Raw genomic sequence first — 72,089 nt, forward strand, 5'->3', positions numbered from 1 at the left:
CCCCTCCCTTTGGGCATCTCCACACTCAACCCTTGGGTGCAGCAGTGGCTGGGATTGGGGATTCCTGCTTCCCAAAGGCACCTGGGAACCTGAAGCTCAGCTTCTCCACTTGCACAGATGCTACCAGAAGAGCAGCCTGGTTTGCAGAAGCTCCTTTCCAGGGGTGCTCAGTAATTGAGGAAGCTGGAGCACCATGTCAGGCAGAGAGGTCAGCTCCAGGCACTGACTGCTGAGCACATTAATCTCAGTGTTTTTCCAACAGAAGAGAGGAAAAAACCTCATCTCAGCTGAAATACCAAGGCTTTAAAAATTAGTTGCTGTTCATGTGCAGTAGCTCTTGTTATTGAAAACACCATAAAAGTTTTACTGTGCTGACTTAGGGTGCACGTAAAGAACCTCGCTTGTCTTGACAGGCCATAAAGGAACTTTTATGACCTACTGGGTCAATGATTTGCAAAGAAGGATTTACACTGCTGTCCAGGGCTGGGATGAGCTGCTGGAGGAGGAACACACCAGAAATGGCACTCAGAGCTGAGGGGTGAACCTGCTGTGGGATAAATCCAGCTCGACTGTGTGTATCAGCCTGCCTTGCTTTACACAGATTGTGCTAACTCAGAAGGGCACAGGATTATGTGCTGAGTGGGTTCAACTGATTGACCTTTATTCTTTTGGGTTTACAAGTGGGGTTTTAGGAGGAAAACCTTACCCATGCATCAGCTCAGCTCTCCCCCGGGGATAAATCTTCAGAAATCCAGGCTGAGTCCCCAGCGTTGCAATCACTTTATCTTTTATCACAAAGTGTCAGCTCCACTGGTCCAAGGTTCACTTTCAACACTCTCCTGGCACAACTCAAGGGAGAAGAGGCCCTGACTTAGTGAAATATCATCACCTTGGACTGATGAAAGGGTGTGAGGGAACACCCTGCTGTGCCAGCAGCCTCCCACCAGCATCAGGGCTCGTTTGCCTTTATAAAGCACTGGGCACACACAAGGGCAGAGACTGCAGCTGCAAGCAAAGCTCCTGTGAAATCCAAATACACACCTCCAGCCTCAGGGGCCAGTGACAAGGGCCCAGGACCATTTGCAAGTGACAAAAACTGCCCTGGAAAAGGGTCCAAGCCCCCAGTGCCACCGTCCCGGGGCACCACACCCACCTCACAGCCTCTGCTCAGCCTGGATAGCACAGCTTGTGCCACCCCAGTCCCCTCCAGCCCAGGCTTGGCTGCCCACATTCACTGCTGGTGTTGGAACCATCCCCAGGGCTGGGCAGTGATGGGGAGAGTCACCCAGAGCACCCTCTGTGCTCCTGCCCAGGCTGCCAGCACGGAGGGAGCAGGATGGTGCTGGTCATGGGGGGAGCAGGATGATGCCAGCCATGGGGAAAGCAGGATGGTGCCAGCCATGGGGGGAGCTGGATGGTGCCAGCCAGGAGGGAGGAGGATGGTGCTGGTCATGGGGGGAGCAGGATGGTGCTGGTCATGGGGGGAGCAGGATGGTGCCAGCCATGGGGGGAGCTGGATGGTGCCAGCCATGGGGGGAGCTGGATGGTGCCAGCCATGGGGGGAGCAGGATGGTGCCAGCCAGGAGGGAGGAGGATGATGCCAGCCATGGGGAAAGCAGGATGGTGCCAGCCAGGAGGGAGCAGGATGGTGCCAGCCAGGAGGGAGTAGGATGATGTCAGGCAGACTCAGAACCCCAGGGATCTCTGCTCCTGAGCCCAGCACCTGCGGGAGGGAGAGAGCAGCCCAGAAAGATCAAACACTTGAAATGTTTCTCTCCTGAGTGCCAGTGTGAGCTGAAAGGAAAACCGGGGAAGTCTCAGTGCCTGAGGGTGGAAGGATCCCCCAGGCAGGCACTGACAGGGCTGGTGCTGCTCCCTGGGGTGGTGTCTGGAAGGTCTCTGAGGGATGAGCCCTCCAGCCACAGCTCACCCAGCTGTCCAAGCTGCTGTGGAGATGCTCGTGCAGGTCAAACCCTTGAAGTGGGACCCAAGCAGGCTCCCCAGGCAGCAGCAGCAGCAGCAGCAGCAGCAGCAGCAGCAGCAGCAGCAGCAACAGCAGCAGCAGCAGCAGCAGCAGCAGCAGCAGCAGCAGCAGCAGCAGCAGCAGCAGCAGCAGCAGCACTGTCCCTCCTGCAGCTCCCAGCCCCATCCCCAGGGTCATGGCACATCACAGGCATTGAGGTGGCTGCACTCTGCAGACTTTCCTCCCCAAAGCCCTGCTCCTTCATCCCTTGGCATCCAGATGGATTGAACCAGATTTGCTGCACACGTGGCAAGCAAATGAAATGGTTTCTTTGGCAACAATAATGAAAGCTTAGGAAAAAAAAATCTGCTTTCTGTCTCCTGTGACTCCAGCAGCCCAGGTAACAGAGCGGGAAGCAGAGAACTGCAAGCATCTGCCTTGAATTACTGCCTGTGATAGGAATCAGACATGCACTCCAGCATGTCTGCTGCACGTTTATTTATTTATTTGGGGCCTGATTGATTTAAAGACTCCCTATTGCCTGAGCAGCAGCATGGCACAATAATTCACTTGATCTCTGATTTATATTTCATGTTCAAGTGGAGCAGGACGCTTCTGTCCAGCACAAGGGCTGTGTGTGCCAGCATTGTGCTCAGCAGCTTCAGAGAACCTGGGCATGGAGAGAAGCAAAAGCTGTGGCTGCAGAAGGGATAATCACAAGATAAAAGCCCTGTTACACATCCAAAACTGTGTGGCAAGGATCACAAACTGAAATGGGGACTCACAAATCACTGTCCCTATTTGCTCCCTTGCACAATGCTCAGTCCCAGGCTGTGTTTTCCAGCCAGGATCCATCCTGTTTTATCCTCTTCCCAAAGCACTCCCCTCGCCCCACAGCTCCAACAGCAATCCAGGGGTCAGTGATGGTCATTCCTGAGCTCTCCAGCCTTTCCAGGATGCTGGAAGACTTTGAGCCTTTTACAGATTAGCAGGAGAGAGCACAAGGTCCAAGGCATCCCCCAAAACTCCTCCACTTTGGCCCTGGTGGGCCCAGGATTTCCTCTTTGACCTCATGCCAGCAGGCCTGGCTGCTCTGCGGTGGGTGAGGTAACTGCACCTAATTAAGTCCCTCTGCTCTTCTGCCTCCCACATGGAAAAGGATCAAAGCTCTCCAGAGGCAAGGGGGGCCCAGGAGGGGTGAGGCAGGAGGGGTCTCCTGGGCTGGGAGGGGGACAGAGTCAAGCAGAGACACCCCCTTTTCCCTGCCAGCATCGCCCTTCCCCGTGGACCCTCTGAGACATCCCCAGGAACATCTGGCTCCAGGCAGAGGCAGGACCCTGTGCACCCCCTGGGAGACAGGGCCAGCAGTGACCCCTTCACCCCATTCCCCTTCACCCTCAGGGTGCCAAGGACTGCAAACAACTCCAGGAGCTTTGCTGCCACATTGGTGGTACCAAAAATAGACACAAGCTATTTCAAACATCTCTCCCTCCTTTTTACAGCAATTGTTACACGGAGCAGAGTTAAGATCTGCTATTCTCTGCTCTGCTTCCCACTTGGAAATACCTTCTAGAAATTAAGGAGGATAAAAATAGTAGCATTCAATGGGAACAGGAGCGAGCTCTTCTCTTCAGAAGATGCTGCAATCACGCAGCGCCCGCGCCCGCAGCCGCCGTGAATAGCGCTGCCAGCTGATCTCCTTCAAAGCGTTGTTGAATGAGGTCTTAGCCTCGTAATTTAAGGGGATGAAGTCCTTCCTGAGGCTGTGAAGATTTGGGCTTTCCAGATCTATTATTTTATATTAACTCCTCCTGGACAGCCTAATTAGACAGGGGAGAAAGGGCCGTTCCCTCCCCGCTCCGTTATCCAGGGCGCTTCCTCCTCCCGCAAGAGATTTTATTTGTGCTGCACAGAAGATTTATCAACTGCCTTTATAGCCCTCCCTGCACTAAATCACACTCCTAATGGATAGCCTGAGGTAAGAGCACCACTGTTTATTTTATTATTTTTTTTTAATCCATGGAATAGCAAGGATATATGCACTCAGAGCTGCAGGCTGAGCTCTGCCTCCCTGGGCAGCAGTTTTAAGACTCCTGAGTGGAATGACTTGCCCTGGCCAAAATCCCAAGAGAGAGCTTGTGAAAGCCTCAGCAGGAGCATCTCAGGGTCCAAACACACAGGACAAGCCAGGGATGACTGGAGCAGAGGCAGATTTCCCTGCTCACCCTCTGCTCCTGTGTGCCACCAGGTCTGTGACCAGATCCCAGGTCCCTGCAGGAGCAGATTACCTGCAGCTTTGCCAGCAACTTGGAAATAATCCAGATGCAGAGATACAGTTAAAAAAATCTCTATTTACCCTAGTCCAGATGTCAAGAGTATTGTTAATAGTAGATAAAGGTGAGAAAAGAGAAAAACAACCCTGGATTTCAGTGCTGCTTGAGATCCACTCCACCATCCCAGCTTTTGGGAATGCCAACCCCCTTCTGCCAAACCTAGCATGAAGGAGAACCTGTTGAGCACCAGGAGAGTCATCAACCCACTACAAACAAACTGCTGATCTGCTGTTGGGAAAAACATCTCCAGCAGGACAAGGCACAAACTCCCTTCCTGCATGGAGAGTCACTCCCAGCCATGTGTAAAATACAGCACTCAACACATCAGCAGGAATAACTCCAGGGGCTCAGTGCAGGCTCCTCCCCAAGCCAAGGAAGGATGGTGGTCTGCCTTCTGGTTTCAGCCAGCAGACCAGGGGTCTGAGAGCTTCACATCCTGCTCCATCCAGCTCCTGCTCCTCAGACAGTGTATGGATGTGGGGAGGAAAGGGACCACTCCAGTGAAATCCTTTAGATAGAACCTTTTCTCCTCGGGTTAAACTCTCTGGCTGTCAGAGAGGACAGAGTGACACAACACCCAGCTCAGGGGAATCACCAGCTCTATAGCAATGAGTTCCACAGTGGCTCCTCACTGCTCTCAATGGAGTCACCTCCCACTTGTTTTAACTCATTGCCTCTGACCTAATCTCTTGATTGATGAGGACTTTGGATATATAAATCTGTGGGATTTATAACTTGGCACAGAAGGAAAATGACAATTGGCATCTCTGACAGGAGAGGATACCTGGGTTCATGAGGACCCAAAAGCAGAGCTGGTCCTGCATGCTAAGATAAACTGAGGCAAGAAACAAGTGGAAGGCTTGACAAAGCTTTGGGTGAGGGGTGTCCAGTGGGGTCATCTCCCCAAATCTGCTCCAGGAGTGCTGGAACAGCACAGCAGCACTGGGAAACAGAACAGGCTGCTCTCCTGCTGCTACTGCAGCCTGGCTCCTCCTGCCAAGGCCAGGGGGATGGCAGGGGGATGGCAGACCCTGCAAAGACCAGGGGGATGGCAGGGGGATGGCAGACCCTCCTGGGATGAGTGGGAAAGTGGAGGCAGCCAACACAGACAGCAGCCAGGGCTGAGTCAGAGACAGCAGCCTGCAGCAATTCCCAAAACCTGGCACCTCCGTCAGCCTCTCCCACCCCCCGTCAGGCTTCCCCCTGCTGTGAGTGTCATCACAATTCGGGAGCTCTGCAGTCAGGGGAGGTTCCCATCACTCACTTTCCCCGTGCCTTTGTAGCACAGGTCGATCCCTGTCAGGCTGTCACGCAGCCATCACATCCCGCGCTGCCGCGACAATCCCGCCCCCCGGGAATCACCGGATTCCTTTTCCAGGGAGCTTCCCTAACTCCAGTCCACATTTCCCTTCCTTAACTTCACACCAACAAAACTTGCATTGAATAAGGAGAACAATAGGAGCGGCTAAATCCGTTTCCATCCCGTCTCCTGGTAGCAAGCACAGGTCCTGGGCACGCAGGGATGCTGCCGGGCTTCCACGGGCTCTGCTGTCAATTCTGTCAAAGCCTGGAAGCAGCCCTAACCCTCAGCCAAAGCCTCAACCTCTCACAAAGGCTGAGCAGAGAGATTTTGAGATTTCAGAGGCTTCTCCTTGCTGGGAATGAAGAGAAGGGACTGTGCATGTGAGAAAAGTTGAAAGCATGAGTTGTTTGCTCCTGGGCAGAGGCACCCACAGGGCTTTCCCTGGCTGTGGGGCAGCTCCTCTATCCAGGCTCTGTGAAGCCTCTTCCAAAGCCATTGGGAGGCTCAAGGCTGATGGATGTCTCTTCAAACCTTTGAAAAAAATCTGGATGTATAAATAAATTAACCCACTCAGAGAGGAGCATCAGCCTTGAGCCCTAACCAGTTCCTTCTGCTGCTCCATGATTTTCTTTCTTGGATCTGAAAGAAATTAATTTAATGGAAAGCTACTTTTTTCCTGCCCTTTCTTAATCTTATTTTTATAAACCCCATAGGGAAGTAAAGCATATGAACACAGACAGCCTACTTGGTGTGAAAGCCAATTTGCAGAGTAAAAGAGTAATAACCACCCAAAAGGGGTGGGAGGGATTGTTGGCCCTATTTACTCTTGGCTTATGGTGGTGATTCCTCTAGAGACTCAGAAAAAGAGTAAATCCCTATCAGACACAACTTTTGACAAGTTGTGCTTTCAAACTTCACTGCACCTTTAGCCTATTCCGTAGAATACCTCTACAACCTATGTAAAAATATACCATCTATATTTAAGATTATAGCTTGTATGTATTAGATAGGTATCAATTCCTGACTGAAGGCAGAATTAAAATTTCAGTGGTCCTGCTTCTCGATGGTGAGCTTTAATCCCTCCTAAAATACACACACAAACACAGAAAACTCCTCCTGCCAACCCCACACCAAACCTCCTGGGCAACATGAATCAGACAGCACAGCATGGGGAGGAACAAAAATCAGCTTTATCCATTCCCATTCTACTTACCTGGGCCACTATGTGCTGTTCCTGCAGCATTCCAGCCTCCTCCTGCTCACAGGCATATTCTGTACCCAAATTCAGCTCCTAAACTTGTTTTTCTCCAACACTTCAGATTTCCCCCCTCAAACTCTGTCCAGCTCCAGTAGCTGTGGCCAATTTAAAAGCTTCCTCAAAAGCTTTTGATATGCTCTTATCAAGTGTGTATACACTGGGAATTTCACAGCATTTAAGGGAATATCAGCTTTGGATGCCTCTGCCTCACCTGCTGGCAGGAGGAAGGGAGGATTGCCAAGGCAGGGATGTGGAGCAGCAGGGATTCTCACACTGGGACTCTCTACTTGCCACTGTGCCATTTTCAGTCCTTCTCAGAACGGTTTTGGAGAAGGGGGAAGCGGAACAGTCTCTTAAGGATGTCAGAACACTTTTGACAACTCCTAATAGTGAAGGAAAAGAGGTTGGAAAAAATCAAGAATGTTAGAAAGTAATGAAATTCCAGTATCCTGGGAATAATAAATAGTCATGGTGGAGAGCAATGCCTCTCTCTTTTTTTTTTTTTTTTTTTTTTTGTATGGAGACAGAGGAGAACAAGGGAGTATTTGTTTCTTGATTCCTCATCTAGGAAGCACAACTGGCTCGTGCCTTCCGTGCTTCCTGCACAGCCGGGGCTGCCAGATCAGTTCCTGCTGAGCGAGGAGTGATCCCTGTCTGAGAGCACCAGGGGACTGCAGCCTAGTGCTGAGCTGTGCAGCACTGGCTGCAGGAAGGCAGCATTTTTACCTTTACTGTCAATACTAACTGCAGACCAGAGCTAGGCACAGAGTGCTCCTCACTGTCACAGGCTTCCAGGCTCTGCCACAGGGAAGTTTTGGAAGAGGGATAATTGCAGTGGTGTGAAGTGCTTTGATTAGGAAATTCTGAAACAGCTTTTGATGTTATTGGTGATCTCTGCATGCAGGTTTTTCTCTGCTGAGAATAAACAATGAGAAAACACAGCTGAAGTTTCCAGTGTCTTCCTGTTAGATGTGTTCAGCTGGAATCAGCATCAGCCCCAACCCTGTCTGGAAAAAGGCTCCACACAAATATCAAGCAATCCATCATCATAAGGGAAAACAGTGAACAAGCCTTGCTGTGTCTGCTGACAGCAGGAGCAAAGGCAAGCAAGACTTGGGCAGGTAAATATTCAAGGAACAGCCGAGAGAAAGGCAGGCAGAAAGACCTGACATTTCCCTCTCCTTGTTACAACTACAAAAGGCACAAGGGCATCCAGGTGTTACAAAATGCAGCCAGTCTCCCTCTTCCTTCCAGATCCTGCTGGTTCTCCAGATCAGTTTGTTCTGGTTTTCTTTTAATCTGATCAGTTTGTGAATCACAAGTGAAGTTTCACAGCTCTGCTCTGTTTAAAGCATTTATGGACTCAGGTTTACCTTTAAATAACCAAGTGGGGCTGTAGGAATCCATCCAGCCTGCTGCCAGGCAAGCCACCAGCCTGAGTCTGAACACGTGCATCCTGGAGGGATCCACAAATCCATGAGTGTGGCACTGCATCTTCTTCATGCAGTGACAGCCAGTGGCAGGGACAACTGCAGCTCCAGCACTGGAGGTGGCCCTTGGCCCGTGAGGCTCCAAGGCAAGGAATTTCCAGACCAGTCACCCGAAATCCCAGCAAAGGGGTGACTGGGCAGGCTCTGAGGGAGACAACACTACCATGGAAGTATTTTGCTGGCTCGATTCAAGCTTTTACCTTCCTATTCAAACATCAAGGTGATGAAGATGCAGCTGCCTCCTCCTCTCCCTGCAGCTCTTATGCTTTGCCCCTCTGGCAGCTTTGGCTGGTCACAGGTTGAGGACAGTGACTGTACACTCTTCAAGGCAAGGACTGCTCCTCTCCTCAGTCCTTAGCATGCCAAGCAAGTGCTTTTCAGGGCTGTAGAACAACCACTACCTTTCCTGTTTCTTCTCATTCTTGGCACAAAGGCACCTGAATCGCTTCCAAGTGAGGTTAAAAGCATTCAAGCGTCTGTTTGCACATGGGGTTTTCTAAAGCGACCTCTCTTTGTAACGCACACTTCCCTCAGCACACCTAAAAGTATCCAAATGCCTTTTCCTTTAGGAACTGCCTTCCTATTCCCAGGAAAAAAGATTCTGTCCCCTTGGCATTTTATCCGTTGCTTTGTTTTCAAATTTCAACTTCATATTTGAACAGTTACATCACACATCTCCCATCTCGGCGGTGGAGGGGAAACACGAGCTAGAAAGAGCACAGTAATTCACATCACCTTGTTTCCTAGGCAGAGACCAAAACACTGCTTGCAAAATACCAGTATTTTTATGCTACAAAAATACAATTAAGACTCTCAATTACATTTTATTAAATTTACTCCTGGGACTTTGTTAGTGCAAGACAAGCAAAGGAACTCCCAAGGGCACTCACTAAATCCTCCGCACTAAGCCTTGCCACTCCTGCAGCTACAGAAAGGGGAAAAATATTATTTCCAGGGACCAGAAACCCAAATTTTGCAGACACATCTGCCACAAAATCTCCCCCAAGTCGTGAGTCCCAGGGAACAAACTGGATTTACTCACTTGACTGAGGTTTTCCACGGGCACAACCTGTGTTTGCAGAAGTGGGTGCTCGAGCGGTGGCTCAGGAACGAGCAGGACACACTGAGGAGCTGCTCCAACAACAGGACTCTCCACCTTTTCTGAATGCTGGCATCTCCCAAAAAAGAGAGCTTGCAGATTTAATTAAATTTTACTATTTTATTTGTGAAAAAACTACAAGCAGAATTCATAAATAGACATTTCTATTTAAAGCAGGAAAATGATAAAGTGGCTTCTAATAACAGTCGTGCACATGCCAGTAACAGGAATATATTAACATCTTTTATTTGCTAGACAAAGAGCAGTGTCCAATATAAATTTCCCAAAAACATTTAAGACCTGTGAATTTCTGACCAGTTCACAAAACCACCATTGACACTTTAGCATGAAGATTAAAACAAACCTAACAGGACTGTCAGCTCTAAAGACTTTACAGAGCGGAAAAACTTTCAGAAGCGTTATACAAGCTGTCTTTCTGGGCAAATGAAAAATAGAGCTCGTATAATACATTAACATAAAAATCCACAAGATAAGATTATGTTTTGACATACTTAAACAAGCAATCTATATTTGTCTCCAACAAACAAAGCTAAGGAAATAATGTAACCATCTTTACACAGTAAATTAAGGTTACAAGTCATACACAAGAACAGAACTGCTTGCGCATTAAAAACTGTTCAGCTCCATTGTCATACTCTAAATGTTGGCTCTTAAAACCATTCGGTTACATACAAGCAAAGGTTATTATATAGTCAGCAATTAATAAATTTTCAATAATTTAAGTTTATGGTAGAGCTTAAAAAAGTAGACTGAGAATGATCTTGGTAAGGCAGGTGAAAACATCTCAGTGGAAATAAACTCACAGAAGCTGCTGCCAAATTTTGGGTCTGTCCAATTTGAAGCAAAGTTCCAATTGAAATAAATAGCCTGGTGGTGTAAAACGCTGTCACCTTTCCTTTGCAGAACTACTTCAACTGAGCGAGTCAGGCAAGCTGTGTCGGTGTCTGTGTGTGTGTGTCTGTGTAAGAGTCCAAACTTTGCCATCGTAACACTGTGCTTCACTTACCTGCGTTCTGTGCCACTGAACACCATGAATCTGGTCCTTCCCTACACTAGTGTTTGCTTGGTTTGGTTCTGGAACACCTTCCCCACCCAGGGCGGGCCGGCCCACTGCCACGGCGCGGTGGGAACCGCACCTGAGGTGGCGCGGGAACGTCAACTTCCGAAATCGTGAAAGCAAACGCTGTCCTTCAAACCACAACACAACAGCTACGGATGAGGCTGAGGGTTCAATGCTTAGCTAGCACTTCCTAACTGATTGCAGAATTACAGGTCACTCGTTCCAAAGAAATTTTCCCATCTGTTTGTAGCAAGCTACTTCATCGAGGAGGCACGCCAAAGGGACAGATGTTACCGACTTTACCACGAGTAGCTGGGTACGGCGTTAAAGCTTTTCAACTGATCTACAGGTCTAGTTTCACTTGAAAAAGAAGCAATTTCCTGGTACACACAATGCTATTTTTTTTTCTTTTTTTTTTTTTTTTTTGCACAAATTCCCAGATCCAACAAAGAAGGTGAGCACGTGGTTTGACTTGAAGCACCAGAATGGGCCCTGCTGAGGCCAGCGGGACCGGCCACTCGCTCACGCTCTTGGCTGGATCACGGCCGAGATGCACGCAAGCCTAATTGATTATGGATCATTTATAAAGCAGTGCAAAATATACAAGTTCGGGGGCATCTTCAAAAAATCTCTCTTAAAAAATTATTCCAATACATTTCAGTAAAATAAATAAATATGGCTGACCAGTTTACCCTCCCTGAGACCCTTAAAGGAATAGTAAAAACTGGAAAAGGAATGTCTTTGCAATATCCCACTAATGTTAAAATGTGGATTGAGATATTCATAGTATTTAAAACTATGTATAATAAATTGTCTTGATGCTCATAGGAAGCATCTGTTTTCCTTTGGTTCTTTAATACTTTTAAAAATGCTTACAAAAGACAGCCTATACTGTGAATATAAGCAGAATTAAGTTGGGGTGCCCATGCTAACGGTCAGAATAAAACCACTGCTGCCAAGGCACTGCCACTGCACATGCCTTCAAGCAGGGGCCCTACCAGATCCCTTACTCACACATTTCTGTCACCAGTGTGAAAGGAACCTACATCTGCTACTCAAAACCACACAGATTTTAAAAGAAATCTTAAATTGGTTGCCTTCACAAAGAGAAATTTCTCTCGCCAAGCAAATAACTCACAATATAACAAGCAGGCACAAAGTTGTCAAAATGTGGCCCTCTTTCATCATGCCCAAAAGTTATGCATTTGATGTCAGATGAAGCCACAACCTCTGTGCCTGAAATTACTGCAAAGCACCCTGGGGCCACTAAATAAAGATGAAAAGCCAAAGAGGTTTGGGGTTTGCTTTGTTTTTTTAACAAAAGTTTGTTTCACCTCTTCAGCCGAGTGTTTTAGCAGGATAATGCATGGAAGGTAAACTGTAAAGCAACACTAACAGGCCAGGAAAAGAAATCATAGTCTGGATAGCTTTAGAGTAAGAATGAAGGAGATGCTGGTCATGAGCATGAGCCACACGTCACTCACTTGCCAGCACGAAAACTTTTCCCTACTTTTGCTCCCACAGCAGGAGACTCGGAAGTGTCCGAACACTGACAAGCCCATCACTGGACAAGATGCTGTTCAGAAACCACTCTTGGGACACAAATGGATGCCAAGGATAAGAGCCACCCCAACAGCATGGACGGGACAGATGGGACAGGGCTGACAAGCACCGACCCGCACGCGGCTGGAGTGAGCACCAGCTCCGTTCCTGGGCTCGGGATTGCTCCCAGGCTCCCTGCTGCCTTCAACCCACAGCAATCACTTCAGTTCTAGTTACCTGGGGCACTGAGGCTGCTGGCTGGAATTCACTAACAACACCAACACGTGTGGGACTGGCTGTGCATGACACAGCCACGCTCATGTTACCAAACACACGGATCTGAGGTGTAACACCAGCAGTCTGGTTGGGAATGCTTCTGCTCCAGCTGGGCATGGACCTGCACATCACCAACCTGAGTGACCCTAGGGGAAACACCAGCTACCTGGAGCAATCCTCTCTCATCTCAGATCCCAAGCTGTAACAATTAAAACCGTGTCCAGTACGCTTTAGCCATTGCTTAGGGAAGAAACGGGGAAGGAACAATAGAGAGAACAGGTCCCATCCAGGTTCAAACCTTCAGGAACACTTTTCACCTAAGACCAGTTCCATTTCAGTTTCAGTACTTTCACAGAAGGGGACTGTCCCAGATCTTGAACGGTTCGATTATTTTGTTTTATCACTTCACAGTGTTTCAAGCACCAGCGTTTCCATGTATTGGTTTCAAATAACCCTTTATATATATTTATTTATATATATATTTATATATAATTTATATCAAAACTGATAGTACACAGTATAACTGGAAGAAGAACTGAACTTAAAAAGGATATGTTGAAAGAGGATGGAGTTTGTGAATGCAATAAATAAAGCCCCATTCCCACCCACCCACTCCCTACCCCAAAACAAAAAGTTGTCATGTTCATGGAAAATTGTGCACAGCAGATATTATAAAAAAGTAGATTCAGGAGCACATCCAATTATAAATGATTGTTAGGAAAATCATATAAAACAATGGAATACATAAAAGTGTCAAGAGTAATCGCTAGGGTGAGAAATTCCTTGGTGGCCAGATGCCCACGGCAAGCAGAAATTATCCTGGTTGCATCAGTAAGAGGTCGATGTCCGAGAAAGTGTGTTCAAGCACAGAAGAGGCTCTCCAGGATTTGAACAGCGTGGGCAGGTGGAGTGTTTGAATTTCATACCCTGATTCATAGTTTCCACAACTCCATGTGCAATTTTTCAGAAAGATTCGTCGTTGACTGCCGACATGTCCCCCTTGGGCGTGGAGGAACGGGACGAGCCCTTGTCTGTGCTCTCAGAGCCCGAGCTGCTCTGATTCTGTTGTTCTGATCCTGCACTGGAGGTCACTGTAGAAGACGACGTGGATGAAGAGCGAGTCTTTTCTTTAAAGTCTGTGATAATTACTGTGACATTTCCCACTGTGACTGCCAGCTGCTGTGCAGTACTTCTGTCCACATTTTTCAGTCTGGGTCTAAAACAAATGAGAAGACATTTATTAAAAGGATAAAAATAAAGGAGAAAGGAGAAGTTTATTAGGAAAAGGATTTGAAAACAAACTCGGTGTGACTTGTGCTCCCTCGCCTGCACAGTTGGCAGTGGCTGGGAGGAGAAGCCAGGCAGGCAGAGTGCTGCAGAGCACAGGATAAAGGTGTGCCCTGCTCCCTGTGCCAGCAGGCTCCCTGTGCCTCTGAGGGCTGCAGGGCACACTCAGCCCCAGAGAACAACCTGTCTCACAGAGCTCTGCACAGGGAGTCTCTTGCAGGCTTCTCCCTATCCAACCCTGCCAGAAAGGAGGACACCACAGCAGAGCCAAGCGGACAGGAGCCAGACAGAGCAAAGGATCTCCTCCCCAAGGGGCAGATGAAAGACTTCTCTTATCTAAATTCACCATCTCATCATGTGCCCTGATGTTATGAGACAAGGCTGTGACTCTGCAATACAAAACCACATGAAAGCATTCGGCCACGGCTCTTTCATTCCCCACGTTGGAACTCTGCAGCTGCAAACAACACAGGCACTGGGACAACTTGGCTTCTCTTTCAGCTGCTTTGAGCTTATACAAATCAGATGCCCAACCAGCCTATGGATAAAATAGCTCATAATGTTCCCTCTGGAATCGAGGCTATTGTAAATAAAATCCAAAATGTACAACGGTATTTTTTGCAGCCAGAGCTTTTGGTTAGGGGAAAAAGAAAAGGGGGAAGAAAAAACCACAAATCACCCAAAAAGAACCCACTGGTATTTATTGCTCAGGATTATCTCAGTAATTTGCATGCTGTGCTATCATTCAATTAGTAATGTAGCTAATAAGGGTTGAAGCTCTAGGAAGCTGACATTCAAGCACATTTCACGGGCTGGTCCAAAGCTCTGCTTCAACAAGCCTTGGACATTCCTCCAGCTACCAGCAAATTCCAAGTCAGCTGCAGAGACTGCTGTAATTTACAGCTTTTGCTCCTAATTAAGGGTCAGACTTAAGCAGCAGAATATTCTCAATAGGGAAATTAAAAAGGAGAGTCTTTATACATCAGTGAAAAGTAGCTTGCTGAGAGCTGCCTTATTGAGAGGGATGGAGGGAAGGTTAATTTACTTTGGGATCAAGCTTCAGCTTTTAAACCACTCTGCCTTTTCTCCTCCTCACTTGCAGCACACAAGGCTAGTGCAGTAAAACAGAAAAAGAGGGAATTAAGCTCATTTTCTACCCGCCATGAATACTCAATGGCTTGCAGTAGTAAGTTAACAAGGAGAAAGTCCTTAAGCAGCAGTTATCCAAGTGGTATTCCAGAATCAGAACAGAAAAATGCATTGAGGACAGATGCACAACTTCCAAAATAGAACAACTGTATTTCTGCAAACTTCCTCACCAAAAATAAAGTTACTGCACCAAAAATAGTATTTTCTTATCTAACCTAGGAGGCTGCTGCAATTTTTAACAAGTACCACCGGAAGAGCATTTTTAATAGACAGAAAATACAAACAAAACCCCAAAACACGGCTGCATTGGGCTAGCACTCAGTAAAACTCCTACTTGCAGCAGCTCCTTCGCTCTGGGACCAGCCTTGCCGAGCCCTGAGCCGCGCTCTGGATTCCCAGGGCAGGGAGATGCACCCACGCTGCACAGACACACTCAAAGGAGCTGCCAAACTGCACAAGCAACCGCAGGGAGATGAAATGATGCCACCTCGTTTGTGGCTTACAAGAAAGGCCAGCTGGCTCAGCAGGGTTTGAGGTTTCCACCGGTGCTGCGGTACCGTCCCGGCAGATCCCCCGCCGCTGTTCCCGGAAGCGTAGCACGAGGACGTATTTTCCTCCCCGAGCCCCGAGTTCCTCTAGGAAACCCAGTCCTTCCTGTAATTTGCCTCGGTCATTTGTTTCCTCTTGTACTCAGAAACAGCCAAAATGCTGGCCCAGATACCGGAACAGAGCCCGCTGCCTCCGCCTTCCTACAGGGTTGGACCTGAACTCCGGCTATTGCTCGTTAAAAGGTAGCTCTGAGGTGTAATTAGCTTAAAAAAAAAAAAAAAGGAGCTGCCCATGCATCTTTAAATGCCAGGACAAAGTAACATGGAAGGGCTGTGGGAAGCAGGGCTGAGGTACAGGATTTCCCCACAGTCCCACTCACAAACATTCATATTATCACTTTCAGAACTGAGCCTCCCAGCCATTTCTCTGGGAGGTTTTCAGGGTTTCCCCCGTACAAAGAGTTGATTAAGCACAGATGGAAACCACCAATCTCTTCAGCACATGCATACAATTTTTGCTTCTTATAGAAGAAAGGGATTGGCCCACTCATGTTATTTTGCAAAATTAAACACCCCGATGCTTCAGGTTTATAGTGAAAGGATTTTATGGCCAAATAAGTGAAGTGTTTCAAAACATTCACTCTGAAAGTACACAGGAAGGCATGGTATAAACCAAGGCATATTGTCAGAAACAGGCATGGTATCCAAGAAATTTAAACAGGATTTCTTAAAAATCCAGAGAGCCGTAAAAGACAATTTACAAAAAACCCCAGAAAAACTGTTAAGCAATCTGGGCATGAAAAAAACTTATAATTCTGTAAAAATCAGAAAAAGACTCTTGACAGCACTCCTGAGAATTGCAAGAAAAGTTCTACTAAATAAATCACTTAAAAAGACAGTTTAAGAAGTAAAGGAGATGAGGTATCCTTTAAAAATACCCAGCTAGACCTGGTACTATTAAGGCTTAATGAGGCCTGGCAAAAGCTTGCCACAAAACATGGACTAAAAGACTTTGCAGTAGACAGAGTGACTCCTTTAATGAGTAAAAACAATTATTTGATGTAATCTCTCAATTTAATATTATGTCATTAGTCAAGTACATCAAGCCTCCTGCATCCTAAGTCTCAAAATAAGTACCATTTAAAGAAGAACAGGACAAGAAAAGAGTCACTGCAATAAAGCTGCCTCTCTGTAATCAAATCAGGAATGGACACCTCTCTTTGGGGGCTGAGGAAGAGTTAACAGCAGTCCCTGCAAACAGCTCAGTCTTGTAGCACAGCAGATGTCACACTGCCCTCACTACATTCCAGTGGGTTACTGTGCAAAGGATATTCCCTCTTTTTCAAGGTTTTCACGCTATTATTTAAAAACTTCCCAAGACAAGAGTTTTCTGTAGTCACACCTTGCCAACCTGAATGCCAACAGCAGAGCCAACCGTATTTCCCATGTGCTTTACCAGTGTTTGCAGCTAATACTACCTCAGTTCATGTGGCTTCACTATAAAACACCTATTACAGCACATTTGAAAGAGAGATGCAATTCTTATACACAGGCAAAGCACCCAGTTCAGTTCTGCCTCCTGTAGCTCTCAAGTTCAATAATACAAAAACTGTTCTGTGATGCTGAATTTTTGATTTTAAAAAATGGAAGAACAATATAGGCAAGATTAGGAATAAACCTCTCTCCATACATTCATTTCAAACTCAGCCAAATATCAAATCAGCCATTTGTGCTTTTTGTTGATAGCAAGATCCCAGCAAATCTGTTCTTGTATACTTAGTTCCTGTATACTTGGAAAATTATCTTGACAATTACAGTGACTGAATTACAGATAAGGAAGTAAAAAAGTAACCTTTGTTACTGCTATCAAGTGATGATAAGAATTTGATACTATTGCTGGTTAATGTTTTTCCCCCACTGTGTCTATAGTCAAAAGCATTACAACCCAACTGACAATACAATTATTTTAGCAGAGAAATTAAATCAGAATGGACAACAGAATTCATATTTCCAAAGCCTGAATCTGTCTTCACTAGCAGAGTGTTCAAGTGCTCGTACATCAAAAAAAGAAGTGTTTGCTTTTTAACACAGTTCTCAGATACTACAGGCTCAACTTTAGTCTAGAGTTACCTTGAAGTGTGATTTGAGTCGCTGGTCTTTGTTGTAGTATTCCCAGACTGTATGCTGTTTGCTTCACTAGGAGGATCTTTCACAATATCCGACTTTGGTCTGTGAGAATTGGAGGGAAGAGGGAGATTACAATGTTGGTTTAGCTGCACAATTAACCAATGCACAGTGCTACTGAAATCACATCACATTTAATACTGCATCCTTCAAACTTACTTAGTCTTCTTGTTAGTGTTCTTCTTTGTAACACTTGGACTAATCTCCTTCTCTTTGTCAGGTTTTTCTTTGTCTTGTTTTTCCACTTTCTCCTTCTTCTCCTTCTTAGGTGGTGGTGGAGTTGCATATTGCTGGGCAACTTGTTGTGCCACCAACTGAGAGTTTATTCTAGGTTTTCTATAATGACAATGAAAAGAGAGATCTACAGTCAGTCTTACACAGTAAAAATAACTACACTGAAAGCAGTATGAAGATTTATTTCAGCAACCAGGGAAGAACACTCCACTTAAAGAACCAAATGGATGTCCTTATTTGATGTGAAGTACTACTGCTGTTACCAAACAAGACAGAAACGTTAAAAGAAAGAAATACTCTGAACTGCTGTTTCATCAGGTTTTAGTATCTAACATTATTAAGTATAATGCTCCCTTTCTTCATCTATGTCATGAAATCACAGCCAATTTTGGGGGGAACAGCAGGGAAAAATCAGCTTTCAAGAAGCTGCCAGCCATGCACTGTGGCTACGCTTTAGGAAAAGGAACAGAATGTGACAAAAAAAAAAGTTTCCTGATAAACATCAGCTTCCTTCATATCCTTACTTTAATTTCTCAAATAAGCTTCTGGTTCAACAGCAGCAAACCTTGCACAAATAACAAAGAACAAGAGAAGGCAACTGAGATGACTTTGTCCCAAGGGGAGGGCTGGCAGGAGCACAGGAGACAAGTGGGCATTCACACTGGCACTGGGAACAGCCGTGCCAGCCTGCGACACACCGGCCTCACACCATTGTCCCCAGCCCCCAGTGTGCTCAGACAAAAAACACAAGCAAGCTGCCTTTCAAAGGCTGCTTCCACTGCAAATTATGGCTTACACAGACAGAAGCTTTGCATGTAACCAGTATCTTGGTTATTGATCCTCTCATATCCCACAGGAATTGGTACCTTTGTCTCTCCTGCATTCCTCATCCAAACACTTATGTTCTCGTCCGACAACTCAAAAACTCTCCCCCCTGGCATATCACAAAGCAAATTATACTCTGAATACTTCAGCTATTCATGATCAATTCAATTCCTTCAACACTGCAGAAAGATCTGTACTCCCTGTGACCACACAGCTCGTGGGAGAGGAACAAAACCAGGTAATCAACTCCCTTAGTCGTCCATAATAAACCAAATGCTAATTGCAACAGTTGCCCAGGCTTGTCCAGAGCTGTTAAATTGTTCATAAATACAATTCAAATTTGCACATAGATCAGACTAGAAGAGATTGCCAGTGAAAGCTGCACGCAAGTACCATCAGCTTTACAGCTGATGAACCCCAGGGGCTTGTGCTGCAGAGCTCTGTACCTGCACCCAGCTTTTACTACAAACATCCAGAAAGGTTTCAAGCACCTATTTAGTGGTGTGATGTGTTGAAAAAAAGTCTAAAACATTAATTGCTCATACATAACATTTGCATTGAGAGATTATACACACAAGGGAACACACAGGGAATTTCTACTCCCTGTCATGGGAAAATGCAAGTCTGCTAAGCCTCTCTTGGTACTGGTTTCCTGTATAATGGTACCAAGATGTTTTTACTAAAGCCAGATATACCCAATTATTGAATTTCTCTACCACAGATTATTATAAAGTCTGTGCAACAAGTTGAAATCAGGTCCCTGACCCTCTCAACACCTCTGGCAATCAGACTTTTCACCCAACATAGAAACTGTAACTCAGTTGATGCTACAATCTGCATACACATCTGAGTGAACAAAGATCTGGTCTTCAGCCTTAACTAACTGTGATACTGAAACATTTTGCAGATCAGATCAAGCAGTTACCTGTTCCACAGAACAGTGACGATAATTAGCATCCTTGAAATCCAGTATACAGCAAATTTTGTCTGACTCAGAAGGAACATGTAAAAAGAAGTGGTTTGGTTACATGGAAAAGATTTTCAGATTGATGCAACCACACTAAAAGCTGACAACAGTAACTTGTGTCAAGCAAGTACTGTACTGTTGCTCACTGCCTACTAAAAAAAAAGATAAAATGTCAAGAAATCTTCAAAGAGAGGGCAGATACCATCTCCTTGCATGATTATACATGATTAACTCACTGCTTGAAGCTGCCACTTCTGCCCAGACTTAGTTATTTGCTGTTTACACAACCAGCTAAGTCAGAAAGCTGAGCCATTCAAGGGAAATCCCAGTTCATGACTCTGAGAGGTTTTCCCACTTTACACAACTCTGACGTGCTCCTTGTGATGTGATTTCCAAGCCTTGTGCCCAACTTGTGCAGCTGTCCTTCCTGTTGCAGGAGTGCTGCACTGCTTGAACAGAGATACAAATTTTAAAATGCAAACTAAAATAAAACCCAAATGTGCATAAATATGTCCCACTGTATTAGCCTAGAGAAGGCTGGAATGGCAAAAGGACCAGCCTTAAAGCACTCCTGGGGAGACACTGCCCCGTGATCTTCTGCTCCTTATCTGTACCTGTGACAGAACACTGCATTTATTAAGTTTGATCATTTTCTGGCCAGTCACTGACCTAACCAGCACAGCTTCTCCAAAATCCCTATTTACATATTCCCTCTCAACCACCAGGATGGGTGAGGGCAAAGCCAAAGCTGGAAGGGAAGAGAGCAGGAAGCAGCCGTGGACCTGTGGGAAGGAGAACCAGCCCTGCCCACGGATTTGCTCCTGCCATGAGGGAGGGAGCACAGAGCTGCTGAGACTTTGGTCAACACTGAGCATCTTTCAAGGTCTGCTGCATTACTAGAACAGATTTTTTAAAAAATAATTCAAATAACCCAGCAGCTTTCCAGTTCCTAATCTGTTTCACCCATGCCAGAAGCAAGCTTAGGAAGAGGGTAAAAACCAGGTAATTTAAGTAACTGGCAGAGTAATAGGAATAATAATAGGAGTAATAAAATCCTTCAAGTAAGGCCCACACTGCCACTACAGCCAGGACACACTGGTTAAAAGTCCTTTACTAAAACGCCAAGCAAAGCAAGTCAAGCAGCACATTTTTAACCACAGCAAACTATAACCATAGGAACCACAATTGAGTAAAGCAGCTGCAACATCCAAAACTTACTCCAAGTTTCCCTCCCTACCAAAAATGATTTATTTGGCCACCTCCAAAGCAAATGCTTCGACCCAGATACACCACTATTATATTAAAGTAGTTATCACTTAAGCAGAACAATCTGAACAGGAAGTTGCAACTACTTCTAAACTTTATTTTTAAGAATAAACAGTTTCAGAAACAAGTATTACCATTTTTTTAATCCCAAAATCTTCTCACTGGTTTGCTTTCTGCAACATTCAAGTGTTCAGGTATGCAGAGAATACATCTAAGTGACAAAAATCAAACCCTAGCTCAGCCTCCTCAGGCTTTCTAACCAGCACTCATGCTTAAGAAACAACTATGCTGTAACCTACTAGAAGGTTGTTAGTACCAACAGCACTCACAACTCACAGCTAAAAACCCTCAGCTTCCCAAAAATTATGTGAAGAGATGCAATACTTAGAGTTTGACTTAGTTCTTGAATTTTCAATGCAAGTATCTGAAATAGGTGTGCTTTCTCCTACCTCAACTTCTTTATGATAGTGAAGTTATGCTTGGGTAATTTCCCCCTGATTTAGGTGACAGCCTGAGTAAAGATCCAGCACTGATGTGACAAACAAATGCACATCATTTTTCTTTTTACAACATGAAAAGGATTGTCTTCTCCCCCTCTAAAACTAAGAGCAATTAAATGAAATTAAACTGTGCTTTCAAAGTTATGTACAGACAAATAAATTGTTTCACATTAACTGAACGGTAGTTTACATCCCAGGAGCAGACATCTGCACAACAACTCGTGACCTCTGCAGCAAGGACACACTGCTGCATGAAAAAACTGAAATACATTTGTCTGCTCTAAGAATGGCTGTGGCACCTGGGTCTCTTCACCATCAACTCCCGTAAATGATGCACACAAATAATCTTTACTACCTTTTAGTAACAGATTTCACAGAAACACTGTGCCTGCAAATATAAACTATATGCAAATATACACACATATATATACACACTAGATGCAAATATTGTACCCTCAGATTGCCATGTGAAGTGACACTGGGATGTTTCACTCACAGGAAGTGGAATAAATGCACGACTTTTCTGAAGGGCTCACTACCTACACTGCTGTGCTCTTTTAATAAATTAAAAATTAAAAAGCAAAGGGTAACTTTAAGGCTCTGGCAAGCAGTGTTTCACTACTGCATTTCCTTCTATGTCTCAAAGCTTCCCTTTAAAGCATGCCTCAGAACCAAATCCAAGAGCATGGACACCAAGGAATTCTGCTGCTCTACTCACAACCCCTGCAAGCAGGCTTAGGAGTGCAGCAGCACAAATCACCACACATCCAACACGGGAGTTACTCTGACCTGGATTTCAAGAGGGATATGGGAGGATAAGCTGCACCTCATTTTTCATGTGACTAAGTTCTGCATCTGTCTGGGATTTCTCTGGCCCTGCTGCCTGAGAAAAGGAAAGGCACCTGTCTCCTGCAGACACCAGGGAACAGGGAAGTGACTGGGCTTTATCCCTGCAGCAACACAGACCTGGAGGGACCCCGGCAATCCCCAGGAACATGGATCTAATTACAACTGCTCTGACTTCCCTACAACTATGTTATCAGAAGAATGAAAGTGGCATCGAGTGGGATTTCAGAGTCAAAAGCCTCATGTAACGTGAAGTAGGGAGGATTTGGATAATTTCATGCTGTTCTGGCTTTGATGCACGCGGTGATACCAGCCGACCTCTGCACGGCTCCGCGGTGCTTTGAGAGAATGTGTTTCATGCACTGTGCAGTGTGAAGTACATGATTATTTCAATAACCCAGTCACACATGAATATATCTTCACTCAAAGAAAAACAAGAAAACAAGACTAAAAGTATTTACAGTGTTTATAAAACAGTTAGTGCCAAAACACTTATACAACAAGCATCCTCCTGAGCATGAAGCAGGATTAGAAACTAACCCATGAGCAAAAACTAAATTAACGTCTCCTCAAAAGAATTTTACATCCAGAAGAACCAAAGCTTTGGAGAAATTAAGCTGCAAACATGATGGGGCGAGCCCTCATTCCTACATGAATATTTTCCAGCTCATTTGTGATGACCACAGGGTCCTTTTTAGCAACAAGAACAAGGATGAACGGACACATTGTCCTTAGAGTAGAACTACAAGGCAGTATGGAAGCTGCATACATTTATCTCCAGTCCCCCACATGATCCAGGAAACAAAGCAACAATAACAACAGTAAAAGAAGACTAGAAGGACAAACTACAAGAAATATGTGACTGAGCAATATTTTGGTAGAAGAACAGATTTTTCCTTTAACACTGATGTGCTAGCACTGTTTTTATTTAGAACACAGACATTTAAAAATACAGAAGTCCATCCACTTGTGGGCCTCAGGTGTTGGGCACAGCAACAAGTTTGCAAGACTCTGAGTGTAGGTCTGAATATTTTAGAAAAAAACATGAAAGAAAAGAACAGCTTCACACAAAGAAAGCAACTACTTGTCACAAAATAAACTAAGTACATTTAAAAGTGTACAGCCACCCCTAAAAACTGTTCAACTGTTCAGTTCTCCTTGACCATCCAGCCCCTGTGTTCCACCTCCTTGGAAGAGTCAAGAACAGGCAGAGATAAAGAAGCCTCAGCTTTGCTGATAACTATTCCTGGCCATGACTACAAACCTTGAGCTGTTCACATTTCAGAAGAGTGTTTTAAACTTTTTGTTTCTCCACCAGAAATTTTTAGACTTCAGGTCATTTCTCACAGATTGAACAATCTTACCCCACCCCCACCCCATCCCATACTTCTGTCAGTAAACTTTAAAAAGTTTAAAATTATTTGCAGTAGTTAACATTTACTGGGCTCACACAAAGCTGCCAGTTCTTTGCCTTTTTGGATGAAAACCTGCTTTTCTTTTGGTTTTCCCAATTTTCTCTTGAATCAAATAAGAATGAGAACGTTATTAAATGAAATGAAAGCTGTCACTAGCATATACAGAACAGGACAGGCATTCCTGGCTGCTGGGAAGTGTCTGGTCAGTGCTGCCAGAGGAGAGCTGAGACTCTGAATGATGCCTGTAAAAAAAAATACTTCATTCTTGCTTGTTACAGGAGCCTCAGCACTACTTTTTAAAAAATATTTGGGCATGTTTACAAATCAAAGTGTATAAATAAAATAGGTTTATTCCCAGAGTTGTCACTGCACATATTCTGCAGCTCACGTTTCTGATTTTTTTTTTTATGAAAACATGCAAAAAAAGTTCTAAGAGAGTCCCAGCACTGCTCTATAAACTATTCCACTATGACTGCTCAACAGCACAGTGTAATAGGTTTTTCAGTACTTGTCCAGTTCTTTTTTAATATACATTGTTCCATATAATCCCATTACAAAAATCTGAAGTCAAGGCTGTAAGATGTTTTTGGATGCAGTTTCACCAGAATTTTGCCACCCCAAAACGAAATAGTCACAGAACTCCTCAAAACACCCATTCTAATACAGCACAGAACTAGGAACTGCAAATGAAATCCAAACATCAAAGTAAATCTGGACCATTCACCTCCTATCAAATTAAGAAATATCTTATATGGTGCTTCTTGCACAGCTGGACTTAGGACCTGGTGGGCGGCCAGCAAGACAGGAGCCCTGAGCCAGAAAATGGGGCTATTTGGGATTTTGTTGGAAAGTTTTCAGCAGAGAAGCATCACTGTTTGCATTTTTGCAAGCATTTGGCCTCTCTTTTGGTTTGTTTTGGGGTTTTTTTCCCACTGGGAAATTGATAAATCACAGAGTGGGTTTTCTGGTTAAAAAGGGCTGAACCTGAGCGACCACAAACCTGGGTCTGTCCCACCAAATCCCATGGGCTCTGCTCCTTGTCCATGCCTATCACACAACACCATAAAATCATGCCAAAAGAGATTTCTAACACTGTATGGTGCATGTGCTTTGGACCACAGGTTTATCCTGTGAAGGGTTAACCCTGTGCTAAATCCTCTGTGGAGGGTTCATGATACCAAGCAGTTCCAACACAGCAGCCAACAGCAGCTTCTGTACACTCTGGAGGACAGAGAGCCAAAAGCAAGAGTTAAACAGAAGTTCTTCAAGCTTCTTTGCTACCAGAGTGAGGATTGAAAATAGCAGTGATGATGAGTAACAACGCTGAGTATCAGTTATTGGAACAGAGCCTGACGTTTACTTAAGTGCTAACACCGTGAAATGTAACTTACTGTGTCTGCAGGAGGCAAAACAAAAGTCAGGCTGAAGTTCAGGAAGAAAGGCTGCTGTTCCTCCTTTCAGAGAAAAAGCCTGCCTGGAAGCAACAGTCAGTGCTGGCAGCCTCACCTGCCTGCTCACCTGTAGCACCCATCTAAGCAGATCATTTCCTATCTAATCTGTACTAATGAGTGCCAGCGAAAGCCCCGAGGCTGCCCAGCAGAGGCTCATCCCACAGCTGCTGTCTCTGACTAGTCCAAATCCCTGGAAAACACTTCCTTGGATGCCCTCAGCCAGTCCCAGCTCATCCCTGGAGCTGCAGCCCCCACAGCTCCCTGTCAGTGGGCAGTGCAGGAGCTCTGGGTGTGTATAAATAAATACATTCACACACCACATCCAGCAGGACAGTGCTGAAGAGCTGTGTGCTCCAGCTAAGGATTGTTCTGTGCTCATCTGCTGGAATTAACTTCCAAGAGGAACATCTTTTAGGGACTAGAGTGGAGAAATGTGTGAAATAGCTTTTTCTGCTTTCATTAAAAAAGTAACATTTCCTTAAATAAGGGGTTCAACACCCTTAATTAAATAAGTATAAAATTAGTAAAGAATTGGCAAAATACCAAATTTACCATATTTTAAGACCATTTTTGTCTCATTTGATGGGGAAGCAGAACTGTCCAAGTGATCACAACTTCATTATGCTTACAAATACTATAAAATTACTACTTCTGATTCATGACTATATACAAAATATTCCCTCCCTAGGAGTGTTCAAGACCGGGGGGTTGGAACAAGTTGACCTTTAAGGTACCTTCCCACTCAAACCATTCCATTCTCTGACTCTGTAAGACTAGAGTACATAGCCAGAAATACAGTTTTTCAGATGATTTCTTGCCCCATTATTTTACTTTAAAAAAAAAAAGAAAAGTTTGTATTAAGATTTTTAAATGGTCCATTTTAAAAAAATCATAAATTAAGAAAATACAGCACAATACATCTCTTCTACTTAAAACAAAACTCACAATATGTAATAGATTAAAATGGCATCAACTCCCAATTGCAACATCACCCTAAATTCCAGCTGAATAAAAACAACTTTACAACTCCCCCTCTTGCCCTCTACCACCAGCAGTGGTTAGGTCCAGGCCCATGCACTCCAGAAACAGCACTGCTTCCTATTCATTTATTGCATTTACAAGGAAGAAGTTCTACAGCAACAGAAAAATTGCGTGACTATACACAAAAACCACAAATGAAATGAGATGCAACTGGAAATGTAAAGATCATCCTGAGTCAAACTTGAAAAGATGGCCTTGAGGTTCCAAAATCATTTCACTTAGATATGCCAATTTCCCTGGTCACTAATAATTTTAGTTCTAATGTTGCAGGAGCTGCACAAGCTTAATTTCTGGAAACTTACTGCAACTGCCCTGCTCATGCTATTGACCCATCCCAGATCCACTTGGAGCTTCAGTTTAATCCATCACTGAAAATTCCAATTGCTGCTTCACACTCCCAAAGAAGAGAATTTATCATGCAGCTGCTTCTGGTGTTTTCATCTATGGCCATACCTTACTGCAAAATACCAAATGTTCCATGATTTACAGGGACTTACAAAGTTGTTATGGAAAATCACTGATCTCAGCACAAAATTTACTTGCCTACAAGCACCAGAATGATGATAAAACTAAGGCCATTTTACTTGCTTGACAAAAATAAGCTGCTCTCACTAGCAAAAATTTGGAAACACTTCATAAAGCTGGCAGCAACCAAGATGTGTATAATAAAATACACGGATTTACAACACAAACAATTACTTAAAATACTTCTTTAACTGTTGATTAAGTTACATGTAATCCTGAGAAAAGCACACTGGCTCAAAACTTCCTGGTGACTAACAAAGTGCACTTGGGTAGCATGAGGGGATAAATGAATCTGATAAAAATTTAACATGTAGATTCCTCAAAGCAACTGCTCATGGTTATTGCATAATAAATTCAAATAACAAAAATATGAGGAAAATAATAGTTTTAGCAGTAAAGCTAGAAACTAGGAACAACAGGCTTGGTGTTATCACTGGAGCCAATATATGTTTTTCTGTGTCAGACACTGAAATCCTGACCAATAATGGAAATTGTCACATATAATCCATCTTGACATGTCCCATCTGTGAGCATCTGCCTCCAGGTTTTGGGATACTCAAGTCTCACACTTCAAAATCACACCAGAAGAGAAACCAAACCTGGAAAACAAGGAAAAAAAAGGAGAGATGCAAACAAGATATGCTCCCTACCAAAAAAAAGATATGCCAGTTAAATTCTCAAGCTGATCCCCGATCACCAGTACAGAATTTGGAGAATAGTGCTTAAATGCACATAATATTTACTGTGTGAAAAATGCAAATCACTTGAATACCCAACCAGCGGATAGAGAGGCTTTTCTTAAAAACAATGAAAGAATTTCTACTAAGCAACTTTTGCAAAGTACCCTCAAAATATGCGGGCTGGTTTATCAGAGCAAAATTCTGCTACACTTGCATGACACTGGAATACTGTACACTTAAAAATGAAGACTTCTCTATCATTTACCAACCAGAATAAGTCCAGATAGAAGCAAAATGACAAACCATCATTTCTACCACAGATTCTGAATAAACTGAATAGGCCCTAAATCTCTAGGGAGGCCATAAAAAATAAAAAGCGCACCAATTGAGCAAGGCAGTAATTTTAATTCAGCTACATCAGACACTGCAGGCTTTACCTAAATGAGCAAAACTTGAGCTTTTCCAGCAAGCCAAACCTCCTTTTTATTAAAAGAACATCAATGATAGGATTTCCTTTCATATGAAAGCAGCATTTCAAGTGCCCTTGAACAGCCAGGAATGCAGCTTCATGACAAAGCCCCAGCCTGCAGCAGCCATGCACTTTGAGAGAGACATCAGGGCTGCTCCAAGGTGGAGCAGACACTGCCACGGAAACAGCACAGGATCCCACTGGTACCAGTGAGTGGTACCCCACCTACCCCTTCACACCTCTGTCCCAGCACCATCAGCAATCAAAAGGTCACTGCCAGTGGTTTAGAGAAAACCCTGCTGCTCAATAACTCAGCTTGCTTTTCTAAACAGGCCAAGAAATAAAAGCTTCTCTGAAGGACAGGGCAGGCAGACATGCGTTTTCAAAAGGCCACCATGTGCTCAGAGGAGCTCTTTTTCTCCATTGTGTTCTCTGAACACAATGTGATAAGTGAACACAGATGTACCAGTGACATTTGGGGGTGTCCAGCTCCAGCAATCCTGCACACGCTGCTGCTGCCCGGGAAAGCCGCAGGGAAAATCAGGCTGCCGTCGATAGCTGCTGTGCAGGCACTGTGGGAACAACACAGCCCCAGAGCACTGAAACTTTTGCTTTCAGAATTATTACTCCTGGGCGTGAGGAACTGACCCAGATGGTTTCAAAATTTGCCAGGAAACAATATTGCAATACTCAGTTTGAAAGCGCTTCCTCCCACTAGGCTAGAAAGCCTTAGAAGAAGCTACTTAGTAAACTTTGGCTCCCACTTGGAGTACCGGTGTCAGTTACCTGTATGTGCTTAGCATGACATAGGTTCAGCTACCTTTGTAAATAAGACTAGCAGAGAGTGCTCTCCTACACAACAAAAAGCCAGGAATAACTAATTACAACAACAGAAACACTTCCGAGCTCTCTGCGAGCCAACTTCTGACCTGTGGATAACAATGATAACTACTTGTCCAGACAAACTATAATTTTTCAAGAAAGTTCTCAGATAAAATAATCTTGAGCCTAAATGCTGATTTTATTGTCCTACCACTGTTTTCATCCTGATGACTCCTACTTTGCAGCTTTGCATATACTTACATGGCTTGTGTTTATCTGTACGTACATGAACACACCCAACCAAAATCCTGAATTGCTGTCAGTCTGGTACAAGTCCCAAGGAGGGAAAGCAGGCAAATTCAGTGAAGAGTTTTTTTCCCCCCACTTCTTAATTCTTCAAACAACTCTGGTGTTCCACCCCAGAGAAGTGGTTAGTCTCACTGAAAACTACCGGTTACACTGTGATCCTGCGCCAGCGGCAAATCACTCCAACTGCCCTGGCACCATCATTTAAAGTCATTTTCCATTTAAAGACTCTCACATCAGCGCCAGCACAGCCTTTCATTACCCATCCCACTTAATACCCACAATCTCTCCACAGCTCACTCGCTCGGTCTCCACTGACCAGGCAGCACACAGAGACTGATGTGTGGATTATTGGGATTCCTAATGCTTCTCTCCCCGCTGGCCAAGCACGGAGCTCTTGGCAGCCTGCCTGACCCGCAACACGTGTGGGTTTGTCAGCCTAATGCACTCTGTCATCTGCACAGGCTCGGGGCAAAGCAGGCCCCACGGCTCCCAACACTTCCAGCTACTTCACTTCCCAGCCCTGGTGGAAAAGGAGGTACAGAGTGAGTGTCTGGGTGTTTGCCACCGTTTCATTTCCAAGAGGTAAGAACAGCAGCATCCAGCATGATCCTTTAACCAAAGGCTGGAGAGTCAACATGAGGCTCTTGTACAAAACATTCGTCCTCACTTGACTGTTGTCTTGCAATGACTCAAAATCTGCACATCAAGAATATGGATCTGAGTAATTTCTTTATATATAACCTACCTTCTGTTAAACAAAATAAAGACAGTGAAAATGCAAAGCCACAGACTCAAAAATTATTTGTGACCAAGTCAGTTGCCACTAATTAAGTTTAAGGTTTTGTTGTTAAACTGTCCCTATGCCTGCCAATTAGTCAGGATAGAAAGAAATGAGGCTTGGGCATTTTTCTGTATAAAAGATATACTGAGGTATTTTTAGGTGTGAGACAATGCATCAGCCCTGTAAATCCCACTGTAAATTCTGACAGGATGAATATACAACAGGAAATACCATGCAACGTGCAAATAGCAAATAAATGCAAATTTACCATCATGTGTAACTAAGAAGTGCAACGAAAAGTGAAACTGGTTTGTAGATGAATGAAATACAGAAGCCGTCAGAGATCTTACTTGGAAATTGAAGAAAAGAATACTCAGAACACAGCTGAAGTTTCATTTCCTCTGTACAACAAAAGAGAACAAAAAGCTCAAGAAGAGCACATGGCACATCCTCTACAATCTCCTCAGACAACACACACTGCCCTGACACACCAACACTTTCTACTTTATATCTGATGTCATGTTACAGAGATTTTGAGAATTATATGAGGAGGGAAAGATAAAACTACCAACTATGTAACTAAATACAGGGATTTTTAGACAACATACTACTTTTTTTTTTTTTTTTTGTGCTCATAAACAAATACCAGTTGGTTCAGAGTAGCAAAGATGGTAACAAAAAACTTGTTTTGTTAACAAAACAACTTTGTTACTGTGTTTGCTAATCTAGAATAATTGACTCCACTAAACTACATTGGGTTGTGTTCTGGTTCAAGTGAATCATCCAGCTCCCAGCATCACAATACCCAGGCACTTCAATCTCAGGTGTACTTATTAAGATAGCCCTTGGTTAGGGTTTATTTCCATTTAACTACAGGGGAAGGTTTTTTGAGCTCTGGGACTACACCCTACTGGTGATACACATCTACCAGTTTAGAGAAATTACTCGCTTCTGGAGATTAACAAAAATGACTCAGTAGGATTCTACTATGCTATGCTGCTTCTTCCTCTAATTTCTTACTGGATTTGTGCAGCTAAATGCTTATCACTAGAATTTCCAAGTTAAAGCAAGCTAAAAACAGAACCTTGTTTTTACTTGAGCGCCTTGCAGAAAACAGAGTTGAGCAACCACTTCCTAAGGAGCTCCTACCCGCACTCTGCACCAAAACTGGGGAGTAAAAGAGCACAAGCTTTGGGGTTAGCATAACTTTGTGAGCAATTACACACATATGAACCATCAAGAGGAAAAACAAGAAAATATTTTTCATCACCATCTCTTTTCATAATGCCTGGAGTCACTTAGAGCAGCAGCAAGTGCCAGGATTCAAACCAAACAAACCTCCCCCATCTGTCTGCACTGCCTACATGAGACAGCCCTGCCTGTTGCCTGCCATTCCTGCTTCCCAAACCCACCTATTCCCCCTTGATGAACCCACAAAGCCACAGGGGTTGGCACCAGTGCAGTGGCAGTTTTGTCATTCACAGTAAACAGCGAGGAAGTTCTGAGTATTGAAGCCCCAGAATGAGTATTTACAGCCTGACCTGGAATCTAAAACGTCTAATAACATCTTTAAAAGCTGAGTAGCAACTCGGAAAAATATGCAGGCTTAAGATGACTGCTTGAAATTGATCACTTCTACTAAAAACACTGGGGTATGTGCGGCAGGAAAGGTTGAATCAAGCCCTTCATCTGCAGTAACACAAATTTTTGCTTTTCCACTAAGTTTCCTCAGAAGAAATTGAAAGCAATCAAACACCACGGAAAAACACATGGAAATTATCATTATGGCACAAAAACAAGCGCAGAAAAGCTTTTATGTGCCTCCTTTTAACAAAAGAAAGTCCGCTTGACTGACTTGAGCCCACGCCCCGAGGCAGGGGCTTGGTTTGGTTTTGTTTCTGTTTATTTCACAGTTTCCCTGTTTATTCAGCTTCTTCCCTCTCCCGGTGGCAGCCAGGGCAGCACGGGCAGGAAGCTCCATCCAAAACCAACAAGCCCTTGATCCTGACAGCCACTCCAGGCTGCTCTTTGAAACACAGATAGCCAGTGTGCTTGTGAACCTGGAAAAAGCTTCAAGTCTCCTCTAAAGGAAAAGGCAGCAAATCACCTCAGAGCTTCCTTGAAAAGAATTCCTAGTTTGAGCCCAAGTGTCACATTAAGCTCAAAGAAGGTGGTGGAGGTGAAGAGGGAAAAGCCAGCAAGTTACACAGTCAAAGCTTGATGTAGCTTAAATGCCACTCACACGGTGGTTAAAAAACTACCTGTGTGAGTTGGAAGGGAATCCTTTGCTTCTTCCCTGGAGGCTGCAGACATTTCCCAGAGATGCTGGTACAGATACCAAATGCTTGGGAAGCATCTGGCTTCCCTGCTCACAGACAAAGGCACTTCGGTGGTGTTTCAGACAATACATCCTACAATGAAGTTTAACCTCAGTGACACCACTTCCACCAGGTTCAAGCAAACTTCTCTGCCTTACGCAGGCAGTGGACTGACTGAGGGATCAGGGCTGAAGTAAGCATAACTTGAACCTTTTAAATACATATTTTTAGCAGAAAACCTGGATACTAACCATCTTCTGCTCATTTTGACACCTGCAGCAGTGCTCTTCTTTGCTCTATTTCCTTTGGGAATGGTGTGCCTGCATTAAGGTATAAATCTGGGACCCTCATTCTCCTAATCTCAGGTACACCCAGCCAGCAAAAATGCAATGTGCTTTTCCATCACTGTTCTGCCCCAACAATCCCCTTTTCTATACAGCAGGAGCTGAAACACAAGTTTCACCAAAGCAGACAGACTCCCATCACAGTACTTGGCAAAAGAAGTCTCCAAGAAAAGGTTTTTCTCAGGAAAGTGGATTTTTAATCTCAACAGATGTTGTCTCAAAGGCTACCATCTCAATGACTGACATGAAATACCTGATAAGCTTATAAAAGAACCTTGAATGAAAAAGTCTAAAGAAGCTGACCTGTTAATGGGCAGCATCTACAATGCCCACTGCAAAACCAGGACATAAAGCCTTTGACAAGCTATTTCTTCACTACTTAAAAAACAAAAAACCACCACAACAGCTTCACACTCAGCTTCTTTTATAACACAGGTTCTAGCAACAAAATCTTCTTCTGTTTTTCTTTTTTCATACCAGCAAAAAAATCATATATTCCCCTTTGGTCCACTCAAAGGAGAGTATCATTCCCATAACACAGGTCTAAGTTTTCTGTCAGAATTTTACAGACCAGAGAGTTCTCCATGCAGATAAATGCTATGCTAATCCTGTATGCACATAGCCTCCACACCACACACAGATGCACAACAAACCTGCCCGGGTTACAAGTCATCAGAAACCTTTTACATCCTGCAATACTTTATAACAAGCATTTTATAGAAAGCAGCAGCAACAGTAGTACTAAGATCGTGATGATCTGCTGGTTTAAGTTCAATAATATCTACAGGAAGATATAAGCCTAGTCTAAATCTATCCCATGAAGTTGAAAAATAGGCCCTCAGACTTGCAAGCCTCCTTTCATGGGAACCAGAGAAAACTAGAAAAATCCTAAATATTTCACTCATTATTGCAATCACAGCATCTCTCAAATTCTTTCAACTTAGGTAAGACATTCTTATATGAGCTGGACTGATTTTTGTACTGATCTGAACTTTCCCCTTTTCACAACTGTTAGGAACAGCCCACCCACTACCCAGGTCTTGGCAGGTAAGGTTCATCCAGATGCTTTAGGACAGAGAAGGGAAAAGACTGGAAGGCAAACACTCCTGGAAAAGCAGGAGTGAAAGAGGCTGTGAATAACTAATACCTGCCTACCCACTGAAGCACACTAATTATAGAGAATAATTGAACAACTGCTTTCCTTACTCAGGGAGGTGCAGATAAGAGGCATGGGCCTTCTCATACCTCAGATGGGAGTTTAAAGTGCTCTTAGCTGGCAGCAATGCATAGAAAAAAGTCACCGGCTGTGACAATTAACAGCTTCATTTTAAGTCTCTTTTGTTCAAGTAACTCTTCCACTCAGACATATTACATGAAACAACCCTTCCTCAACCAAACAGATTTATTCAAGGCACACAGCTACAACCTGAATGTAAAAGCCATAAGGCCCTTGATGTAGGGAAGCAGCCACACTGTGTTTTAATGCTGTGGAGTTAAAGGTGTAAAGGGGACCAGGGGTCCTGTGGCCTCCTACAGCCCTAGCAATACTTCACTCTATCCATTCATTCTATTTAAAACCAGGTTCTCAGGGAGAATCAAAAACAAAGCCATGCACCAGCATGCAGGGGAAAGGGAGAGATGTCTACAAAATGAGTTGCTTCAGGACATGCAGAGACATGTGAAAAATGACCTAGAACCTAGGGTAAGCAGCAAATCCTTAAATGAGATGTAAAGTAAGGTATGGATATATTTCATTTTAGTAGTTGTTTACTAGCAACATTCCAGGAAAAATGTATTTCAACTAACAGACCTATGGTGATTTTATCCTCAGTCTGTCTACTCAGTGTTCCTTGGAACTGGATGCATGGTGGGAATTGAATCTCTTTGTGGGAACAGGTGTGAGCATTTGCTGGAGCTGTGTGCAGTTCTGCATTACCTCCGTTCCAAACACAACACAACCTTCATTAAAACCTCTCTTCATTAAAATCTCATTTATGAGATTTTTGTGCCACTTGCTGCCTGAATTTGAAAAAAAAAATAACACCTTTTTCTATAATACACTTTACACAGAGGCTAAAAAGAGACTGCTTGCATAACAAGTCTTATGCAATTTCCCAAATCAATTTCTACCTTTGTAGGGGGGGAAGATTATGATGACTTGAAGATTTTCAAGGCTGCAGATTTGGCTTCAAAAGCTAAGAGTCCACATTCCATTCAAAATCTTACTGATAATTATTGCCACCACATCAGCACCCAAAGATCCCATCAGGAACAGTCATCCACTGTGTAGTAACAAAAGACAACCTGAAAAAATACACAGTTTACCACCAGAGTATAGTCTCTCAAGAAGAGGCTGACACCAGCTAAAGAAAAACAAAACCAAAAAAGAACAATAAAACACAATTTTATGAACCATCTTCAGCCTGGACTACTTTGCCAGAACAAATACAGTAGTGAATGTCTCATGTGGAAAGCCTAGACTAAGAAAAAAGCCCACTAAAATACCATGCAACTGAATGATCAACATGAAGATGTTTAAAAAACAAACAGCCTTCCCACTGTAAACAAGCAGGTATTTTAAGTCACAAACAATCCAAGTAACTCAGAGAACAAAAAAAAAAAAAATAATGCAAGCAGCAGCACAGAGGAAAATAAGAAAGCAAGGGACTTGTCCAACAAAAATCTGGACAAATGTTTTCACAGGTCAAAAAAAATTTTTTCTTCTCCTTAACTTTTCTTTGTTGTTTTTGTGACTTGGCCTTTTCTCTCCACTGGTGTTTCTCTGGTCTCCACTCAGCCCCCAGTGCACAGGGCTGGCAATGCTGTGGAACAGCAACAGCCTCGTGCACCAAGCCCTGCTCCAGCTGCTGCTCCAAGCAGGAATCCCAGACCCCCACCCAGGGCACAACTGCAGCCTTGGAGCTGCACTGGGAATATGCTGGAAGTGCCAGTGATCCAGAAAGAAAAAGAAGCCTTAAATTAATTTTCATTGAAAATTGCAGAGGTCCACTACAAGTTTCAGATCTTGGAGGCCCAGGGGATTTTCAGCAACAGCTTCAGCTGGGTATCAGGGAGCAGAAGAGGGACATCAACCCTGGCAGAGGCAGCATCCATCCCACCAGAAACTACAGACATTAAATGACACTTTCACAACTGAGCTAATCAGCCTCATTCCAAACAGAAGCTGTATTTATCATCTCAGTACAGCAGGCTTTTTTCTTAATTATCCAAGGTCAGTGGCAGTGAATATTGAGCAAACTGACTTGGGGAAACAATGTAGATAGAAACCAGAAGGACAGGCAACCCTACATTTGATTAGCAGTAGCATCCCATTTTAAAATAAAGTAGCTCTTTTTAGAGAGGAGAATTATTTTCTAATTAATCACCAATCAATCATCAACCAACCAGTCACCAATCACATTTGATAAGGTACCTTTTTAGAAACAGAAATACTAAGTTCTGTACCAGAAAAATTCTCCCTTTTTTACACAATCACACAGGTTGGAATAGTCCTTTAAAACAGAGTCCAACCCTGCAGTGCCAGGTCCACCTCTAAACCATGTCTCCAAACACCACACCTACACATCAGCTAAGAGAAAAAAAAATTTTTAGACGTTGGAGTGCAAAGGTTTAAGACAACTGAAGTGTTCAGCAGTCAGCTAAAGGAAGAAAATTACATTAATTTTTTATCAAATTCACCCAGAATTAGAGCAACACCTCAGAATTTTGATAACCATCTCTGTGCATAAGCTATTCACAGACTTTAATATAAAAAACTTGAAAGAATTACACCTGCAATCCAATCCCTACAAGACAGGAGGTCTGAGGTGCACAGAATCACCTGCTGCCTTGCTGAAATACACAGCTTTGCCTGACAGGTTTGAGCTTGTCACAAAGCAGAAATTACTCTGGAAGGCTCAATAGCCATTTCAGCTCCCCTAGAAACACAAGTGGTTAAGGGCTGACAGGTACTGCATAGCAGAAAGGTATTGCATAATTGCCCTGAAATGTCTATTCAAAAACTCCACAACAGAAATGCACATTATTCTCAGCAGCTGGGGAGTTTTTCATGTGGCATCTATAATTACACAGCAGCCAAAGATTTCTGCAGACACAGAAGCAAAGAATAGTTCCAACAAGCCTAACATGAGCAATGTTCTTGGGTTGACCAGGGCCTGATGAGAAGGACACCAGAGAAAAGGAAGGGAAGAGGAAAGGTGCAGAAAGATGCCTCTGTAAGTCTCGTGAGGGAACTGACACATCAGCAACAAACCTGCCCTGACCATAATGGTCCTGGGACAAAAAGCATCACCCTTGAAATGCACAGTGGTCCTCTAGCAATACAGGGATTGCACGGGGCTGTGTTTCTTTCCAAGTTACATCCTGGCTTCCTAAGCTTGTTGGGTACATTATATAACTATTAATTACACCGCTGCTCGGCGTGCTTTTAACTGCAGTGATTCAAACTGCTTCCAGGAGCTCACTAATCCAAAGTACAATCCTCTTGACAGCAACTGACAGATTCAGAATATTCAGTTCTAGCTGAAAGGAAGACAAATCAAACCCCTCATCTGTCTGCTGCAAAAAGAGCCAATATTCCTGCTGACCAGACTCACAGGTCCGTCAGGGGCTGGGACATGCTGTCCACGGGACAGCTCTGGGCAGCAGCAGGAGCCAAGCTCTGCTAACACAGCAAAGGAGGACTTCTTCCCAGTGGTCACCTTCAAATTTAAAGGGAAAAGAGAAAATTTGGTCTGGTTTGCATTTCCTCAGAGGCATTGAAAGGTTTCAGCCATCAGCTCCTGGACCCAGCAGACATCCTCCTTGGACACGGGCTCTGCCTGTGCCCTTCCCACTGCCAGCCAGGACCTTCCCTGCAAGCTCCAACACAATTCCACATGCATTATTTATCCCTCCTGCTAAGTCATGCAGTGGGATATTTACTGAACTATTCTAATGATATTTTGCAGTAGCTGTACTCTGTTATACTGATTTTCGTGAGCTTGCTTTTGCTGCATGCTTTGAGAAAAAAACCATATTTTCCTGGAGTATAAAAAAGCCCAAGTTTGATTCATTTCAAGCCTAAGAGCTGAATGTCAAAAGTGAATTTTTAGAATTATCAATGTATTCTTAATTAAAACAATGTTAGTGTATTATTTGATTTCTGCTGTATCTGCTAACAACGACAGAAGACATGTTTATTCATTAATCTAATGAAATTTGAAAATAGTGATTAACAATTTGTAAATGTTAATAACAAAGTTTTTCCTTCTAATAGAATGATGTTTTTCTTTTAAAACTCTTCAAGACTTCAGTTAGCATAATTACCAAACATTTGAAAGCTGAGAGACTGGCAACATTTTTATTAACAAACTTAAACTCAAGTCAAGACACATTTGCATGTCTTGCTTACCACCACATTAAACTTCACTGGGAAAAATGCTCATCTTCAGACTCAGAGAATTGTTACCATAAAACACTGTTTAGAATAACTTTTTTCTATATACTCAATATGATGTAAGCTACACAGCAGAGCAATTAAACAATTATTTATGTCTCCCTACCCCCAGGATGCTCTTCAGGCTATGCACGATTCAAGGTGTACTTGCAGCAGTTAACAGCACTTCAAAAAATTCAACATTGTCAGTAGTTCGGAATTGGTTGGAGAACTCTTTCTGCCTGAAGCCAGCAATTCTTCCAGGAGGAAGTTTCCTTTAAAAGCTGTTAACAATAATACCCTGAACTGGCACAAGCAGGGAAAGCAGCAAGTCACAATAATCAACCTGTCTTACCTAGTAATAATCTGCTGGGTATACAAGCAAAGACATGGCTACAACTCCAGGGAGAGGGAAGGTAATCTTTTTGATACAAGTGAGCACGTAGATGAGGCTCATTGAAAATTGTAGCTCTGCAAAATTTTGCGAATCTCTTGGGTTTTTCTGGGTATTTTGTTACATTCTGCTTGAAAACAAGAAAATGTTTGGTCACAGAGGTGCTCTCTTTAAAAAAATAAACAAACCCAAAAACAAACAGGAAAGAACCAGATCCAGAATTGTAGCAGTTTTGGGCCCTGTTCAGACTTTAGAGGCTCCAGGAAGACCAAGAGCAAAGAGTAGTCTGAGAAGTTCTCTGCTTACATGGACACAGAAAACGCTATTTCCTGAAGTCTTTGTTTAGGGCTTTATTCAACACATTTCTCAAATCTTTTTTATCTATTAAAAACATCTACTTGAACAAACAGTCTTGGAAAAAAAGCAAGATCACAAAAGACAACCATGTTAAGTTTCATGTCAACTTATTCCCTTTCTTCTCAGTGCCTTGATCCCAGAGGCCTGATCCAGCCCTTGCAGCTGGCAGCAAAGTGCTGTGCTTCTGCAGCCTCTGGACATGACTCAAAAAAATCAATGCAGGGAGCAAAAGGTCACATTCTCCCCAAGCATCAACTACCTGTTGAACCAAGGCAGACATGCAGATGCCAGCACACTCGGAAATAAAGCGAGCAACTGTTATTAAACTCATTTCTAAGCACAATGTCTGTATTCCCACACCCGTGACTAAATAAACCTGCTCCTCACACTACACCTTTGTGGGGGAAAAAAAAATAAACCACTCATGCTTGTGACAGCTTTTATAAACAAGTAAGTGCAGTACACAGCTGTACAGCTTCAGAGTTTTGAATTCAGAGCGCCAGTGGGAAAGTTAGTGTGGCTTAAAACTCAAAAAAAATGGCAAGACAGGAAAAAATAGAGAGATGGAAATAAAACCAAACTACTGCTCAGTGCTATCCTTCACTGTCCCTGCACATTAGGGAAAACCCTGAGAACCATAACAGGTACATTATTACAGATCTTTTTCCATTACTTGCTTGACATGCTGGGCCATTGGCAGCACGAATGCTTCTTTCAGGCACAAGAAGCAAGACTGTCCTCATGTTTTACATCTTTGCAAGTGCACAGGCAGAACATGAAGGTGTGATCTCCCATGCACTCACAGAGCAGGTATGCAGCACACGGGCATGATATTCTACCCATGTTCTGCTTGGCATTGATTTTTCTATCAATTTGTTAACTCGTAATTGGGAAAAAAACCATCCCCTTCATAGAGACAGAACAGCTTTTCCTCACCAGAAAGTTTCACTGGTGCTTTTTTGAATGCTGATTCAGGTGTCTCAGCCCAGCAGTGTAAACTCCTGGCATGCACTTGTATGTTCCCAGCTGATGGAAGCCAGGATCCTCAAGGAACCCTTCAGAGGTTCTGAATGCAAATGTGTGGTCCCAGCTGGCAGAGGTGCTGCCAAACTGTCACTGCCCATAAGTCATCTAATGAAGCTCAACATTTCAGTTTGAGCTCTGCTCTTCCAGCCCATCCCTGTGGACAGCCCCACAGTCCCATGGATGCATGTCTCAGATGCATCAGATCTTCTTGACCTCAGAAGTTAAGCAACTTACAACTAACTTGACTCACATCTAGCAATAAGTACTCCTAATTAATGACTCTTAATTGCTGCCAGAGCCCTGTGTTCCCACATCCATGACAAAGCATGCTCTGCTAACCCCTATGTAAAACTGCACAACTCTGACAACACCATGCCTTTAGTACCACAGCTGAGCCATTCCTCTTCAGGAGCAAAGACATCCCTGTACACAAGAGAAAAGAAGTGTACAAAATTACCCACCACACCATTCCAGCAGCTCAGCATCACTTGCTCTCTGGCTCCCCTTGCTCTTTTTTTTAAACCATTATCTATACAGTTCAGAGAAAAGAAGATAAACACTGTTTGTTAAGCCTGACTTCACATGCAGTTTTTGAGAAGACATTTCAGAACCTAAAGTGCTTCCCAAAAAGAACTTTACCTCCTACAATCTGTATGTGGACTTCACAGTGCATTTACTTTACAGACAGGTAAATGTATGCAGGTGAGTTACCTAAATGTCCAGATTCACAGCAAGTTAAAGCTTTTTTCCCCAGAAAAAAGTCATGTCCAAGTTACCAGGCCCCTGCTCACAGTGCTGGAGGGTACAGAAACCACCCACCAGCCACTCAGAACAACCCTGTCCTCCCAACATTTCCAGCTTCCATATGTTCCCTGTTGGAACTGACCATCTCTGCATACACATTCTGCTTACACAAGGTTTGCAGCCTTGTATCCCATAACAGAAGCATTCCTGCCCACCTTGAGGGAAGTCCATGCTCGCTCCTGATGGGATCACTGCTGTGGCTCCCAAGAGCCCAGAAGGAGCAAAGCAGCCAAGGAGGAACAGCAGTTTGCAGGTTAACTCACCCTCCCTGGGCAAAGCTGGATGATGCTCAGCACACCAAGCTACCTTGAACCCAGCTCAGTGCTGCTGCCACACACCAGCACAGCCCCAGCTGTCCCTGGAGAAGCCACCCTCCCTCACTGCCTCGTGCTCTGCCTTTTGCTCTGACAGAAACCCAGCACCACCAGACTGCTGCAGTAACTTCTGCTACCCAAGGACTTCCCTTTCAACACCTCTCCTCCAATTAAGACCCACTGCCCTTCAAATCAGCCAGCTGCCTGCCTCTTCTATAGTCAAGCTACTTGTGTGTAAAACCAGTAAGACACACACAAGTCCCCCAGAATAATTCACCATTTTTACGTGTTGCAGGTTTACAGATTGCTAAGACTATGCTGAATCACAAGCATTTCCTAAAGCTTATTAAATATTTCTGTTAAATTGATCCACACCCATAGATAACAAATGAAAATGGTTTTATTTCTCCTCAAGGCACCTGCACTAACGGAGCAATGGCAGCAAACAGGCACCAACCAGCTCCCTGGCCCTATTAGCATTACAGAGGAAAGCCTCCCCTTCTGCTGCTAATGATGTGCTCTACCCTGTATCCCCAGGAGACAAATGACTGCACTGGCTGATTGACTCCATCACAGGGCCATCATCCATCAATGTATTGCCTCTCTTATTGAAATCTCATCTCAAGAAGAGAAAGTGCTCTGCGCCACTTCCGAAAAAAACAGTGAAAGCACTTTCAGAATAAGAGCTCCAAGATATATAATGAGAGCCAAATATTTCAGCAGAGACACACATTTCCAGCAACCTGAACAGATCAGCATGCTTTGTCCACCCAGGACAAGTAAGATTTATGTCCTTCTGCTAAACTAGATCCTTTTTCTTTTTAATTAAACAAAGGAATGAAACACGTACCATAGACATCAATTTCTTGATCAAATTATAACACAGACAGTGAATATAATCATACAGATTAAAAATGGCATCCTGAGGATATTTAACTAGCTGACTTGCTAAAGGGTGAATTCCAGCATGTCTTACACAGGCTGAAATCACATTAACATCATACAAGCCCCACTGTCACCTGCAAACAGAAGTGAAAAAAAAAAATAAATCCTCCTATGTATTTATTTACTACATAGATAACAAAAAAAACCCCAAAACAAAACCAAAAAACAACAACAAAAAAACCCCAGCCATTCTATTCCATTAATAAATACCCCAATAATGTATAAAACACTGCACATATGAGACTGGGGTGCAGGGAGTAACCCACACTCTCCACTCATTGGGGGCAGTTTTCTGATCAACTTTACACCACTGAAGCCACCAAATCCCAGCAGTTCTGCATCCTCTGTCTCCCTCCCCAAATCAACCACGTGAAGCTGCACATGAATTACCCAGACACATTTCCACGTGTATAAAAATAATTTAGTTAAGATAAAATATTTTAGATTATGATCAGTCTCACTTCTGTCTACTCAAAAATATAAATCTGAAGAAGACAGCTTTATCTCAGGCAAGATATTTCGTCTCACTTAGCACCTCTGCATGTTACAAACAATTCATTATAACTCTGAAATCCCCATAAACAATCTGCTCGAGAAAACATGTCTAAACATTTATTCCTTGTTTAGCCCTAAACAAAATCCAAAACTGACTTGTTTTGCTTCCATTTTATTTAAAAACCACCAATCTGGTAAGATCCTAAAACTAAAGTTTTTGGAACTTCTAAACAGAGAATTACAGAAGGGCCTGGGTTTGAAGGGATTCTAAAGATCACCTTGTTCCAACCACTCTGCCATGGGCAGGGACACCTTCCACTATCCCAGGCTGCTCCAAGCCCCATCCAGCCTGGTCTGGAACAGTTCCAGGGGTGGGGTAGCCACAGCTTCTCTGGGCAACCTGTGCTAGGGCCTCACCACCCCCACCATGAAGAATTTCTTCCTAATACCTAATCTAACCCTGCCCTCTGACCAGTTTGAAGCCATTCCCCTTGTCCTGTCCCTTCACACCCTTGCAAAAATTCCCTCTCCAAATTTTCAGTACCTCGATCCTTGTGCCATAAGGGTGTGCTCCACAATCCCAAGCCAGTGTCTTCTAAAGACCACATACAGTTCAATTCAGGTCTCCTGGTTTCATGCTCCATATTTTAGATCCCTACAAGCCCTTTTCCCTGTGAATTTCCAGTATTATGTACTTTGAACTTCCAGAAACATGGAGAGAACTTCAGGAATAAAATATTTTCAAAGCAACACCCAGTTTTAAGCAATGAATTTTGGGAGAACTTGAGATTCACATGATTTGGAATACAATGAGTTACTGAACAGTCAAACAAAACCCAGTGGGCCAGCAAAGAGAAGTGATGCTGTTCTCTCTCACTTATATTTAAGCCAGTTAGAATTACAATCTTTCCCATGTTTAACAGGCAGCGATTTTTCTGGTGTACCAATTAGCACTTTGCTACAAAGAACATGCTCCTAATTAATAGCTGGTTTATGGGAAGAGCAATGTTAAGGATCTGGTGTACCTCCAGATGCACCAAAAAAGTGCAAAAGGAGCTCTGCTTGATGTAAAGGAAATCTGTCTGCACAAAGAGACAATCAATGTATTTAGCATATGTCAGCTGTAAAAGGAACTTACATAAACGTAATGGAGGCATTTCCACATTATTTCTGTTGTATCCTGTAATCCTGGACATCTGCTTAGGGTAGCATGGATGGGCGACTCAGTGTTCCTTGTATTTTTTTGCTTTGTCCTTAACATAAAATGGCAATAAGGGAAATCTGCCCTTACCTGAAACAACTTTAAATAAACACTCAAACACTCCTGTAAGACCCTTCCCTCTGGAAATGGCCAAATTTCTCCTTTTACCTTGTGAAGAAACAGCCCAGTGCAAAGAGACAAAGTACAGCTGCAAGACACAGCCACAGAGAGATTTTGTATGAATCCTGTTTCAGGTCAGAGCTACGCATAACAAAACTCCAGCACACCTTGCAAGTGACCTACATTACAGGACTGGAACCCACTAACCTACAGAACCACCTGAAATCCCACAAAATAGGTCAGTGGGTTTCCTCCAAAGAAGAATTCCCCAGACAAGGAGAGATGCACATGAAATAAAGGACAAGCAGAGCACATGCTTTGCCAGACGCAGGAGCCGTGTGTCTCACTCTGCTGCCATGTTCCTGCAGACAGCAGGACTCCACAGAAGGGCTGTGAACTTCTGTGTTCCTCACCAAGGGACCCTGGAAGGACCTGTCTGTTGTTCAAGAACAGTGGAGCAGGAAGAAAAGGAGCAGGGCCACAGCAAGGAACAGTAAGCCTACCAATAACGCAAAGCAGCTGGAGTACGAGTGACACCTGATTCAAGATCAGCTGTGAACTCGCCTGGAGTTATGGCAGGGGTACCCAAGTTACAGCACAAAAGCCAGGTGTAGCCAGCCAAAACAACCCATCCAGCCCACAGCACACTCCTTGTCTCCTCTCACCCCTCATGAGGGTCTTGGGTCTCATGAATTTTCTTCAGGGACCTAAAAATTCAGCCAAAACAGAGTCCCAGAGTGCTGCATGTGCTGGGGAACACCAATGCTAAGCACAGGACACTCAGCCAGGATGCCACAGGAGCAGAGGATGGCCACAGGGAACCACACTTTGCATCCACCACTTCCCTCCTCTCAACTATCACTCTGGGCAATACTGCACACTGTCTTATTTCCAGTTCAACCAATTCCTCTTACCAGACAAACCCCACATCAGGGTGCAAACACACCCACCAGCGCTGCAAGGCAGCAGCAGCTGATGGGAACATGAAACAATCAGGGCAATTAAGAAAGGCATGCAGAGAAAGTTGCTCTGCATTCCTCTGCCTACCAGTTCCCCACAAGGACCTGTTGGGAGCCAGGGGTCAGCATCCCAGTGGACTCCACGTCTGTTCACAGCAATAAAAGAGAGCTGCATGCCCTCTCCTCCTACACGCACATACACACTTTGATTTAGATTCCCATCTCCCAGAAAAGCAGCCTATGGAGAAAGGGAAAAATGAATAATATCCACACTGCATATTATCAGTGATGTATTAACACACTCAGTGTCGCAGTTTATCCATTAGATCTTCAGAGAGTCTCCACAAGAAATCAGAGATTAAACCCTACCACCCACAATTAACCTAAACGTACTCTACATAAATATTATCAACACCCCTTTTTCATGCTGAAGATTTTATTATTTATTTTAACCAAAAGATCTTTTTATCCTAATAAAAGAAGGAAAACAACCAGGTATAGCTATTGTTACTTAGTAGGACATTCAGAAAAAAAAGCATTAGAAGCAAAGTGAGTCACGGGAGCCACCATACTCCCTATTGAATTTGCCACCCACAGCTTCTCAGGTACCCAAATCTGACAACCATAGCAAAGGGGTATTGCCTTGGTGCTGCACGTCAACACTGAGGATTCTCCCTGCTGAGAATGATTTCCCAGAGGTGCTGAGATCTAAGAGAAATCCTGGGGTGATGGTAATGAGATCATTAATCAGAGCCAAACAGCGCAAAGAGCAAATCAGGACACAACTCTCACTTCTTTCTAACAGCCAAAGTACAAGACACAGATCTTATGCCAGGGTTATGCTTGCACCAGGCTGACAGATAATAGCTGATCTGAAGCTGAACAGCTTCATCTGCTCAGCTGAAGACTCACAGACTAACTCCAAGCTAGTTTAAAAAATAAGTGTAGCATGAATCTGTACCAGAAGTCAGCTCATAATGGATCAATACTCCAAGCCATGTGGCTGAGATACATGTGGTTCTGCAATACAAGTCACAGATTCAAACTTGGTGTGCTGTCAAACCACAGCCCCAGAATTCAGGGTTTGCTGTGAACCATCAGCATTGTCTGCTTGTCAGATGGTGTTTGCTCCTGCCCTTGGCTCCTTTGCCCTGGTGGGTTTGCCAGACCTAGCAGCAGCACTCCCCAAATCCACAAAGTAACAGCCACTTGCTTTTAGGCAGTGCTGGTGAATGAGAGATGAGACAAAAAGGATCTCAAGAACTCCTGGCACGTGGGCAAACATTTTGCAAATAGGTACTCTGCATTCCAGCACTCAGCAGTACCCAGACAGAGTTACACTGCACCCACCCCTACCCCCAGAGCAGTCCCTGAGGGGACACATCCTCAGGATGTGGATGCTCCAGTGGAACACTGCCACAACTCCAGTACAGCCAATGCCTCACTCCTGCTAATCCAGCAGCCATTTAAATTCAGCAATCAACAGGAAAAACAGGGATAATTTAACAATAGATTTAAACAGCCAAATAGAAAAACAAATATTCCAGGGTAAAAGCACAAACATTCATGCCACAACAGCTTTTTTTAAACAAGTTACATATTCCATTTTTATTGAAATTAGCCCATCTCAAGGCCAGCTATGATGCTAAATAAAACCCACCTTTATGCAAATGAAAGCTAACTAACTTGAGAGAACCAAATTAAACCACTTGGCTTCCAACCTACACCACAGCCATACATCACTACAAGAGTTTTCAGAACAGTCCTGCAAACACATGGCAAATAAGCAGGGCACATATTATTTATATGAAGGTCAGGATCATAAGCCTGATTCCTCATTCCAGGAATAGCAGGACTATCTGGTGCCTATTCTGGTCAGCCCAGTTTGGATGCAGAAGAAAATACTTTTCCATGGTGGCATGGACCATCCTTCAAGGTGGTAGTTCAGATCCTGCAAACATGAAAATTTTCTGCAGAACTAAAGGGAAACAAAGGCCAGTATCTGACACATCTGTTCCATACAAGAGAATTCCATTTATAAATATAAAGAGTGTTAGCTCAGCCTCCCCTCAAAAATAAGGATGGCAAGAAGGTGAAGCACTAGAATCATCAGTCCTTGGGCACTCCACAATGAAGTGTACATTCACATCACTTGATGTAAACTCCAAACCCGGCACTTCAAGCATACAGGTATTAGCAACAAATAAAACAGAAATGCTTGCTCAATTTATACTTGCAGAGAGGACACACATATTTCAACTCAATTTTGTAGTAAAAGCTCCCATTGTTTTGTTAATTTGCATATCAGACATCCATTTGTTGCTTTCACATTTTCCACTGACTTTAAGTGCATTTCTCTGTACTCAAGGCACATTCATGATAAGAGGACGTGGAGTTTGGAAAAGAAAATCATTCATCCCAAATTTAGAGAAAAATTAACATCAGAGAAGCTCCACCACATGACACCACTTGCCTATTCATCCAAAAAGAGTTTCAAAAACCAGTTTCCCTGAAATCATAAGGAGGGGAGCAAATATTCACCTTCACAATGAAGTCTGAAAACAATCCCATGTAGAAAAACTTACAACCCTGCCTGGGAGGAGAGAGGAAGTTACAAGAGGTGTACAGGAACAGAATATAAGTAAACTATCAGAGAACCAAAGGAGAAGAGGAGCAAGAATGCCACTAAGAAAAACAAACAGAAACAGAGAGCCATCACCTACCCCCAAATAGGAACTAACAGGAAATTCGAGGCCAAATCCTGCCCTCACATTCTTAGGAAATCCAAAGTAAACTTTCCTTCCGTGTTTGAAGAAGTAATAGATATTGGAAAGGAACCTGCATCTGTGGAGAAAACTTCCTGGCAGTTCCAGTCTTCTCCTGAGTGCAGGAGCTGGTGTTGCTACACCAGAGCAAACCGCCAGAAGAGCCTCAGGACACAAGTGAAAGTGGTGACCAGCACTGGTTCCCTGTGCTGTGACACCAATAAAAATCTCCAGGAGAGGAATAGGGCACTGTAGCCCCAGCAAACAGCTCCCCACTGCTCCCTCTGCAGCCAGCTAAATCATCATCTCACCCAGCTGAGCTCTGTGCTGAACAGAGCTGGTGTCTTTGCCATTATCCTCACAGAAGGGAAACAGTAAAAAACCTCATCATACTTGCCTAAATAGAAAGTAATAAAAGTTTAACCATAAAATAGCAAGAATCCAGGTGAGAAAAGGAAGTTAGTGACATACTGTAACAAATCCAGTATTCAAGTGCTAGAGGTTTAGTATAATCTTTGCACAACAATTCTTCAGAGATGGATTTGACCTAATTTTTAATTAAAAGTGCACCTGAAATATTTATAAACAGCTCCTTGAAAAAAAAACAGTCGAGTGCAATTTAACTGTTTAGCCTCTACAACGATTTTGACTTGGCAGCTCAGCTCTAAAACTCACTGTTGTTTGAAGCTCCTTTTACGAGATCCTAGGGAAAAGAGATAGTTGGATCTGAGAAGATAAAACTTCTAACTGCTGCCAGCCACCTCTCCCACACGCCAACAGATTATATTGAGTCTGAAAAAATATACACACGGTGAGAATTAGCTCAGGGCCTCACCAGTTCTTAAATAAGAGAATATTTATCAGCCAAAGTAAATTCCACAACAAATAACTGGCTTCACAGCAGAGGGAAGGGGGAAGTAGGTCATACCAGATCTTAAAAAAACCCCTGGGCATGCTGTGATTGCACACAATAATTTGATGAAAAACAGTTGCCTCACCATGTCTTTCACTACTTGGTTGAGTTTTTTTTTAAAGTGAGTTTGATAAATTTCCGTAAGTGTTACTGAAGTAAGTCACAATGAAGCAAGGCAGTTTTAACTGTGGAAAAGTGTCATCAACTTGTCAAATTGCAACTTAAAAGTCAAGCTCGTCAGACACCTTATATTTCAAGTAATAAATTATCAATCATTACTCATTAAGTATCTTTACATCAGTCATTTATTTTAAAAATGCTGAATAGTTTCCAAGCACTGACTCGTACATCACATACTATAAAATTCAAAGTAACACCACAAATAGCTCTGACCTACCAGAACTTCCCAGTACACAATGCTCTCTCACAACACTCAATCACTCCTGCTTTCTGTTATATTTATTCATAAATTATACAAATATGCAAGAAGACATGATGGGCCATTGAATATTTTAAATACTTTCTCAAATTCTACAAACAAAAGCCATTTTAAAAGCAGCAAAAATGAATAGAAAGCTGATGAATTAAATGAATTAAAATTAGAAGCCATTCATAAGGGTCCATTAAAAGCTAAACAGAATTACAATGTTCTAGACCCGAGGATCACATCTGCAAGTAAGGCTACAGCTCTTAACCTGAAATCATCGACTGCTATTGCTCTTAATGGCCCTTTAAAAGACAAACCATCCCACTACTGCAACAAACAGTTTGAAAATTATCTCTCAAAAAAATAAAAATGCGAAGGCTTGTGAGAGCAGGCTGCTGCTCTCCAAATGAACAGCAGCATGGTGGCCAATGAAAATAATAGTGTCTGATACAGGATAGATCCCATCTGGGCTCCTGCATTTCATCAGGGCTCTGCTCCCACTGACACCCAGGCACTGATGTGACAATGGGAGCGTGTGAGGACTGCATGGTCACGCTCCGGAGGAGCAACTCAGGACCAGGCGACTCCAGGAGCAACACGTTCCACCTGAGCCTACCGGGAAGCCAAGGAAGCAGAAACCCACAGGAATCAAACGTGCTGGGAAGGTTCAGCTGCACGACTAAATAAGAGCGAACGAGACAAGAATCAGCTCCAGGTGCACACAGAACACTGCTGTCCCAAAGCTCCACCTAACTCAATGCTCTAACCATGCTATCTAGTGGTTTAAGTTCAACACCTCTGTACGTGCTGTAAAAAGCACAGATACCTGTAGCTGATGTGCATCACAAAACGCAGAGCAAAGCACTTCAGCGCTCTGTTACTGTAACTCAGAGAGTTTCAATGGCCCGAAAACATGCTCCCCATTAAATATGTAGGCACTTCACATTGTCTAAAGCACAGTGCGAACAATAACAATCCAACACGCTTTCACCTCCTTTGTCAATCAAGCCAAGACAGCCAAGTCATGCAAACAGCCTGCTGATGAGAGCACCTCAATACACAGCTGCACTCAAGGAAAACGACGCCTCTCACAATGGAAACCTCACAGACTATTTCTTTGGCAGAGCACTGCAATGGGAACTCAAATTTGGAAGGTACAATATGAAGAAAATCAGAAATCAAGATGGTAGAACAAATCACAAAAAGAAAGGAAAAGCACAGCACCACATGCCTGCTTTAGCAACGACTGATACTGCCAGGACAAACTTTCCGAACTCTCTAACTGAGAAATAGCAAGTTTGGGGGCTTTTTTGAGATTAAATTAACTACTGCATGTCAGACTCACCACCTCACAAAGACCTCCACAGTTTCACAGAGCAAGGCAATCAGAGAGACCTGACAGCTAAAGCTTTCAAAAACCCGCACCATTCCCACACTGAGCACAAAGCCGATTCCTTTCTGATGACAACAGTCACCGAGATCAACATCTCAGGGAGAGAGTTGTTCTCACGGCATCTTTAGTTTTAGCCGCTTCCTTTCTCACTCCCTAATCCTAAATCAGTTGTACTCCTGCAGAGAACACAGGTAAACCTCCACCCAAACCATAAAAAAAACCATCTGACCCAAACCGAGTCAGAGCACTTCTGGCTGGCTGTGCATCTCCAAAAGGTTCTCTGTACACCAGCAACAAGAACAAAAAAAAGCACAGAACAAAAAGATTCAGGTTGCTGCCACATCCATGAAACATGTCTTCCAGCTCCAATCAAACGCTTGAAACAGAATTTTTAAAATCCGCAAGCTTTTGAACAGGGACAGAAGGGACCGCATCGGGGGAGAGAGGGGATGCAACCAGCCGATATCCAGGCAACAGAGAAAAAAAATCAACAAGTCGGCGCAGCCCAGCGCGGAGCACGAGCACAAGGTGCGGACATACCTTGTGGAGGTGCCTTTCCTGACATCGCAGATGCTGCATTTGAAGGCTTCGGCGCTGTTCCTGAAGGTGCACACGCTACAATCCCAAAAGCCTTCGTCGGCTGCAGGTTTGGCTTGCCTTTTCGGCCTTGAGGAGGGGGAGGGAGAGGGAAAGCGTGTGTGTGTACGTGTGTGTTTGGGGAGGAGGAGAGAGGCGGCAGGAGGAGGAGAGAGAGAGGAGGAGGAGGAGGAGAGAAAGAAAACACACACATGAGAAACCATGTTACAGAGCCCCGAAACCCAGCGCCTGCTCGCACCGCCGCCCTCCCGCGGGGCCGGGAACAGCCGACAAACCCCAGCCGGGGCCGGCCCCGGAGAGGTGCGGGGGGCGCCGAGCTCCGCCCCGGCCCCGCCGGGCCGAACCCGCCGGGCCGGGCCGCCCGCGTCCCCCCGCCCGCGGCGGGAGGGTGGGAGGGTGGGTGGGCGAGTTTGCGGGCTGGGAGGCGCGTTCCCTCCTCCACCTTGTTAAACCTCCCTTTGTCTGGGAGCGGCGAGTGCGCGGAGCGGGGAGTGCGAGCGAGCGGAGCCGCCATGGCTGCGCTCGCACCGCACCAGCCCTGGCACCGGCGGCAGGCTGGGAGACACCGGCACTCCTCCTCCTGCTGCCCTTCCACGCTCCCTCCATCTTAGGAGCCTCCCTCACTCTCTCCCCGCCCGCGGCCCCCCCTCCGCCCCGGCCCCCCGCGTACCTGGCGGGGCGGCGCGGGCTCGCCGCCCCCTCCCCGTTCGCTCCCTCCATCTTAGGCGCCCCTCGCCGCCTCCCCCCGCCGGGGCCGAGCACACGCCGGCGGCTGCCAGCCAGGGCCTACCCGCCGCCATCCCCTCGGCCGGGGCCGGGGCAGAGGCGGCCGCGCCGCGCTCCCTCCATCTTACCGCCTCTCCCCGCCCGCCCCCGCGCCCCCGCTCACCTGGTCGGGCTCTTCTTGTCGCCCATGACCATGGATCGGGGCCGCCCCTGCCCTGCGCACAAAGAAAGAGGCGAGGGGAGGGAGGGCGGGGGGACGGGGCTGCCTCCGTCCAGCAGGCTCCGGCTGCTGCGCACCCCGCGCCGCCGATCCTGCCGCTGCCAGGCTCCGCTCCGGACTAGCAGCGCAGCGCAGCCCGGCGCCCTCCCTCCTCCTCCTCCTCCTCCCTCTCTCCCTCCCCGCGCCGCGCCGCTCCGGCGGGCGGAGCTGCTGCCGCGCCGCGGCCAATGGGGGCGGCCCCGCCGCCGGCCCTGCCGGGGAGGGAGCGGGGGGGGAGCCGGGAGCGCCCCGGGAGCGCCCCCTGCGCCGCCCCGCCGGGTCCCACCCCCGCCCGCACGGAGCCCCCGCGGGCCGCTCCTCCCGCGCCGCGGCCCCTCCGCGCCGGGAGGGCTCGGGCTCCGCGCAGCCCGCGGGTGGCCCCTTCCCTTCCCGTCCCTGCCCCCTCGGAGGGTTCGTCGCCCGCCTGTCCCCCGGGGAGCGGGGCGGCCGCGGGCGGGACGCCGGCGCACGGGGGACGCGGCAGGCCGGCTCCGTGAGGGGAAGGGCGGCCAGAGCCGGCTCGCCCGCACGGTGGCTGCGCTGGGGGTGCCGGAGCGGCTGGGCAGAGGGAGACAACTCCTGCTGCGTGCCCTGACCTCGGGGACAGACTCCCGGTGCCCTCACGGATGCCTCGGCTGCCTCCTCCGTGAGTTGGCTTCAGGCTCGGGGTCAGGGCAGCGGCCCGCCCAGAGGCCAAGGTGTTTCAACAGCGCTGCTGTAGTGCTGCTTCCAGAAATGTTCCCGTCAGTCCCTCAGTGATCTATCGACTCCGCCAAGCACGAGCTGTGCTTCTGCAAAACTCCTGAGGTGGCAAAACGTGGCTTTCCTAAAAAGCGGCATTCTCAAAAAGTGGCGTTTCCCGAAAAGCAGCAGTCATGCCCTGAGATTCCCCACGGCCCCCTGGGGCCTGTGGAAGCGCTGGCAGGGCGGGCTGGGATGGTGACATGCCAAGCATGAGCTGTCAGTGGCTTTCTGAGCCCCTTTCACATAGGGCTGCTTCCTCTGCGGCAGCCAGAAGGGATGGGGGCCGTGAGCAGCTGAGGAAGGATGGCGCAAGGGGCGATGAGTGAAGGCTAAAAAGTTGGTACAGCCACACACAGCTTGCAGTGCAGGCATTCTTTCACTGTGCTTTTCACTGTGCTTTCCCACTCTCTCAGTGGTGACTAAGCCAGGCAAACATCTCCCATCAGTGAACAGCAAACTTCATCCCCAGGCAAGGCGCAGGGCAGACAGGAGGGACATGGGCTCCCCAGGGCTGTACCTGAGAGAGTGATGAGTGGGGCTGCAGGGAGAGCATGGAGACAGTCTGAGCAGAGTCCATCTATGGCTGCATACAAGGGGAAAACAATAAAATTATTGCTTGAAAGCAAACCAGTGTAAGTGGCTTAAAGGAGGATAGGCACCTACATGGCAGGAGGCAACATAACCATGTCCTGTGCATTAAAGCTTCAGCAATCTGAACTCACAAGCCACAGAGGGTTTTTCCCTCCAGCGATGCCCATTTTAACAGTCAAATCATGCTGACAGAATCACCCCCCATATTTAAGAGCTTCCTGTAATCCATTTACTCTACCCAGCCCCCCCATGCCCACCCAGGTAATTTAACCCTTCCTGTCACCTCCACCAACCACTTTAATTTCCAGACAGACTTCCACTGACTTTTTTCTTCACCACACAAGTTCCTGAACAATACAGCAAGATGCAGACATACTCCAAGGGCAGAGTTAAGGTTGCACAATTATCACATGTAGGAAGTGTCATTTTCCCATTGCATCTGCTGTTTTCCAAACATTTTTGCTCTTTTAGATTATAGCTGTAACGTTTGCTTCGGGAATCTGTGTGGGAACAGGAACTCAGCAGTGCTTGTGGGGTCTGGTAAGCAGAGACCTGGTGTGCATTCACTTCCAGACCTTTGTGACAATGGAGAGTGTGGGGACAAGAACAGCACCATTCTTGGGGACAAGGTCATTGGAGAATCTGAGAAGCACAAAAAGACAGAAAGCACTGAAATTTTGACTTAGGCGTGGTCCAACTCCCATTTTCTGCCACAGGTGTTTCCCTTAGCTCCAGTGTTGTGTTAAGCAGAGTGACAGCCACCACAGGCATAAAGTAAGTTTTTGTGGAAACAGCAGGGAGCTGTGGCCCATTTTTAGAAAGCAGTTTATCTTCTTAAAAAAGTTTCAGGGTAGCTGTTTTTATAGCAAAAGTTGTTTTCTTTCCAAAACCTGCTACATCCTTCGTTATCAATTCCCCTGGAAACCTTCCTTCCTTGACAAATAACGCTTTCAATGTCACGTGTTAAAAACTTGGCAAGCCAAGCACAGCATGACTTCATTCAATCCCGTACATCCATCAGGAGGTGATCATTCCCAGCTTGTTAAACACCCTTCAAGCCACAGTTTGGGGTCTCTTCCTTCATGGAGGGTTCCAGAGGAGTGCCATGGTCACTGGTGGGCTGGTCCAGCCAGAGCTTTTGGGGTGCTGTGTCCTGCAAGCAGCACTTCCCTGCTGACGTCTCCAGACACCAACACACCAAGACAGGAACCACTGGCAGAAGTCAGGGCTGAAAACAGTCAAACTAAAGGGCAAGTGCCTTGGTGGGGGTATTTCTTTCACACTCTGGTATTAGCACAGTGAGTGCTAATATCCTGCCAGCCTCAAAATTCACTGAGGTGGCACAGGTACTGCACCCCTCTGAGCATTTGAGGATTTTTAATGGAGTTTGGGCTCTTGGCTGCTGCAAGGCAGCCTTGGGCAAGTTATTTAACACCTCTCCTTAACTCCAGTAGTCTGGATTTCAAAACTGTAAGGAATGAATTTTCTAGGCTCCTACATGGCACAAGTTTTCAAACTCATTCCAGCTAAGTGGTTTGAACTTCACAGTGATGTTCATCAGGTCCTAAATCCGCCTGAAGGAATTCCCACCCTTGCCTACAGAAGATGCCACTTTCTCATTGATGCCAAATGTGTGCTTGTTCAAGAGTACTCTCATCTGTGAGAGGCTCCTGTTAATCCACTTCTTCCCACCCTTCCCTCACCATGTGGGTTTTTAATGACAAAACCCTTGTAAAGAGATGCTGGCTGCAGGTGTTTCCAGGGCACAAGCGACACAGCAGTGGGGAAGGCAGGTTCACAGCACAGGCCACAAACCTCTTGGGCCAACCTGGCAGCCATAGCCTGTGCTGGGAGGTCCAGAGCAAGCTTCAGTACATCCTTTATATCTGTACGGAGATGTTGGGATGAAAAGGATGGAGCTTCATTCCCCCTCTGCAGCTCAGCATCCCCCTCACCCCAATGGCATCACAGCTACTCCTGCTTCAGCCCTGAAAACAGGCAACAGTCCAAACCCACAGTGTGGCAGTCCATACCCCTCCCCAGAGCAACTGGCCAGAGATGCTCCAAGATGCACTCCTGAGACAAACACCCTGTTAGCAGCTTCTTCAGCACAGTGAGCCCTCCAAAACCTGGGGTGCTCTTAATTCCCTGCACCTGGACCATCAGTATACAAAAGGATTTAAAAATAAACAGGGATGCTGCACCCAGCCAAAGTCACTATTTTTGCATAGGGTTCAATGCCTAATATAAATATTAACTTGAGCTTCTCAGCCCCCTTGGTCATTGTGGTAAATACACATTTTTTAAATTTTGCATCAGACATGCATAACTTCTCAGAAGTGACTGCTGCCCTGAGCAGCCCAAAGTCTAACTACTAGTAAATGACTTTGCTGTGGATTTAATAAGGAATTTGTTATATAGGAGTTGGAATCAGGCTCAGGACACAGATCTCTCTATTTTAGCCAGACCTAGAAGGATCAGAAGTGATGCTGCTGCTCTCCGGGGCAGGGAAGTTGTGTATCACCACACAATTAGCACCTTTTAGTAAAGTGGGTAGAAAGGATAATTAGCAATTGAGGGTAGAAATGGTGAACCAGCTACACAAGAGCACCTTAACAGCCAGCATTCATTTTGCTGTATCCTCCTGAAGAGGGTTAAATGTGTTTAACCTCCACAGGTTTCCAGCATGAGGAGAAACTGTCCAGGGGTGGGAGAAAAAGAAGCTGTGTGAAGGCCAGCAGACTTCACACAAAGCAGCATAATGTTTGCCATACATAAGAGCATCCTTGGCAAGGCAGGCAAGAGCCTGTGCTTAGAAGCCTGGAAGTCTTCACCACAAAATAAAATACCAAACCAGAAAACAAGCATTGCCCAGAGGCAATGGTGGCCAGCATACTGCACCCTCTCTTGCTTTCAAAGCACAGCATTAACTGCCATGGGGTTTGGGTGCTGATGCCAGAGAGAAGTCAGGAGGAAACTACTCTTGGAAATTTCATGTAGCACTTGACAACATCTTTGAATATATGGCCCAGACTGAGTTCATAAGCTTTTTGGGAAAAGCATTGTGCTAGGGATTGTGTAAACACAGAGCTGGCTGATGGATGGCCCTGGTGCAACACAGAGATGTATGCACGCTCCTGCAAAACGTACTGAATTAACAACCATTTTGGCTTAATACAGGGACACTCAGAGACTTTACTGATAAACGGGGGCGGGGGGGAATGATAAGCAGAAGTTACCGCGCTGTTCCATTTTCCAGACTTCAGGAATGAGTTGGATGCAAGGTCACATGGGATATTTTTAGTTGTGCTGGGAGCACAAGAATAGCAAAGTGGGCAAGGGATGAAGCAAGGAGCTGGAGAGATAACTGGTAGAGGTCCTCATAAAACTGCCTGTGGATGAACACTACTTGGTATATCCTTTAGTGACTCCATTAGGAAAAGGAGGGATTGTGCTTATAACCTGAAGAAGAGAATGTCACACTGGAAAAAGAGAGCAATTTTGAGAGAGCAAAATGGAAATGGGGTGAAATACACTGTTACTGACTGACAGCTGGCTGCTTGTAATCAGCCTTTCTCACCTGGAGCAGAAGCTCATTGGTCTGGTACGCAGGAGGTAGAAGAGCTGCCTCAGGTGCTTGAGTGCCACTGGTGTGACTTAGCTCCTGGAAAGGCCAATGCCAAGCAGGGGTGTCAGAAGTACCAGTGAATAGAGACAAGGAAGCATTTAACACCACTGGACAGTGCACAGGCAAGATCTTGTTGGAATTCTCCAGTTGAAGACAAAAATACATTCAAGCAGGGACAAGCATGGAGAAAAGTTTCTAGGATGGTCAGGAGAATGGAAAACCTATTTTACGAAAGGAGTTTCTAAAAACTCAACTTTTTCAGCCTGGGGAAACAAAAGAGTAGGTATGACCACCATAAAATGCACTGGGGAAGGAGGCAGCACATTGCAGCAATGAAAGAGCTCTTAGACAAGAATGAAGAGTGCAACTGATCCATGCTGGGCATGTGGGGTGGAAACCTTCAGAGGAACACAGAACAGAAACAGCTTTGCAGTGGGAGGAGCAGAGGCACTCAATGTAAAGATGGACCTTGATCACTCAGAAGGAATCACTCGGTGGAGCAGCTCACAGTCCCAGTGATCTTGCTGAGGTCAGACCCCAATGCTGTCACCAGAGTCCTGTCTGTCCTTTCTCACCCACTCACACCAAAGAATCTCATCTGCCTTGTTCCCAGCCAACAGATTTCAGTAGATGTTCTCTCAAGGGAAGGGAAGATGTACAGGGAGAAGAAAACTCTTCATCCAGCTTTTGTGCCTAGTAATGGATTTCTCAAACATCCTGGGATCTCTGATTTGCTTCTAAATTTGGTATGTGGGTTTTTTCCTCCCAGAAAACTTAAAACTTCCTGTATTCAGCAAAATAAGGGTATTTTTAAAGTTTTCTTTCTCTTTTTTTAATCTATTTTTAGATAGTCTTTGGTTTCTTTGGAAAAAAGTTGTAGAACTGAATTAGCAAGTGATCAAATGCCGACTATCAGGAACTTCAAACAGCAAGCCAAAAACTTTCTATCAGAAACAGCCTGCCGAAGAGCAACGTAGGAGAAAAAGGATCTGAAAGATGAGGAGCAATATGCAAGCAGCAGCCAGTGCCAGGAATCTCCAGGGTCTGTAAACCCTTAAAATGCCAGACAGACTGGAGTGAAAAACAGCCTGAAAGGTAGAAAGGCATAAAACACTCTGCATGCAACCATGTTAAATATAAAACTCGTCTGAGTAGTAAAGAAAGCCAACAAAAACTCCATGCTAAGCATCCTGCATGCTGTACTCTACAGATAGCAAAGGCTGTGCAATTTAAATCTCTAATCCCTTCCCAAGCAAAGAGGCCTTTGCAACAGCACAATCTGGATGTCACCAGCATATGAATAGGCATCTTGGGACTGATCTGGAGAGCAGAGGTCAAAGTTTAGTGATGTATGTACTTGTCTCCCTAATAGGTCTTATTGATTATTATCCACAGAAACAAGCAACATCTCCAAATCTGCCTCTCCCTTTGGGCTAGATGCTGGCAACCAGGAAAAAGCACCTTAATCTCCTAGGTCCGTGCTCTTTGTAGAACACTGAAGCCTGTGATAAGGAAACACACACAGTTGCTGGACAGACTGGTGAAAACCAGCAAGTGGAAAACAGTCAGTAGATCTCTGTAACATCTGTATAGCATGATACAAGCATAGTGTCAAAAATAACTCCTGATTAAATATTTTTAAAAATATTAGGATGACATGAGTGGGGGAAGAGGAAGTCACCATCACAATTCTAACACCTAAGTGAATTATGCATTGTGGAAGGGGCTGAAAAGTCCCAGTACTGGTAAAGTGAAATTCACACTTGTCCAACCACAAGTATTCCAGCCAGGCACCTAAACTATTGCAGTGAAATTATCCTATCTGTGATATAAAGTCATGGCAGTCCATTGCTATCTCCACAGCACAAACACCATTTTGTTGGAGCATCTTCAACAGGAGAGCAAAAATTGGGAAAGCCCGGGAGGATGGGACCAAAAGTACCAATGCTGTGTACTCCTACCACAGTGAGCACTGCAGTGGCAGCCAGCCAGCAAGGTGGTGTGAGCAAAGCCATCTCAGGTAAGGCACTGGGAACGCCCTCGGGTGGAGACTAAGCCGATAAATACGCAAGGTAAGGGTGATTATCAGACCTCCTCAAAGTTCCTGAGCTTGCAGAGTAGAGCCAGAGAAAGCAGGCTCACTCTGGAGACTTTGGTACTCCCGCTTCTAGCTGCTGCCAGAAACTGGAAGTGGGAGAAAAGTGGGGGAAAAACCCCAATCAGCTCTGTCTGCAGTGTTTCAGAATCTCAGAAGCCATCCCATTTGGGTTCAAGCTCAGGAGCCAGCTCAGGCAGCAGGGAGGTCCTGGGTCTCTACAGAGATGTTTGTCCACCTCCATAAGCAAACACAAGGTCACTAAGGCTGGTCCTGCTGACGTGCAGCCTGAGATCTGGCTGCCTGCTCTGGCCAACCTCAGGCTCACCCATCTCCCAGCTTGCAGGCTGAAAAGGAGCAGAGGAGTTTGGCAGGGCTTCCCGGGAGAGCAACAGCCATTTCCCACCAGTGACTCCTGCTCCTGGCTCTGTGGGATGTGCAGTTTGCTAGCAGGGGTTACATAAACCTGGTTATCCACCTGCACAGCCCCACTTTGGAAACAATGGGTCTGCACACCTGAAAAAGCAGAGACACTTGGGAGCATAAAGCCAAGTATGGACTGTCATAGATATTGAGCCACAGCACAAACCAGAGCAGCAGTAGCTGTGTCACTCCAGTGGAACTGTAACAACATGATCCCAGCCCCTGTCAGGAATGTTGTTGTTCAATACACATCTAAGTCACACAACAACAAGCCTGCTGCACACTCAGTTTTCTTCCAGGTACAGCAGATCTGGCTTGCTCTGGGGTGTGTGAAAGCACCAGCTCCAGGCAGCCAGAGATGCTGTGTTCTGTGCAGCTGGCACTGGGATCAGCAGCATCTGGGGGAGTGCAGCTACTCAGGACTCACCAAAACAGCAACAACAAAAAAGCCTCTTTTCTCATAGAGTACAGCTGATTTCCCTTCCTCCCATTCTCTTAACAGATGTCAGAAAAAAGCATGAATGGCTGCAGCTCTGTGCTCAACTCACAGATTTCACACTCGCTGCAGAGCTGGCCTTCTGTTTCTGAACTCAGTTCTGGAAGGTGTTGCTTTTTCAAAAGAAAAAGAGGGAGAAAGGGGGGAAAAAAACCCTTAAACACTTAATAGTAAACTCCTTCAAAAGAAAACTTGCTTCAAGCCAAAAAACATTCGCCAAGTTCAACTAAATGTGGATTTTCACGACTCCGTAATAAACACCTCAGTGTGGGGGTTTCAAAATGAGAATGCTGAGACAACTTTGCTCCAAGCAGCTCAAAAAAAAAAAAAAAAAAAAAAAAATATATATATATATATATGAAATACATGACTTGCTTTTTTAAAAGAAAAATCCAATTACCCCAAGGAGACATTTTATGGTGTTTCAGTTACATATACATATAGAAAAAAACCCCAACCAAATACAGAATAAAACAAAATAAAAAGCTGTGGAATTGTGAGTTGCCCATCATTCCAGTCAGGCAGGAACAGGTCACTCCCCAGAACCAGATCATAGATCTGGATGCTATTGCAGCAGATTAACCAGAGAGCACTACAGAAAGGAAGCATTTCCAGGTGAGAGAAGGGGCTCACTGCAGAAATGCTCTTGCAGAACCTACCTGGCCCTTTACCTCATCCAGACTCCAGCCAGGGTTCCAATGGTCTCTCTAACTCTGAGCCCAATGGAGTGGTGCTCCAAGTTGTACCCACTACGGCTGTGGGTGTCAGAGGGGATCCAGCAGTGCTCTCCAGTGACAGGGAGGGATGGAGTGAACCATTAAACATTCCTGGAGCTGGAAGAGTCTCAGTTCCTGATCACTCAGATGTTGAATGGCTTTTCCTGGTGCATGAGGTGGGATCCCAGGGAAGCAGAGCTCTTGGTGTGAGGAGTGAGCACATCCATCCCTTTCTCAGGGCCAAGTCTGGCTGTTTTGCAGACAGACGTTGATTTGGTTTGGAATGCACCAAAACATGCTTAAATCCAATTTAGGCATTAAAGGGAAAAACCCCACGGGTGCCTTATGGCAGCTTTGCAGCCCTAAAGGCACCAACAGCTCTGAAGGAACAGAGGTGATCCAAAGCAAGCATCATGGTGCTGCCAGCCACAGCATCCCTGCAGAGAGGAGCAGTGGGACTCTGCTGCCAGGGGACCAATGGCCTTAGGCTGGTTTTAATTCCTGCCAGCTCCCTCGTGCTGTCACGCAGAGGACGGATTGGGAAAGCTGCAGCAGGAGCACAATCCACATTTCCGCAGGGAAGAGACTGTAGTTAGGACTGCAGCCATGAGTTAGCTAAACTTGCCCAAATAAAGGGGGGAAAAAAGCTACTTGTGCTGTTTCCCCAGCCTCAGAGCAATATACTTCCCTAGGATCAATTCATAACAGGTTGTTGTGTTCGGAGCTAAAATTAATCTTACACCAGGAGAATGAATTAAAACAATGAAGAGCTTCCTGCATTCATTGCTAAAAAAATTAATATTCTGAGAGCTTCCTTTTCTACTTTCCAACTGGCCACCTTGCTTTCATTCAAGGAAAGACTGAGTAAAAAAATGTAAAACTGCTTCCAGGTGGTTTTGGTTAAAGCAAACAAAGAGCTGTGAATTGTGTCAGAGCCTGGTTTCAAGGCATGGCAGAAGGTGGAGAGCTAGCCAGAAAGAGAGAACCACCACTGCTGAGATACAGCCACTGGCCTAATTAGGTGGAATAGCTATTAGTGATTCCACCTAATTAGATAATTAGATTAATTATCTAATTAACTGAGATTGTTGTTAGACAAAGGCAGGTAGAGCTTCAGAGGTGATAAGGAAGACATCAGGGCAAGGTTACTCTGATTTATATTGATTTCTTTAACAGTTCAGGAACTCCCCTGGTTCCCACATTTATTTACCCAAGTCTTGCTCCTCTAGGGTTGTTATAAAGTGATTAAAGGAAGGAAGGGGGAGGATGTCCTTTTAAAAATAGGAAAAAAAGAATGTTTCACTGCAAGTTTCCCCCGTACTACTGAAAATCTGGGATTTGTCAGAGAAACCAAATGGGGCAGGGGAACGAGAAGCACCTGTGCTCCCCCTACTTCTTGTGCTTGGATCTTGCTGTGCATCCTCCCCACAGACCTTTTTGGCGACACAATGTGTTTGTCTTTGGGGAGAGAGACAACATGTGAGCTAATGATGCACCAACAGCGAGCGGGAGCTGTGGCTGGCAGCTTTTCCTGCATCGCTGGCTCCGTGCTGGCAGTGCTGGTGGGAACCACAAGCCAATTAAGGAGACCTCGTTGTGGTAGACGTGGCGTAAAAGGAGCATTAGAACATCCTGCCCCAGAGACCAGGCAGTCCTGGATACCCAAGGGCAAGCACAAGGCAGGTTTGCAAGTTTAATAAGCCAAGTCCTCCCCGCTCAGGCGTGAAGATAATATTATGCCAGGCAGGCCCGGGTGGAGGAGGCAGAGCCGGAGCCTCCAGCTTCCACAATTTCAGCCACCTGCTTTGAATTTCACCACCACAGACTCAGGCCCACAGTGCAGCCCAAATTTTAGGAGGCACAGGAGGGCATGCAACTGAATCCACCCTGCCCTTCCTGCCCTACATCTATTGTTAGATGCATCAAGGAATTTGACCCACTTTGGGAGTTTCTGGTGGTTTTTCACATTCCATTTGTCCTTTCTGACTAACATTTTGCACTTGTTTGTCACAGCCCTGGCTCTGCTCCCTGTGGTGGATGCTCAGATTGCTGGAAAAAGATCCAGCTGCTGTATCCCACTGTGTTTAGAGCTTCTAAGCTCTGAGTGGATCCAGGACACTACCCACACTGGGTTTTGATGCATCCTGCTTTCTCACTGAGCTTCCCTCCTCCAGCTGGCTTGAATTCAGGCCTTACAGGCTTTGCACACTTGCTCACACCAAAAACACAAGCTTTGCACGCATAATCCTTGCAGAGGCCCATAACAAATGCAATCCCAGGTGGGCTTTCCCCTGGGTTTTGGAGCTTGGCTGGTCTCTGCTCAGGCTGCAGAGTGCAACAGCATTTAGTGATCTGGTGACTAGGATGTCCTCAGCACAAGGGCCCTTTGGCTCAGCTCCCTGCAGGAATCCTCACAAATCAGCCGTATGGCAGAAGAAAATGGTTTACACACCTTGTCAAGAGCTCAGAGGTGACTTACGGTTTTTCTCCTCTGGCTCTGGTTGATCCCACAGACACACCAGCCCCTTCCCACAACAAATGCCTCTCCATCTCTCTCCCTGATTCTGCTGCACACCTCTGAGGTTTCTCTTTTGTATGCCCTCCTATCACTTCTTCATTCAGCCTTAATACCTGTGTATAATAATAGCTTAATAACTTTATAATAGCTTCAGCCTGTCTCCTGGGAGGTACAGAAATAAGCCTGTCTTTCCTAGTTGCAGACACTATGTTAACAGATCCATTATTGGTCACACCAGGACCATGAGAACTCTCAGCACCCATTGCCCCTTCTGCAGTGCCTTGGCATCCTTTTGGGCAAGATGCTCTTCCAGGCCACAGCAGCATCCAATGGAAAAGTTGCATGTGTATCTCATGGGCAGGTTGTGCCCTGCCAGATGTGGTATGTGGGGTTCCCACACTCTCCTCCTGCACTCTGAAAAGCCACAGAGGCCACAGCCCTGATCTCAGGCAGAACTTGCTGTTTCCTGACAAAACAGCCTCATCTCCATGGGAGCTAAAGGGTTGCAAACACAGAGCAGCCACATCCCTGTGAGCCGCCGGCCATCTGGTAAGAGTATTGGAGCGAGGGACTTTCAAAGCCAGCAGACACTTATTTTGCAGAGTTTTTCCACTGTAGAGAAAAATCACAAAAATTTCTATTTTGTTGTGTCATAATCCTGGTAGCTAAGAGAGATTTTTATCAGTTTCAACAAACTCTGAAACCCATTGCAGAATTTGGGGAAGGAGCACTCTTCAGCCAGCCATGGGATGTGGTGCCCAGGGAGAAGACAGGTCCCCAGGAATCCTGGAGGGTCATGTCTACTCTGGAAAAACTTTCCCCAGTGGTTTGGGTCTCCTTGGAAAACTGCCACCAATGTGCCAAGGCTGTCCCCCATTATGCAGCAGGACAGAGGGAGACCACAGGCTGAGAGAAATGAATTTAAAGCAGATTTTCAGTCCCTATCGCAAAATCTGGCTGTTCTGCTACAACAGTAGTTCAACAAGTTGCAGGAACCAGGCTGCAAGAAATCAGGCAATAAAGCTGGAGGCTGATCATCCACAGAATCCAGCAGCATTAATGTGCTGATCACATTTGGTGCTGAAGGGCCCAGGTGGGCAGTTATTTAAGTTTTGGGGGCTTGGAAATGGACCAGCACATCTCACCGGCATCCCCAGAGCTCACACCCCCAGAGGACAGTAAATCAGGGAACGGTGCACAGGCAGTGCATTGACACTCCTCGGCATAAATATCAATTTTCACACTGTGGTCAGGTTCTGTAAGTGTGGGGAATTGGTGTGGCAACGGGATTTTAACGAGGCCTGGCTGCGATTAATCCCTTTCTAGGCAGTTCCTCTAAAGGCTCCATTCCTTGCTCAGGAATTACAAGACTAAAGTGAACTGTAAGAGACCACAGTGAACACACAGATGAAACCATCCAAGGATGGAAAACAAAGATACTCTCTAGAAATTATTAAAACAGCACAAAACCATGGAACTTACCCAAAATGGAAGGTGCCTTGGAACGAGTAAGAAATATCATATTGCAATTAATGCAGTGCAGGATATGAGAGCAAGACAGAGCCTACCTATGAAAGAGCATTCCAGTACTGGAGCAAAACCTGTGGCCAAGCCTGGCAAGTGTGCTGGGGGACACCCATCCTGTGTTGGGGCAGATAGGAAGCAGCAGAAACCCCGACAGGGTGAGATAAAGCAGTACTCTGCAAATAAACCGAGATGGGTCACTCGGGTTCCGGCTCTTACATCATGCACCCTCCTGCTTTTCCCCCTGCAGCAGAGAAGATTCCCTGCCCAGAAGGCAGCCTGGCTGCTGCCAGAGTGCGCAGGGAAAAGGGAGAGCGAGTTTGCTTTGCAGGAGAAGCAAACGCCTCCCTCCAGCCGATCTCCATCGCTCTTTATCTGCCCGCAGCTGCTCGCAATCTGGCCCCGCAGATAAGGGAAGCAGCGCTCCCCATCCTTCCCGTTCCCCCAGCCGGTGAGGTCTGGCAGCTCCGCGTCTTCTGGAGCTGGGGACGGCAGCGCCACGTGGCAGGCGAGAGCGGGGCCAAGTCCCACGGCTTGGGCTGGAAGGTGCCACGGAGTGGCAGCTGTCCGTGGGGGTAGCAGGCACTGCAGAGCAGGGCTCCACACACATCTGCTCCAACCCACAGCCCTCCTGTGCTTCAGGAGGGTGCTGAGGGCAGGGGCTGGTCTGGATCCCTTCCAGACCCATCCCTCCTCTCCATCCTTTCTGCCATCCCCCTTCCCAGCTGTAGTAGTAACTTGGTACCCTTCTTTCTTCCAGCTCTGTCAAGTGCATCCACTGTAAAAGGGCCAAATTCATCCCAGGTGTCCACACAGAGGCTTAACTGGAGGGACGCTTGGGATGGATTTAGCCCATTACACAGCGTGTTAATCATATTACTGCAGAAATCTGACGCAGTTCCCAAAGCACAAGCTGATGAATCCTCCTGGAGCCCAACAGGCCTCGTTCCAGCATGCCAGAGGTTCTTTTATTCATTAATCATATTTGCTTAATAACCTTGTATCTCTCCAGCGGAGGGAACTGCCAGGCTCACAGAAGGGATGGCTCTTCTGGAGAGCTGGAAGAACTGGCATTTTCAGCCAGTGTGTGTGGCACAGCCCTGGAGTAATTTCCCTCCTCATCCTCAACCACAAGGGCATGGGGAGGGATGCAAAGCCCTGCAGATACTTCACACCTTTCTGTCAGTGCCTCTCCCTCAGTCTGGCAGCAAAGTTTACGACAGCAAATTTATGATCTTCTGGGTCTGAGCTGCCTCTTGATTGACAAGCCCCCTCCAAGCAGCAGCAGCACGTTTAGTGCAGGTAATTACTGATGATGTCAAGGAAAAAATTGCAGAGAAGATCCTGTTCGCAGCCTGTTAATTGTAACTGTTCCTCTCGCTAAAAGTTTTGATAGGTGTAATCCATCAAATGTTCTTTATGCAACTTTGCAGTGCTTGACTAAAGGCCGATTTTATTGCTTTAGCAATCAACGGGGGCTGCACTGTTGGAAGCAGAAGATCCCACTGGTGTTTCCCCATCTCCTGTATCAGCACCCGATGGAAGAGAGGAAGGTGCTGATTCCAGAGCCTGTTTCTCTTTGCTGCTCACTCGCTCCATGAGGTATCTGCTGCCGTCGTCCCAGGAGCATTTTTTAGCTCTTGTAGTCTATTAAAGCCTGAGATTAGTGCTCATGTTGTTCCAGCATGTGGTCTCGCTTTGTAGCTGAGGTTCAGGAACTGCCCTTTTATTAGGCTTACTGAGAATCAAGCTTTTTAAATATCCTGTGATTATATCACTGGAAATCTTTAACTGGCACATTTTCCAAAGTCTGTGCTGTTTGTATGTGGTTTGTTTATCAATCATCCCGGGGTTCTCCATCCCTCAACACACACAACATTTCCTGGGTGTCAATCCCACAGCAAGTCAGAGTGATACCCCACTACAATCCCCAATCCCCAAGGCATTTTTTCCCCACTATTGTTCAGGGAAAGGATTCCCAGCTGGCAAATTCTGAGGCTGGAGCATGGAAGGAATGCTACATTTGACTGCTCATTCCCATTCAGTGTTGTTCACCTCTCCCACAACTCAGCTGCACCCCAGCAGATGATGCACCATCCCTCAAAGGGCCAGGGGCTTGTAGGGGACAGGCAGTGCCCATCTGGCAGCTGCTGCTTCCTCCTCTTCCTCCTCCCAGATGAGGAGCAGTCTCATGGATGTTGTTAAACTACAGCCTGGGCCAGTTTTAAATCAAGCCCAGATGATCCCTCTCCTCCTTCCAAGGGGTGGTAAATCCCCTTCAAATCCCACCGACCTCAGAGGTGTTGGGGAAGACCCTCACCCTGGCAAGGTGCAGCTTTTACCTGGCGCTCCCTGTGCTGCCAGCCCTGCCAGCTGCTTGTTAATCCCTCCCGCGAAGGACTGCCCTCATTCCCGCTTTCCAGCTGGAAAAATGCAGGAGGACAGGCACCCAGGGACAGCCGGGCAGCACACGTGAGGGGTGCTGCTGGGGCACAGCAAAGCACTGCTCTGCTCCTCCTCCTTGGCTCATCCCAGCCGAGCAGCACATCCCGCTGCAACGCAAAGCAGAAGTGACGCTGACGGAGTACGACGGGAATGTCAATGCTCTTCCCATCAACAGCACAGGGAAAGCAGGGAGAGCATATGTGTGTGGAACTGTGTCACTCTTCTTCCTGAAATGCACCACCTCAGTCCCCATTCTGGAAACAGAGAATCAGGGACCTGCTGGCACCTACGTATGGTGGGAAAGAACTTGGGAAATTCGATTTAAATGACTTTAAAAGGCGAAGGGAAAGCCAACACCTTCCCAAGACAAGGAGACTAAAAAGCGCTTCAGCTAGTGAGAACAGCCACAAATACAGGCTGGTGCTGGCAGAGTCATGATATTGTTTAATAACATTGCTAGAAAACTGCTTGCATGGTTTAAAAGCAACCTTAATAAGAAGTAACTACAAAAATGTTAGTTTTGAAGTTACAGGATTAGGAAAAAGCAGACTAGTCTATGCTGTATGTTAATGGCTGAATCAATGTATTAGAGCAGGAATCTGCACTTGGTCTCACTGTGTAAACCTGCTTGATATTTCAGCAGTGAGATATTTTTGCCTTGGTTCTCACAGAGAAAAATACACTCATTTATTTCTCTGAAATACCATATTATGATGGATGCAACTGCCAGGTTATAGCTAATGGATGTAACATGATGGAAAACATCATTATTTAGGTGTGGGAAATTGTTCTTTAGGAATCTGGTGTCTGTAGCAAACCTGCACTCCTTGAACCTCAATTCCACAATGCATTTCAGATGTGGATTTTAAGTGACTGTTTCTAATTAGTGTATCACAGAGCCTTGTCAAAATACCTTTTGGTGAATGGCAATAACGTGTGCAGAGGATTTTAAACCCTGTCTAGAGAGCAGCTGTGGAACTCGATGCTTGGCTGAGCAGCAGGAGCACAAACGTGGTGACCACCCCCAGCACTCGTGGTGCTGCTGCTCCTGTGGCACTCATCCCCCCACGTCCTCTTACAGGGAAGGTGCCTGGGGACATGGCAGCTGGCAGTGCAGATCAGGCTGGTGACATGACATCTGCAAGATGCTTCTTGCAAGAGCCCTGCAGCTCCCGAGGGCCCTGCAGCTCCCATCTCCCACAGCACGGGTACCCAAGGGCCACGCTGGGGGGGGGGAGATGCCTGGCACAGCTAAGAGATGTTCCCAGCTGCACAGGGAAACTGGGAGCTCCCCAGTGGCACATGGCACAGGGAGAAGGCATTTTCTACAATTTCCCACAGGAAAATGAAAAGGAGCAATCAAGGAATGTGAGTGCAAGCATTCCAGCTGCTACGGTGAAAATTCACCCCTGGTTTGGGATTTCCCCTTTCCGCCTGGGGTGATGGAGTCAGCCTGGTGTAACACCTGAGGAGGGCCCCAGAACCAGCCTGAGATTTCTCTGACCATTTATTCACAGTCCAGCACTGACTCACTATAATGTCCCACCACACTCCCCAGCCTAAGGGTCACAGATCACAGATCACAGATCCACAGCCCCAGCAGCCCCAGCCCAAACACACTCACTCGCGGTTCTGACACCATTTCCTTGCAGCAGAAGAAATCCCTCTCTGCTCCCCAGCAAGGGCACACATGCAAACATTTGCAGCTGGCTCCCATCAGCCACACAGAGGCGAATGCTTCAGGTGTTTGATAAATGCTCCTTGCTTCCTATTAATGCTTCTGCTGTGTATCAAAAGAGGCACTAAACCTGCCTCTGCAGCCCTGGCAGGGGCACTCCTGATGGTTTCTGCTCTGCTGGAATAACACGCTTTGCTACTCCTGGAGCTGTGCAGGCAACTCCCACTGAATCAGGGCTGCTCAAGGGATGGGTTTCTGAGCACTCATGTGGGTGCCTTAGCCAGTTTGAGATGTGCCAGCATCCAAAGGCTGGTTGCTTTGGGATGCTGCCAGATCATCCCTGTGCTCAAACAGGAGCGAGACTCCAGCTGCAGTTAATGTGGGCTGAGCCTTTCTGGTCACTCAGGCTTGGCTGGCACCAAAGGAGCCACCAGACCTGGCTCTTACCAGCTCTGCTAGCATTGAAAAGGTACTGGCAACATTGTCTTTCGTTAGCTTATTGAGAAAATGATGCTAATCACCTTGCACCAAGCCTCCATCTCCAGCAGTTTTGTGACTGTTGCTGTCTTGTGTACAGTTCTCTTTTGCTTCTCCAAATTGCCCCAAAAAGCCTGGTCCACACAGACCCTGATTGACCACAGCAACAAGAATGAAGCAGCAATAATTATTTCTTTGGAATGCTAATCTTAGATAATTTCTAGCACCCACTCTATAGTTTTAAGCATTTGGCAAAGTCCTGACTGTCAGAAGAAAATTCACCAGGCTGGATCCAACAGCCTGAGAGGGGAGCCTGCTGCTGCTCTGTGCCCTCAGCACATGCACAGTGTAGAGCACATATATAGAGATATACTGATGTGCACAGCTGGCCACACACATCACAGACAGCACTCACACTAATGGGGCCAGCCATGGCCTCATCCTGCTCCCCTCTCTGGCTGGACAGGGTGGAATTCCACTGGTGGCAAGGTGGACCCTTTCACCTGCACCTTGCCAGGGAAGCTGTTGTGCTGGGAGCCAGCAGAACCACAGACTCACAGAATGGTTTGGATTGGAAGGGACCTTTAAAATCTCCCAGTTCCAACCCTGTGCCATGGCAGGGACACCCTCCAGTAGCCCAGCAATGAGGAGGCTCAGTCGGCTCACGAGCCAGCACGCAGCCCCTCCAGTTATCCTCATTAGAGCTGGTACCTGTTGCAGAGCCAGGCTGGAGGGAATTGCATTAGGCTGTTTATGGATGAGAGCAGAGCTGCAGGGAGGAGGAGGAGGAGGACAAGGAGGAGGAGAAGGAGGGGGAGGAGGGGGAGAGCTGTGCCGCAGCCACCGCCGCTTGCTGAGCAGGGAAAGCCATGCCAAGGGACAGCTGGGGAGCCACAGCCACCTCCCAGGGCTGCAGCACCCACACGGAGCCAGCCCCTGCCAACAGCCCTCGTGGAGGGGGTCCCTGCCCCAAAGGAATGGGGACACCCTCTCCAGCAGGCCCAGCACATGGGTCAGGGCATTGTTCTGGCCATGCTTTTCTCCAGCCAGCACAGAGGGCTTGCAGCTGCTGGGGGTTTTGTTTGGCTTTTTCTTCTTTCTCTTTCATGGCTGGGAGCTTATTGTGCATTTCCAACAGCAACCAAGTGACCCAGGTGATAATTCAGCTGCCACTCGGCCTGGCACCGGCACAACTTGGACGTGTTTCAGACACCTGGCATCACGCAAGGAGGGAGGGAGACAAAGGGATCGATAGCCTCTGCCCCAAAGGCAAACAAATGGCATCGATTAACTCCAGCGGCCATGGAGACTTGCAGGAATTATCTGGGATTCAGCAGGTCTCACAGAGACAAACTCCTCCACGTGTTTCTCTCAGTAGGGAAGTGCTTTCATCCCCCTGTGCCTCCTCCCCCATCTGCTCCCTCTCTCACATGTCCCAAACCCTCAGGAGCAAACACAGGGGCAAGAGGCCCCAGACACCTGCCAGCCCCCCTGGGATCACTCCTCAGAGACAAACATTAAGTACAAAACAGGGGTTTTTTGCTGCTAAAAGGAACAATGCAGTTACAGGGTTTGGAGACAGATGTGCAGAGAGAGAAGCAATCCACGCCTGTAGCTGCCAACGCCTCGTTTCAGCTCCAAGGCATCTCTGTGTGAAGCAGCTGATGGCTCTTGGGATGCACACACAGCTCCCAGCAGCATGGTCTGGGACCACAGGCTGGGTTCTGCTTCCCCGGAAAAGGGTCCTGGTTTGGGGTCCTTACACCACGTTCTCCTCCTGGGGTTCAGCTCAGCCTCAGGCTCCCCCCTCAGCCCTCCCCTTGTCCGTGGTCCCTCCCAGCATTTCCTGCAATTCATGACTCCAGGCTTGATGGAGGTCAGGAGTTAACACTCTTCTCTAAACTAGTCCCTCTGAACTGGATTCCCCTCTAAATTTTGGAGGTGCTGATGTTCCCCTGGAAGAGCTCAGTGGGAGCTCCCAGCCAAGCAATGAGCAAAACTCCCCAAATCCTGCCTGTGAACACTCACAGCAACCCGAGAGGGGCTTTGTGGCACAGAACCCCATCCTCACCAGTGCACTGGCAGCCTGCTGCTGCTCTTGGTTTGTCCCAGGGGCTTCCCCCAGAGCTGCTGTGCTCTTGCTGCCTTTTCCTCTCCTCTCCCTTCACCCTTGCACTGCTCTTCTCGCTGCCCAGTTTGATACTCAGCCAGCAAGGACATAAGCCACTGATAAAAGGCTTTTATTTATTATTCAGCCATCTCCAGGGTTTCAGTGCCACAATGCATTACCCCACTTCCCATATCCATTATTTATTTCCTGGTTCAACACAGGTAAAGCTAAAGTGAATGTGAAAGATGTTTGAAGCCCATACACAAAAGATTAATCCAGCCCAGCTTCCCCAAGCTGAAATCCCTTCTCTGCTCAAAACTCAGACTAAAGATGAAATCCGGCTCCTGCTGAAGTCAAAGAGAGTTTTTAATAATGGATTTCAAGGGCTCAAAGCCTTCACAGATATCTGAAGGAGGAGTGGTCCTGGATGCAGGCTTCTCCTCCCAGGCAGGTCTGCCCCACCACCCCTGTGGTGCTGCCTGCACCATCTCCCACACAAATGGTTCTGAGCTCACAGTGCTGTCAGACCAAAACAACTTGGGATCTTGCTACTTCTTTCTTTATTTTCTTTTCCTTTTTTTTTTTTTTTTTTTGGCATTGAGAATATGAAGGGAAGCAAATTCAGGAACCGGAGATGTTCCCGAGCCCTTGGGTCACAGCCTTTCTGCCATCTGCAGAGGAAGCAATCGAATTTCACCTCAACCCCCGCCAAGCCCAGGCTGGGCTGGGGCCATCCCTGCAGGATGCTGCCCTGCTCCCACCTCCCCAGGCTGCCAGGGCTGGCACCTGCTCTGGGCACCAGTGCTGAGCTCCCCTGGACAGCATTTCTTCAGAGAACAACAGGATTTCTTTGGATAAACTGTGGCTCCAGGAAGGAGGGGGAGGAATTTTATCTTCCACACCTCAGTCCCAAGAGGAGAGTGAAGAAAGATCAGCTGAGATTATTCAGGCATTTATATTCTGAAGAAAGCCAGCACTCTAAGAAAAGGGGGAAAAAATCCTTAAAAAGGCAGGAGACAATCCAAAAAAGGAAATGTTCCCTTTTTTTTGTGAACCTTGCTGCAAAGGATTGAGAAAGTCAGAGCAGGTAGGCTGACAACACAGCCCTCAAAAATGCTTTGCCATCCCTAGACCTACACCCTAGGACATAGGAGGGGAACTCCTCAGCACAGGGTGGCTGGATTCCCTCCCTGCCTTCCACCCCTT

The 72,089-nt window shown here is 45.9% G+C and overlaps 1 protein-coding gene across 1 annotated transcript; it reads right to left on the reverse strand.

Moving 5' to 3' along the window:
- Positions 1–9,546: 9,546 nt before the first annotated feature.
- RYBP (RING1 and YY1 binding protein) lies at positions 9,547–51,501 on the reverse strand. The gene is made up of 5 exons (XM_059856821.1): positions 51,343–51,501; positions 50,397–50,522; positions 17,673–17,849; positions 17,460–17,558; positions 9,547–13,561 (listed from the first exon to the last, which is right to left on the reverse strand). Exons 1-5 carry the CDS (start codon positions 51,372–51,374, stop codon positions 13,309–13,311), a joined length of 687 nt encoding a protein of 228 aa, XP_059712804.1. The 5' UTR covers positions 51,375–51,501; the 3' UTR covers positions 9,547–13,308.
- Between the last annotated feature and the right edge of the window lie 20,588 nt (positions 51,502–72,089).

Source organism: Haemorhous mexicanus, chromosome 11 (genome assembly GCF_027477595.1).
Source record: "Haemorhous mexicanus isolate bHaeMex1 chromosome 11, bHaeMex1.pri, whole genome shotgun sequence".
Taxonomy (NCBI): Eukaryota; Metazoa; Chordata; class Aves; order Passeriformes; family Fringillidae; genus Haemorhous; species Haemorhous mexicanus.

What these genes read in the sequence shown, in the direction of transcription:
- RYBP (XM_059856821.1), bottom strand. Translation starts at nt 51,374, where the DNA reads ATGGTCATGGGCGACAAGAAGAGCCCGACCAG. An exon ending in GACAAGAAGAGCCCGACCAG is followed by an intron (nt 50,523 to 51,342) that starts GTGAGCGGGGGC and finishes CCCCTCCTCAAG; the next exon opens with GCCGAAAAGGCAAGCCAAAC. An exon ending in AGGAAAGGCACCTCCACAAG is followed by an intron (nt 17,850 to 50,396) that starts GTATGTCCGCAC and finishes TTGTCATTATAG; the next exon opens with AAAACCTAGAATAAACTCTC.